Consider the following 51,949-nt stretch of genomic DNA (forward strand, 5'->3'; position numbering starts at 1 on the left):
ATGCAATTTACCAAGGTGTCATTCTGGCCAAAGAAAAAGCTACTGAGCCTGTACGTTTGGATTTAATCCGATCCCTTCTTGGCTGTATATTATATGTGGCAAAGGAATATGCCCATGGAGGAAATTACCCACTTTCTCTGCCATTAAAACACACTTCTCAGTTTCAAGAGCTGGAAAATCATTCACACATGGCGAGAGAGCAACGGCCGATTACTTGTCTAAGCATGACCACCCCTGTAAAGGAGAGAACATAATCTCCAACCACCCCCCCCCCCCCCGAAAATTGTAGCACAAGACTCTCTGGTAAATGTAAAATAAAATAAATCCTTAATTTCAATAAAAATTAAATCCCTTGAGAGAGCATCACTTAAAAAGAATATAGTTTCAAAAGTAGAAATAGTTTCACCTCTTTCGTTGCCTAGAAATATGTGTCTTTTAGTGAGGTTAATCTCATCCCTTCACAAAAAACATGAAATTAATTTAGTGGCTACAGAAATTAATGAAACGACCTCACAAAAGTAACCCATTCTATGGAGCTTAATTAATAGTTTCCTAGCTCAAGTTATTTAAACTCTAATCAAACAAACAACTGGAGTACAATCAAAGATCAAATAATTCCACAAACCATATTCCAAATGTGTTCTTAGATTAATTGCACTAAAACCATGTTTTGCAAATAAGGAACAATAATTCTGGAGTTCAATGAAAAATTAATTAGTTATAAAATTGTTAGGCAGGCATTGATTATAGTAGACCCATTGTACTCTTTTACTCTCTGTGTAAGCAAGAAAGTTTCTATTATTAGAATATGTAGAAAATAAAAGCAAAAGCTTAAAGTCCATGCAGCTCGAGGACTTAAAGCCATGTGCAAGAAGACTTTCTTCCAAGGTTTTTCTAGCTTGAAGAGTGGGGTTAATGTCTAGACCATTGAGGATTACCCTTGGATAATCAGTAGGTTTCCAAAAAATCCTCCAATGAACTTGACTTACTCTTGGCAGCACCATTTGAATTGATTTTTCGAACTTCTCAGAGGAAGGCTTGGCCATGCAGTCTCTTTGTTGGGCTTGGCCATGCAGTCGCTTTGGGGTAAAAAGTTGGATATGGCTAGCGTCTCCCTCCCAAAAACTCAAACTACAATTTTCATGAAAGCAGACTTTACTTCCATGAAAGCTTTTGAGGCTTTTGATAGAATCTTTGATTCTCAAGTCACGTGGAAAGCTTTAATTAGTTGCCTTATTAATGCAAATAATGGAGCCAATTCTGTGCTTTTGTACTTTCCTTTTCCAGGCAACCAAAAGGAGCCCTAGTGGAGTGTGGTTGAGAAGGCTGAGGGAAACTGTTTCCATATTTTAGCAACAAAACTACATCTAAAAGAATACATATGGCTGGGAGATTCTAAGCATTTATCTCCCACATATTACAGTTGTTTTCGTTGACATCTTAATGGGCCTTAGGTTCATGGCATCCAAATGCCATTGAGCGTCAGATAGGGGTCCAAATTAGGTCGGATCCAATCCCAACCTGACGGGTTTAACCTGATTTTGGCTCGGACTGGGTTTGCCTTTCCTCGAGTTGGGTTGGATCAGGATTCGGAAAAGCCAACTCAATTCAATTCCAGGTTGGGTTTAATTAGCATGACTCTTTGGACAACCTGACCCTGCCCCAACCCAAACCCAACCCTATCTGAACCCGAACCATATATACCAAACCTGGCCAAATGGGTTGGGTTTGCGTTGAGAGATTTAAAGCCGTGTTGGATTAGGGTTGGCTCTCCTCAACCTAAGGTTCGGGTTGAGTCGAGTTAGGGCTGAATTAATGATACCTCGGGTTGGGTTAGGGTTTGCCTCGACCCGACCTAACCACCCCCACCGCCCCCCCCCCCCCCCCCCAGCCCGAATTGCACCCCTCCCATCTATGGAACTAGACTGAGTTGTCTGACTGAAAATGCCCATAGTTAAGTAAGAAGATAGTTAGGGGGTTTATATCTTTTAATTAAGGAATGTATGGATCAATATAATATTTAGTATTTCATATTAAATGCATTGCATTGCATTGCACTACATTATAAAATCAACATAGTATGCTCTTAAAACATTATCAGAACATCTTGAAAAATGGTATCAACAGAAATAGAATAGAAGTATAAGCCAGAAAGTCTTATGTTAGACTTCAATATTCCGACATTCCCATTGAGGCTTACTTTTGCCCATTGAGGTGCGGTCCACAATGACCCATTTATATCACGATCAGTATCCAAAGCCGGCTCATGAAGCAACTAAGCTAGATTTAGTGGTTAGACTTTCTATTCACTTTTCATGGTTATGTTAATATCTTTATATCTTTATCCATCTTAGTGTTCTATATAAACACTCATTAGGGATAATTGTAATCAATTGAAGATTAATAGAATACATTCCTGTTACAAATCTCACTAACACTATGCTAGACATAGTCCTTCTAGTTGGTCTGTGCCCAGTTGAATATTACTCTGATTATCACTATGTTATATGCTGTTTAGCACTTGGAAAGTGTCATGCTGTAGACCACCGATATGATCGGTCATCAGAAAGTGAATCTAGGATCTAATCGCCATGGTACGGCGTAAGCTTCCGCATATTACTTTGTAATTAAAGTTTTACATAAGAATTTATGGCAATCCATACGTTGTTAGGGTCATAAGAAAATAATGCAACAACAAAACTTATATATATTTGCGGCCACTTGTATGGGGGTTTTATTCTTCATGTGGTGGGCGTCATCATGGTGGGTGATAGCCAAAAATTCGTACTCACATGACAATCCTTATTATTCGATCCATGGAATTAAATCTAGAAATTGTGAAAACCATTTTTTAAAAAGAGGAAACTGTTGGTAAGCCAGAAAGTCTAGAAATAGAATAGAAGTATAAGCCAGAAAGTCTTATGTTAGACTTCAATATTCCGACATTCCCAGCTAAACATATTGAATTAATACTAAAGCAAGATTAATTTTAGTATTGTTGAAGGGTATTTTGGTCTTTACATGTGTTGTTGAAGCGTATTATTGTCTTTGTACATGTAACCCTATGTATCCCTAGTTTGGGGTCTGTATATACATCATATTGCATTGGAGCTCCCTAGTGGAGACTCACCATCTTCTCCGTCGCTCTTCTTCTTCTTTCTTATTCTCTTTTCTTACCCATTCTAACATGGTATCAATTAACTATATAAAGCAAGAAATAACTACTAAATGAATGTGATGTAAATAAAATAAGGTCACAAGGTCAAATGATGGGTCCAAAGACAATAAAATTCGTCACAAGCACAATATTTCAATTAACCATGGCCACACAAGTGTATATTGATTTATAGGCTATAATATATCAGTAATTAGACAACCAATATGTAAAAATAAATCTACAAAAAAAAACACTTAGTGAATAAAAATTAATTAAAATTGATAATATTTCGTGATAAAACAACAAAAAAATGTGTTTGTTGGATGTGTTTTTATATGGAGGCCCATTTCATTATGTATCCAAACCATTTATTTTTTTTGGGCCCGACACAGATAGGCCGTGCCACAAAAATTTTGACCATAGGATGATCCTAACTGTCCACATATCGAAGGGTTAGAATTATCCTATTGGGAAGAGTTTTTGGGCTATCAAATAAAAGATTTGTTTAGATTATCCAATAGTGTGACCCGTAGTATTTTTTTTTCCTACATGAACATGTTCTTAAGCTCACGAGTTTTGAACTCACCTTGATGAGTCAATTGAGACGCGATAAAACTTGAGGGGATTGTCGATCTATTGAAATAAGTGAATTACATAGCATTATATAGTTCTCGAGGAAAGCTAAACTGAAGCCCGTCCTTGTGAAAACCAGCTACAAGAGCACCCCTGGCCCTTTGGTGAGATGGTCCAATGGATAAATATATAATTAAATGAATAATAAATGCACTTTGGTGAGATGGTCCAATGGGCCGGGGGCACACTTGTTGGTTGTTTTTAATTTGCAAGAGCGCATTCAGTTTAGCATTCCTCATATTTCTTATATGTTTGTAATAGTGAATTTGTCCATGGACTAATTAAATGGGCTTTGATTTTTTGTCGAGTTTGTCTCCGCCAGGTTTCAAGTCAAGTTGTGAAGATTTGTATTATGTAATGGAGAGCAGAGACTACGGTGGTAAGCCCATTTTTGTTAGGCCCAAAAGTGGCCTTGGAAAGGATGTCAATCCATTCAGTTTGCAATAAGCTTCATAGCTTCATCCCATTTAGTTTTCATTCTAAGCCTAGCTACTTAATTAGGGACAACAATGAGCCGGATCCACATGGTAATCGGATGCAAAATTTATCTTGTAATCGGATTGGATTTGGATTTGGGCTTTTCATTTTTCTAACAAAACTGTGATCGAGTCCGGCCCATCGACACCCCTAGCCATGACCCCATGACAACATAATGGTCACATTACTTCACATAATAAACTGCCTGTTTTGCCTAACAGGGCATCTTTGAATGATTAACAGTGTAAGTCACAAAAAAAGGTTGAATATTTATCAAATGGTCCCACACGGCACATGTGTGTTTGATCGGGCTTGTTGATATTGTGAGTCATCAGAAGGTGATCCACGTGATCCTAGTCACATGCCAAAAGGACATCTCAGCCGTAAGATCAATGCCTAAATGATCAACGCTTAAGCATCTCGTGGACCAAGGGTTAGGATCATTTGATGATGGTGGTGGTGGAGTAGATGGAAATGGATAGCTTTTCGTAGAACATCATACCAATTGAACCAAATAAGGAAAGTGTAAATTAAGGAGTGATACGAGTGTGCCATTCTATGCATGTAGACATCAAACACTTAGACAATGACATTTGACTTTGATCAAATGGCACCTAGCCAAGTACATCTAATAAGCCAGAAATTTAAGAGCTGGTCTAACCTCTGTTTCGGATTGACTAAGTTGCACAAAAACAATATACTTCATAAATAGCTGACATCAGCCTTGTTCACCTTAGGAGTTAGGACTAGTTTGAAAGGGAATACAATTTTTTTTTTTTTTTTTTGAAATGATGGCATTTTATTAATCGGAAAAAGGAAACTCAAAATCGAGGGGCTTGAGAGAACAAGAACATAAATATGACGGAAAAAAATGATAGAACAATCAGAATCAAGGAGGTAAGTAGCCGAATATCGCCAGTGCTGGGCACGGGCGTGAACAATACGATCCGCCATTCCATTAGCTCACCTCCTGGTATGCTGGAACCAAACCGAGTGGCCCTTCACGGTATCCAAGATCTCGGCTAACATATCTGAGAGCTTCCATGGGTGAGCGTGCTCTCCATGATCCATCTAACCAACTAATTACTTAGGGGTGCAACTTGGGCTAGGTCGGGTTGAGCTTCTGCTAAAAAATGAATAGGAATAATCAACAACCCGAACCCGATCTGACTTTAAGGTAAAAGTTCCACCCGTATTCCAAAAAATCGACCCGAGTTGCACCCCTATAATTACGTTAAGGCTCCTTTTCTTTCTTTGAACGTAAACATAAAACAAATTTTATGCCTATTTTGAAGATATGCTGTACATCCACTTCACATCCAAAGAAACAGAGCCCAAGGGAATCACCATCCACAGTAAAATGTTATTCAAGCCTCTTCTATCAATAGACTCAAATTTTCTTATTTTTAACTGCTCGTTTATATATAAAAATGATAGCTTGAACGTGCCTGGTTCAGATTTTATTCAGTGGGACCTTCATTTTTATAAAATTACACATCAAATACATGGACAATGGCGTTTGACTTTGGTCAAAGTTGGCATTTGACTTTGGTCAAATGGTCACACAAAAAATAATAATTCATTAACTGCTCATACATAGGGGTGGCAAAATTGGCCGAACCGAACCGGAACCGAGCCGACACCAAACCGAAAATTCAGTTTTGGTTTGATTAAACCAAACCGATTCAAACTTCGGCTTGGTTTGGTTTGGTTTGGGGATCAAACCGAACTGAAACCGAATATCTCCAATAATTATGAGTAAGGGGTGGTAAAATTGGCAGAACCGAACTGAAACCGAACCGAAAATTCGATTTTGGTTCGGTTTCGGTTTGGTAAAACCAAACCGATTCAAATTTTGGTTCGGTTCGGTTTGAGGGTCAAACCGAACCATTGCCACCCCTACTCATACACCCTTGTCTACCTTTGTTTTCCATCCCAGGATTCTGAGCTCTTCTCGAAATTTCAAATAGCTGATTTTAGTTTCCATAGCCGAGTCCTGTTTTAGAAGTGTTTTCCAAATTTTAAATATCTAATTTTGTTTTTATCTAAAAATGTGGTTGGCTAATTTGGTTTTTTTCCACAAATGAGGTTATTTTCACAAAATAATTAATCATGTTTTTACCTACAAATGAGGTTATTTTCATAAAATAATTACTCATTTTTTTTTCTTTTTTCTTGGTAACGAAGGGTGTCCCCGCCCCCTTTGGGGGAGGACTATTTCCCTACGGATGCGCGTAATCACCCGGAAACGATGCGCATCGGGTAAGCAAGGGGGGATTCGAACGCTCGTCACTTGGGAGCAAACCCATGACTTTACGCCAAAGAGCCACACCCTTCCGGGTTTTTGTAATCATGCTTTTATCTACAAACGAGGTTATTTTCCATAAAATAATCATAAAATGTTTTGCAAGGTACGTGGTTTAAGACGAAGTACAGTTACGAGGCTCCCTAACACTTTTGTGTCTTGCTAGCCACTGAATATATTTAATAAGTTTGACCAAAACCAATGATGTAAACACAACAATCAGATACTTTATGTACGATGTGAATGTGTGACACAAAACAGTCCTCCACATAGAAATCCCATTTAAAAGGAGGTTGATAAATGTGCCCTCGTGTTATGACTACCGCCACTCCCTTTCAGGCCATGTTTGGCAACCATAAAAAAAAAAAAAAAAGATCCATGGAATATCTGTTCCAGGCTGGGAGAGACTTTACTTGGGTCGGGTCGGGTTGGGTTTAACATTTGGTAAAAAATGAATTGGAATCAAGCCGAACCCAACCTGATTAATTTTAGGATAAAAGCCGAACCCGAATTCCGAAAAGTCAACCAGAGTCGCACCCCTAGATTTTAGATAGGGATGAAAATGAAAATAAAAGTTTTGATTGTTACCAAAAAAAAAAAAAAAAAAAATCTTCCCTACGATATTTTTTGTTTTCCTTGTTTTCCAGCCCCATCACATCCTCTCCTTCATCATTACCGTAAGTCTCTCTTTCTCTACATCCTCTTTGTCCTCTCATACTGGGAAAATTAGGATTCCATGTAATATTTTTCATGGTTGCCAAACATGTCCAGTACTTTTATGAATATTTTCTATAGTCATAAAGCCTCCCGTGCTGCACCACAAAATTTTGGACCACATCTTTGCATATGGCCACGTTGATCCAAATGTTTCAAATTTTTTTGAATAAGATTTGGGAATAGGACATAGATCCAAACTTTGACCATTGGATTCACATCTTAAGTTTCAAAATATTTTGAATCTTGACTGAGATGTTTGCCCTAAAAAGCCTCATGTATGGTGATTAGTCGATCGTGGGTAGTGGGGCAGTAGGATCGGTCACGTATGGTGTTCAGTCGATCGGTCGGGTGTGTACTCCAACGGCTAGTGCTAGAACGGGTGCGATCTGAAGCATCGGATTGCGGATAATGGATAATGAGTTATTGGGTGCAATGTGGATCATCGGATCGCGACCAATCAGGTCCGAACTATCAGAAGCCGATCAGGTGCAATCTGCAACGTGGATTGATGATCTAGCGGTTACAGGGGAGGACATGAGTTTTACACAAACCAACAGTCACCCAGGATCGATCTGGACCATACAATCGCCGATGAGCACAATAGATTATGAAATTTCAATTGTGGAGAACCCAAATTTAGTGATTCCAAAGCAAACTTCACTCTCTTTAAGCCTTTCTAAATTTGTTATTTGTCATTATCTTGAAGCTTTGTTCTAGTGTGCTGTTATTCTACAAAAGCAATCACTAGTGTCTCTCATACTTGTTTATCCAAAGGTGATTCCGAGTTTATCTCCTTTTCCATTTTCTCCCACACTACCATGCTTGAAGCATCTCAAGTCATTTCATTTATCCAAAGGTGATTCCGGGTTTGTCTCTTTTTCCACACTACCATGCTTGAAGCATCTCAATTCATTTCATTTCCCATCATATCCACAGTTCATTTTCTCCCACACTACCATGTTTGAAGAAGATTATCTTTAATAAACCCCTCTTTTGGGTAACCTGCTTGTATAGTATGTTAATGTCAAGCAAGGTTGCTTGAAGCATTACACCCTAGGTATCTAGTTTGGAATGCTTCTTTTGTTGCCTCCAGCCCCTATATATAGAGATACACTAGGATTATTGACTGGTTAATGGACTCTAGCCCATGTAGGCCCACTACAACGGTCCATTATTATTGGGCTTATATTATAACATAATTAGAGTTATACTATATACCCAACATAGTATACCCTACCCGTTGAGGTTGTTCTCGACCTAAACCGGGATAGCAAGCCTATGCAACGATAAAATAAACCCCAACTTGCTATCTCCATGGAGAACAACACCATTAAGGTTGTTACAAAGAACACCATATTTGAACCATGGGCTCACCAAGTTCGCAAAGTGGGCAAACGTTCGTGCTGTTACATGGACATAATGTGTCGGTGTGTTTGTGTGTCGGGCATATCCATATGAGGAATCTAGGAGGATGGATTGAAAGATCAATGGTCCTAACTCAAACCATAATCCTGGCTAGATTGCATGGTTGAAAGGTAGAATACAAAGCATTTGACCCAAAACAGGCACAATCCTTAAAAGGGAATCATTGTTAGGTTGGGCCCACAAACGAATATTATAATTAAAAGTAGTGGCCTCAACTTATTCCATGGCATTGACAATTCATACCTATTATCCATAGATTGCTTTGTTTATGTTTAGTACTGAACTAATAGATAAAGGGGAGTAGGTTTAACTAAAAGAATCCCTGATGATCTAAGCCCTCCCCCTTCTTTAATTGCAATGAGGTTCCCACCCAACAATGTCAGAATGAAACCCAATTCAATCATAGGGATATAAAGTGAATTATACATGTGTTGAGATGCGTCTGTTTGTATTTAAAAAATGATAAAGACAGGGATGAGTGTTAGGGTTTGAGGTTAGGAGAACACTAGGAGACATGGAAGCTAGATTACAAGATGACAGTAGGATGCTTAGATAAAGCAGGACACAAATGGGACATAACCACTCACTCATTGTCCTGTGTCAAGTAGCCTTTTGCATTGAGACAAGGGGAGAATTTGATGTGTGTGTCACTCTGTGCACGAAGGTGGGCATGGAATGTTAATGAAAATATACAAGATAATCTTAGAATTGTAGTCGTCAATTTCTATTTGGCATTTTCCGCGAGATGAGCAAAATATCAATTTAGATTGAAAAAATGTAATAAGTAGTGTGATTAGAAGAGACTGAGATCCACAGTTTTCATAAAGAAACATAAAAATTACTAGGGTTTTTGCCTTCTAAGGAGGTGGTCAAAGATCAAGTTTAGAGGTCTAGTCAGTAACATAGTAGAAACTAGAGTCTTGTGGGATGCCACAAAAATATGGTCCTTATTTGCAGGTTCTTTCCTAATGGGATTTTTAAGGTCACTTTGGAAGCTCTAAATTTTATTATTTATCTATTATAGCCATTAGTGGAAGAATAATTAAATTTGGCTTCAAAACCATTTGCATAGAAGATTATACGCAAAATAATAATAATATAAAGAGGAAGTCTAAACTGAAGGGATGGTGATGTGCAGCTAATAGGAGAGCCCTTTCACCTCTTTTTTGCAAGGGCTCCCTTCAGTCTATAATTCCTCTAATAATAATAATAAGTAAAATAAAATGAAGAGGACAAGTATGAAGAAAGTCACTTCTATGACGAATGGTAAAAGACAAATTTTTGTTGTCCTGGAGACTGTGAATCTTGTAGAACATCTTGATACGATCCATGGTCTTGGTCTCATCCCGAAAGGAATTCCAATGGGAAGGATAAACGGCTATAAAAATCAACGGGTTCCTTTTCTTGGTGGAACTCTAAGTGACTTCAAGGACCTAGGATCATCCAATCAAAGTGTTCTAAATGGCATTTGGTGGGGCTTATGGCTGTCGTTCGGATCAACGGATGAGATCATATTACGCACAAGTGGGGCCCAATAAGTGTCATTTAGGTAGGAGCATAAAATTGACTTTCTTTTTAGCATTTTCAAATTTTAAGATGTACCTAAAGATCCTTCAAGTTTGTTGACTAACACATAGAAGCATGGTACATGTTAGTTGCTCTGAGACTCTTTTATTTTCATCAGGCATTTAATTTCATAAACTGGCTATAAAACTATAGCATAAGAATAGCCTAACTTTCACTTTGATTGTGATAGGAAACTAACATTCACCGTAAAAAACTAGTCATTTTTCAACATACGATCATTAGGCTCCCCACAGTTCCAAATAAATATACATTTGTAAGAAGTACATTAAAAGTAGTAAGTTCCTTTATTATTTGCCCTCTTAAGTCAATCCCACTACTTGGTAGGCCGGGAGATTGTTTTCAACGGATTGAAAAGAAGGCCAGCATGAGTTGGTACAAAAAAGTAGTCCATAAATACCCATATTCTTTTGTCTTCAAGCTAGATAAGTGAAATCGACAAAGATTTTAATTGCTTAATATGAGAAAACGGTTTCTACACACAAGTGTAGATAAGTTATCTACACGCTAGCTTAAAATACAGTGGAGGGCATATTGTTTGGGTGATCCAAATCATTCATTTGATTAGCCCTCACATAGATAGGGTGTCCACAAAAAATCAGCTCTATAGGATCATCCCAACCCTACGATTTGTGGAGGTATAATGGACGTGTATAAACCTTCACAAGTCTGTCCATTTTTTGTCTCCACGGTTCGAAGGGTTAGGATGATCCTATGGACCTGATTTTTTGTGCACACCCTATCTATGTGAGGGCCAATCAAATGAATGGTTTGGATCACCCAAACAATGTGAGCCTCCACTGTATTTTAAGGTAGTGAACTTATCTACACTTACACTTGTGTGTAGAAACCGTTTTCATATATAACCATCATTACCATCTAAACGGTGCATTTGCCCGTCATTTTTAGACATTCAAATAGATTAACCTTAGCCCAAAACGTTAATGAAATGAAAAGAGGGTGAAAATTTTCATGGGTCAGGTCAATGCTTCTCTGTTCTTCTTGCACGTTTTCCTGTTTTTGCCTAGTTCTTCCTTGAATTGGCTGCTTTTAAGCTCCCCAACTCCCTTGGACCCACATCAAAATTCCCTATTCATTGGCTTCTTTTCTTTTCTCATGTTTTATATACAAACCTCTTTTTGGGTCTTCTCCAAACTTGGGGAAACAGTTTCTATTTCTTTTCATTTGGTCTGCTTGAGGGAGGACTCTATGGATTCCTCCACAAACAGAGCTTCTGAAGAGAGTGGCTGGACTACATATTTTGAGGATTTCTTAACAAAAGACAAGAATGAATCAAGTGTTTCTTCTTATGGTTATATGGGTTCTTCTATGGTTTCTGACGCTGCTTCATTTGTTGCATTGAAGCCATCAAATTATGCTAATTCTTTGATGGGTCAGGAAAAAAACTGTACTAAATTGAATTTCAAGAAGAGAAAAATTAGAGTTTTGGAGGAAGATCCTTTAGAAGATACTGCTAGTTCACCTGCTAGTAGTCCCAAGGTCAGAGAAAACCTTTTTTTTTTGTTTTCATAGTTTCCTTAGAATTTTGTGGGTTTTTGTTATATAGAGATTTAACTCTCCTTTGTTTTCCTTCTAAATAGGTTAGTGATTTGAGAAAGCTGGATATGAATCCAAGCCAGAAGGATGACAATATAGATATTTCTCCGGTAAAATTCAATCGAGTGTTTGAAATTTTTTTTGTGGGACTTCTTGTGTTTTCCCATCTTGGCCTTTTTGGCTTGAGGTTAAAACAGATATTTCAATATTAAGAAATTGCTTTGGTTCTGATTAATTTGTAGGGGAAGGAAATTACAACTGGTGGATGTTCAGAACTGCAGACAGAGGAGAGAAATGTATTGGGCTTTCTTGATTAGGGAAATAACTGTATAGAACTGAAGGAAAGGGGACTTTGCATTGTACCCTTCTCCATGTTAGTGAAATATCTCGGATAATTCATTTATATTGTGTAATCTCTCTCTCATATCTTGTGTTATACAAATATTTGTTTTAAAATTTTAAAGTCTATTAATACTTGTAGAAAGAAACAGGCCCCATTTATTATTTATATAAATCATAAAAGAGTAGTTTGAATGTATCCATGAACTTCTATTCCATTTTTTTCTATTTGGTTAAAATTTTCAAATAATTCATAGCTCTTTCAAAATGCCAATATATGTTATGAGAAAAAGAAAGGCTTTATATTTTCAAAACTAAGGGGACAGGCATCTAAAAAACAGTAGTATCTTTACTTGTATGTCCAACATAGATAGCTTTAATTTTCTTCAAAGCACTCCAATTTCTGAAAAAACTGACTCAAACACTGCCTCTGTTTTCATGGTTACAAGAAATTGTAGCAGCTATATGAAATTGAATCGGTTCATTCTGTTAGGCTCCGTTCCTTTCGACGTAAAAATGGACGTAAAATTTGTTTTATGCAAATATTTTTGTGGCAAAAGCATATGATACATCTATTTACTGGAAAACTTGGCATTAGTTCAATTATAGTTCTGATTTAGACGATTTCAGCCAAACAAAATCAAATAAGGAATGTTCTCTCTCTTTTTTGTTCCTCTTCCTCTTAGTGGGTGATTTGGGATTGAAGCATACTTTCAAAACTCCCCCGTGTCATTGTGGACTCCCCCAAGTCGACTCCCTTCTTCCTTGGCCGCATCCTCGTCTAAGTCCGCTTTTTGGCTTATAAAGTCAATCAATTAAAACTACTTCGACCCTATCAAGTTATGACCACGCCAATCGAGTACTAAGTTGCGTCAACCAAGTACTCGACCGTGCGTGCCGAGTTGACTAGGATTTACTTTGGCAACATTTTGACTTGTATCCACATTTTGAAACGGTTGATTGAAGTATTGAACTCGTGATCCAGCGTAAAAACCTGAAAAGAAGAAACTTTAGTATGAGTGAATTCACCGTAAGAAATGCTCAAACAAATGAAACAAAATGGGTCGATGGGAGAATAGTGTTTCGACTATTTGTGTTAGGCTTGTTGAAGTATAAATGATTAAATAACGCTAACTCTACCAGCTTAAGCTTTGGAGTAATTGGTTGTTTCACATGGTATCAAAGCTATTTCCTCACTGCAGATCCTGTGTTCTAAACAAAACAACTCCTTGATATTAAAAATATATGCGTATCGCCTGGCCAACCCAAAAGAGACGCCACATGTGCCATGTGTAAGGCCAACCCAAGAGAAAAAGGGGCCAACACTTGAGAGGGAGTGTTAAGTATAAATGACTAAATAGCACCAAATATAACAACTAGAGCCTTCGGAGTAATTGGTTGTTTTCACAAGGCTGTTGATACACTACCATGTTTCCATGAGAGAGAGAGAGAGAGAGAGAGAGAGAGAGAGAGAGAGTTCCATAAAACAAATCATTGCTGAACTATAATGAAGTAACAAGGAAACAAGAACTTAAAAAAACAGGTAGGTGGGAGAGAGACAAAGGGATGGCTTCAATTCAATCATTGGCACATTGTGAATTATTGCAATAATAAGAAGGCCATATGAAGGCCTAAGATGTTACTAAGGATTCTTCCACCTCATTAAAGAATTTCATTGCTAAGGCATCAATACTCCTTAGAAACTCGTCATTTATTTAAACAAAGTCCCGTTATCTATTTTTTCATCCATGCCAGTTTCTAAGAAAAAGAAAAGTATAAAATGATGAAGCTAAACACTAAAGCATAGTAATTTACTTTTATTACAAGCACAAAATCAATTATTATTTGCGGGAGCGTCAATCTTTGGTTTTAGAGTTTAGGCCGAAATTGACGCATCAATTTAGAGAAGCTAACCGGGTTGCCGACTCTTTAGCTAATTTTACATGTAAAAGAAACTAGAATCATACACACCAGCTGCGGAAGGAACATCCTAGAATGGCTAGGGTCCCTTTAAGATGTGACTCTTTGGGCGTTCGTGGTATTCGTTGTAAATAATTTTCCTTTTGTTTTGGATTTGAGGTAAGGTGGTATGTCCCCACTTGTACTTCTTTTATTCTATCAATAAATTTTCAGGTGAGCCCGGTTTCCTAGATAAATTCATCTATCACTTTATGCATTTCTACTTAATCTTAACCTTAGCCCTTTAGTATATGTGCCTTTTGATTCAAATTTATCTTCCCTCAAGGGCACTCATCTTGAAGATACAACACCATGCCAAAGCATAGTTGGAGCTCTTCAGTATCTCACCATTACCTGACCTCTTCCGTCTTACTCTGTAAATAAGGTAAATCAATTCGGGCAAAAATCAACCTCCACACCTATGAGAGTTGTCAAATAGATACTCCTACATCTGATATCTCAAAGGAATCATCGTTATGTGTCTTTTATTTTCTATATCTTCGGATGTCACCCTACGTGAATACTCAGATGTTGATTGGGAAGGGCCTCCAGATGATCAACACTCCACCCCAGGTGGTTGTATTTTTCTAGGTTCTAATCTTGTCTCATGGTACCTGCATAAACAACCCGTGGTGTCCCAGTCAAGTGCTAAGTCCGAATAGTGGTTTCTTGCCTTTACCATTGTTGATCTATACTGGATTTAATCTCCTCTTTGATGTTGACACATATCTTCGCACACTTCTAACTCATGTCTGTGACAAAAATCACTGCCACTTGCCTAGTCGCTAATCTAGTTCTACATGCACGCACTAAGCACATAAAAGTTTATCATCATTCAATGATTCTATTAGGCTTGAAAATCCAGTTTGGTTAGCTGTAAAATTTGTCCTTTCCTTGAATCTTTTTATATACTACTTTTGCCCATTGTTTTCTTGAATTCACATGGTTTCTTGTAGAATTTCATACATTTCCATGGTATTTCTTCTTTTAGCATTAGTGAAAGGAACTTGAATCTTCTTCAAAAAAAAAGCATTAGTGAAAGGAAAGTCACAAGGTCATTCAATGCTGCACATGAACGATTTTAGACATGTTGACGGTATACCCATTGTTTAACTAAGTTTCCAATCATCCAATGCTTTAGTTAGCTAGGCTTGAAAATCAAGTTCAGTACGTGAAACTAGATCACCCATCTGTAATTGGTCATTTCCTTGAATAATTTCTTCCCCTTGTTTGGCTTTTGCTCAATGTTTTCTTGAAGTCACATGGTTTCTTATAGAATTTCATACATCCGCATGCTATTTCCTCTATTAGCATTAATGAAAAGTAAGTCGCAAGGTCATCCAATGATAAAGCATGAAAGACTTCTGACATTTTTCACGTCCTATAAGCAGTTTTATTTATTTATTTATTTTTTGAACTGATGGCATTTTATTAAAAGAAGGGACCATGACCAAGAAAGTCACGGACACAGAGTACAAGAAAAGTAAACGAAAATCTTTGTTGCGAAAGTTGCCTTGTTTCCCACGGATATGTGGGATGCTGATGAAGGCAAAAATAGAAACTGGGTGTTATAGGCTTTTGGAAAAAGCCTAAACATAAAGTTTCCAAACTCTTGTATATTGTGGGTTGCGACAAGAGTCCCTTGTGCGTGAGAACGTTAGAAAGAGAGGAGGGAGGAAGAGAGACGAAGAGAGAGAAGGGGAGAGAAGTGGGTTCTTCTCGGGTTTATTTCTCTTGGGTTTTCTCGGGTTCATCTTGGATCTTCTTCTTGGATTTGTTTCTCGGGTTACTTTCTTGTACGATCTTGGGTGAGGGAACAAGCAGAGGGTTGCGAGTTTGTGGGTTTGGGTTTAATCCATTGTAATCCTTGTATATTGTTTCCTCATAGTACTGAAGCTTGTGTTTCTCGCACACGGATCTAGGCTTGGCCGAACCACGTAAATCTTGGTGTTCATCTTGTGACTTGCATTTACTTTTATTTTTTCCGTCATGATCAGATCGGATTTCATTGCGCATTTTCTCAACAATCTTTTAACACTGGTCTAATCACTCTAGCACGAACTAGATGGCCCGCCCCTTCATTTGCCAACTTCTGAACGTGATGGTAACAAATTGAGTGACCCTCCATTTGGTCCAAGATCTCTCATCAATGAACTCAAATCGAGTGACCCTCCATTTGGTCCAAGATCTCTCATCAATGAACTCTAAGAATTCCAAGGATGGGGGACCTCCCGTCCAGCTATATGATAAGATTGAGAGAATCTCCTTCTACAATGAGATTATTCAGATCTCTGCTAGCCGCCAATCTAATGCCCTAAAGAATCACCCTCACTTCTACCTCGTTAGAATCCTAGATTCTGAGACTCATCTCTAAGAAGGCCTCCAATGCCCGATGGGCGTCCTATTCAGCTAAAGACAAAAAATATGGATTGAACAAAATTGTCCTTGTGTGACTACAAAAAATAAGAGAGAGAGAGAGAGAGAGAGAGAGAGAGAGAGAGAGAGAGAGGAAATGTATTTTATCTATTTAGAGCAATGGGGTTCTGTTGTTTGGGCAGTGACCACTGATGAAAATTATTTCCTTAAATAAGCTTTGGAATTCTCTTCGTATTAAACATCCTCAATTTAAAGGGAAGTGATAAATGCGCCCCTTTTTATTACTTCGGAACACCCAGCTGCAGTGTACGTGGCAATCGGGTCGGTTGAATCCTTCCCATGTGAAGTACATCAGCCCCTCTGCAGTCATATATACACTGAAGTTGGGTGTCCGAAGTACTGAAAAAGGGCGCGTTTATCACTTCCCAATTTAGATGGTACTTGCTTATATGATTCCAGCCTTCCAGGGTAACATCGTTACTATTCCTTTGATCGGGAAAGTTGCCTTGTTTCCCATGCAACTTACCCATTTGTGGGTGTTCGTGGGAAGGAAAATTAGAAAGAGAGGTTTCGGTTTTGAGAAGAAAAAACCTAGATATAAAATCCCACCTACACATGATTTGTGTGGGGCAGCAAAACAAGAGGGTGTCTTCTCTTGGGTGTGGGCGTGAGGAGAGAGAAAAAGAGAAGAGAGAGAAAGAGGGAGTTTCTTCTTGGGAGTTTTCTTGTGGGTTTTCTTCTCTCGGGGTTTAAATTTTTTTCTCGAGTTTCTCTCGGTGTATGGTCTTGGGTGAGAGAAGCAAGGACAAGGTTGTGGGTTTAGGGTAAAATCCATTGTAATCTCTGTATATTGTTCATTTTATATCGGAATTGTTCTCACCCCTAGATGTAGGAATCTTGCCGAACATGTATAAAATGGTGGGCTTTTCCCTGTGAATGGGCTTGATTAGAGTTGATCGAACCCACCCCATCATCAAAACATGAGGTATAAAATAATAAGCCCCCACCCTATGCATGGTTTGGGCCATGGAGATGGTGAGCCGCCCTATCCCATCCCATCCTATCAAAACATAAGGTGTAAAATATGTATGAGATATAAAGAAATTCCCTGGAAGATGCTATTCAACAGTTGGGAAAAATCCCATGTGAACTAGGTTGGGAAAACTTTTGGGAAATTTATTTTATAATTTATTTTCCAAGAAAATTTTCCATGGAAACAACTAAATCAATGGGTCCGAATGAGCTTAGCATTTGTCGCTCCTCGTTACGTTATGCCTGTAAAGGCAAGATAATAAGGTAGATGATTTTTTCGCCCCACTGTACGATTATGCGCCCCGCTCTAAAGTGAATTACGGGCAGACTGTAACGCTTTTTGACGTCAAATCATGTTACGGGAGGCGTATAATCCTACCGGGGGGTGAAACGGAAAAAGGTCGGAAATAGTGAGTCGGCGGCAAGAGAATTGAAAAGACCATTCGATTTTCGTGCATAAAAAAAAACAGAGAACAAACAAAGCAGAGAAATGATATCTTCCCGCTGCCGCTGTTTCTCTGTCTCTTCTGGAGCTTTTAGATCAAATCTGTTGATTTTTACAGGTTAGATTTCTCATTTCCTCCAATTTCACATCCTATTTTGGAAAGTATACTAGTTTTTTCTGAATTTGGGTTTGTTGTTCCAAAATCTTTTGATTGCTAGAGGAGGAATTTTTATCACTGAGTCGGATTGGTTCATATGTTAGAGACAATGAAAAATTGAAAAGGAAAAAGAAGAAAGGCCGAATTTGTTGCAAAAGTTTGTGATGGTTGTAATAAACTATATATGAACTTAAACATGTAACTTCTCATGTTTATTTCAATCTTATTGAAACCTTAACTGGTATATCAATGACATTAGATATTAAGAAATTACTTTAACAGCCACAAAAATATACAATCGTATAGTTACAAGATGGCCTTCAATAGCCCTACTACTTCCCCTCAAACTGATGGGAGAACAAACCAACAATTTGGTTTGAATTTTGAAACTTGAGGAACACGGGTGCAGGAAGACCATTCATGAAAATGTTAGCTATTTGGCTGTCAAATTGAACAAATCAAACATGGATTGTTTTGTGAACAAAGTGGTAGTCCACTTCTCTGTGTTTGGTAGTTGGTACACACATGGAGCTTGGTGAAGGCCATAGATAGCCTTATGAAGTTGGCACATGTGTGGGTCAAGGGTAGTCATCGATGTTTGGTGGCTGCTCCATGTAGACTTCATCTTGTATAATGTCATAGAGAAAGGCATTCTTGACGTCCATTTGATGGATGGACCTACCTCAGTGAGCTGCAATGAAAAGAACAATGCAGATTGTAGCAGGCTTTCATGTACGATTATGTGTTTAAAAGAAATCAACTTCTTGGTGGCAGAACCCCTTGCAACAAGATGAGTTTTGTAACAATCAACAATGGCGTCACTGTGATGAACACCAGTCATTGTCAGATGATGAGGAACAATTGACCAGGTGTTGTTGTCGAGTGGTGCTTGATATTCATCTTTCATGGCAGCCAGCCTTGTACGTCGAAGGCTTAGAGGATGAATCAAGTAGAGAAGCAAACGACAATAGGAATGTGATGTCAGTATGTGTGCCATCTTGAATGAGAGTGATATGTGGTGATGAGTTGGGGGTGTAGCAACTGATGAGGGTGCCCAAGATTTTGTCCTGATGTGATGATAGAGTCAGTACGTGGGGTCATTGGCCATTTGAGTGTGATGGCACGATTTAAGACCAACTGGGAGGACTTAAAGCACTGGTAATTTGGGTATGATTTGGACTAACCGTAGTCGCTGATTTGACTCCAAATTAGGTGCAATTTTGTAAGGGAAATGATAAATGCGCCACTTTTCATCACTTAGGACACCCAGTAGCAGTGTATCAATGACTGCAGAGGGTCTGATGTTCTTCTCGTCAGAAGAATTAAACGGATTTGATTTCCACGTACACTGCAGTTGGGTGTCCCATGTAATGAAAAGGGGCGCATTTTTCATTTCCCTTTTGTAAAGGTTTCAATGTTGACGGAATGTGGACTGATATGGAATAAAGATCGCAATAGATAACATAAACAGTTTTTAATAGGATTTGAAATAGGCCAATCTGGACTTGTTAGGTTCTTCAGGAAACAAGTTCCGGATGTTTAGTTCCAACCTGCCAATTCCGACAATGTATTCCCAAAGCTGCCTTCTTTTGTAAAGAGAACAGCTAGCATAAACAAATGTAAACGAAGCAGTCATCGTACCTTAATTGTGGATAGCAGCAAATTGTTCCTGCAATTGTTTCAGTTTTATTTATATGGTTATGTCTGGTATTATTCTATGTATTATGGTGTTACTTTCCAGTTTTATTTATATGTTTATGACTAATGTTCTTCTATGTAATAAGATGTTACTTGATGCACTTCTGTACTCTGTTTTAAATAAATTTTGCTTTAATAAATTGCTATCACAGTAGTTTCTGACACAGGGATAATCATGGGCATCATGACCACGAATCTTACTATGGAGAGCGAGACACAGATAGTCTAGTTGCGGTATTCATTAAAGCTTATGTTTGAATTTGGTAGTAAACTATTTCATTTTTAATAGTTCCACTTGCAAACTGGTTGTGTATATTTTTGTTGCGGCACTGCCCTAAAGCTCAGACATAAATATTTCAGGTATATTTGACTATTCCTGAGGTCGAGACTAAGTGCTTGATTTAGATTTATTATTGCAGACAATGGAGACTTTGGTTGCACCTGTTCCATTGGAGTCTCATAAGCGCAAGCTTGCCCTAGAGAATAAAACTGATGATAGCACGTAGACACTGCCAAACGCCCCGCACAATTGACAGGTGGATGCAGAATGGAGGGGTTTGTGCGTGTTAAGAAGGAAAAAAAAAACAAAGAGAATTCTTTTCACTTTGGCTTGCTATCTGTATAAGTAGCCCTTTCTTTATGGCGGAGAATCAACATTGATGTAGCCTTGTAACATTGCCCTTATGCCATGATCCCGAGTAAGGCAATGTGTCAGGTTTTCCCATTGTCCTTTGGCCAGTAACTATATGAGACACTAATGTATTAGTTCAATATGTAAAGTGCCTGGTGTTTTTAACAGTCTACTTTCTGTTCAGGTCCCTGGCAACCTTGTCATTTCAGCTCATTCGGGAGTGCACTCCTTTGATCCTTCTCAAATTAACGTATCACATGTCATGTCACTTCTTTCATTTGGCAAAAAGCTCTCCACACGAATGCTTACTGAAGTGAAGCGATTAACACCTTATCTTGGTGGAAGTATTGATCGTTTGACGGGTCGGGCCTACATTACTAACCATGCTGATCAAAATACAAATGTTACTGTAAGTTTGAAAATGATCTATATCATTATTTCATTTACAATTTATGATATTGAACCACAATGGCCCATCTTTAGGAAGAAGAATGATTGATTGCTCATTGGAAGTTCATAATAGCCAGATTTTTCTTATGGCAAATAAAAATGATTGATTTGCAGGTTTCTGTTTGTTTTTTTTTTTTTTTTTGAGACAGGTCTTTTCGAGAAGATCTTCTCCTGAACTTCTTTTTCGCGAGTATGAGTACACGGGATATTGAACCACAATGGCCCATCTTTAGGAAGAAGAAGAATGATTTATTTCTCGTTGGAAGTTCATAATAGCCAGATTTTTCTTATGGCAAATAAAAATGATTGATTTGCAGGTTTCTGTTTTTTTTCTTTTTTTTTTGCATTTACAGACTGAGGTCTTTTCGAGAAGATCTTCTACGGAATTTATTTTTCACGAGTATGAGTACACGGCCCATAGTAGTTTGATGCAGAGCATAAACATTCCAGTTGCGAAATTCCATTTTGTGCTTTCTCCTATGCAGGTTTTGTATCCTAACCCATCTACAGCATCTGAATAATTACATGAATTCTCATTTTTCTATCCCTCTTACCTTTTTTTCTTTTAAATCAGTTCCTATTAACAGAAAATCGAAAGTCCTTATTGCACTTCATCACGAACGTTTCTGCTATCATCGGTGGTGTTTTCTCAGTTGTCATTTGAATCTATCTGATTATCCTTTCTATGTTTTATTAAAAGAAATGTATATCCTTTCTATGTTCATTGTTGTATTGTTTAAAAAAAAAAAAAACTCATCCATTTACATGAATTTCAGGTTGCTGGGATATTGTAATCCATACTGCACAACACAATCCGACTGGGGAAAAAGGTAGAGTTAGGCAAACATTTCTGACTGGAAACTCGAGATTTTGGAAATAAAAATTGCTCTAATTTTCCCTATAGGTAGTCTTGTTCCATTTTTTTTTTTGGTAGCCAAGCAAATGAAGCATGAAGTAATTGTAAAAAAGAAAAAAAGAATTTTATATAGAGAGAGGTCTTGTCTGCCTGATTCCAGTGGATTTATGATATTTAAGACAAAAGATATCTTTAAAAAGGAAAAGATAAATATTATCAAAAGGTGATTAAAGCTACTAACTCCATAGCATGAAACTTAAGGGAACCTTCTTTTTTTTTCTATCCTAGAGATGAGAGCAATGTGTGTGTGTGTGTGTGTGTGTGTATGTGTGTGTGTGTGTGTGTGTGTGTGTGAATTGGAAATAGGAAAGTTGAAAGTCAAAATTAAGATATCGAACAGCTCTTATTCACACACTGAATTTCTCATTTATTTCATTCTTTACATTGTATTTCTTAGACTTTATTTCAAGTGTTTCAAACAAATACCACAGACCAAGGCACCTCTGAAAACCTAGTTTATCCACTCAAGGTGTAAATAAAAAAGAAGAAGAAGAAGAAGAAGAAAAATGCCACCCTTTCTCATCCAAATCCCATCATGAACATATCTCCCATATCTAGTTATCACACTAATAAATACAACTCCTCACCCCCCAACACACAATCAAGTTACAAAACAAAGAGAAAAGATGATCCAAGAAGAGCTCCAATAAAACCCATGAAACTCACCACCATTGAAGAAGCTCCACTTGGAGGGGGAGGAGGGGGAGGAGGAGATTCTTCTCCAACAGGAGCTATTGATGGGGTGGTTTCAGGAGGAGAACCTGAAACTGCAGAGGGGGAAGGAGGAGAAGCATAGCTTGGTTGGGCTGAGTTTGATGAGCTGTTGCTTCTATCTGCCAAGACTACAACCACTAGCTTCTCATTTTTCTGGCAGTTTCCTTCCACCCCACTTATAAAGTAGGATGGACCTGACTGGTTAAACTTGAACGAAGTGTGGCCATCGTTAAAAGAAGCAATGGGTGCTTTTGTGTTGCAATTTTTGTAGTCTTCCTTGTTTACCTGAAGCACTGAGTCTTTGTCGGGTTTGTATACAAACACTGCAACCACAAAATAGTTAAAGAGCTGTGTCAAGTGTTGGTTTTTTAAGAGAATTTGCTATTTTGAACATCAAGAGAGATAAACTCTTTTCAATATTTGGTGTATAGTCAAGCATGCTACATTTATTCAAGAGAAAAATGGCTTTGCATTCAATGGCTATTAAAAGTGATCAACTTACATAGAGAGTCTCCGATTTGAAACCTTTTCATCTCTGCCCATTTGTTGTATGACATTGCATTGGTATCTGTGGGCACAGTCCACCCATTAGTGTTACCAACCTGGAATTCAGTTGCGCCAGCCCTATATAGTATCATTAGAAGAACAAGGAGTGTCAAGGCATGAAATGCATTGCCATGATGATTTGTTCTTAAAGTTGTGTTGGCCATGGAAGAAAATAAATGGTTTTTCAGCTAAAAACAATGGGGACTTCACCCAAAAATAGGAAGTTAGAAGCTAAATGGCTGTTAGGATTGTGCACAGCTCAAGGGTTTTTGTAGGCACCGGTCATGAATTTTGGAAGCTACAGAATTAAATATTCTGCTTTTCTTTTATTATTCCTCTTCTTTGGATGTCTTGGATTCTAGTGCAAAGTATATAGGCACTTTATGTTGAGCTTTGGGTGTTCTTGGATGTTTTTGCATCTACTTTTATTACACAGCTTCAAAGGTTATACTTAGCTTGAGCTATAAAGAATATTCAAACCTTGTGTGGCGGGTTAGGCTAAAGGCAATTTGTTTTCACTAAAAGGTCGGGAAGTTCTACAGGTTTTCATATGTTTGTTATTTTTTTGAATGGAAACAGGTTTTCATATGTTTGACTTCCATTTCAAGGACATCAATGTTTAAGTCCCATGTGTAATATCTTTTAACAGAATTTTGAGCTTGCTTTGATGCAAAGATACGGATTTGTTCTCTTTGTTCATGGTAAATTTAGCAACGATAAGAAATACTTTTCATCCATATTGCCAGCGCGGCTGTCAGCATTAAGAAAAATGTTAAAGGTGCTTAAGTATAATTTGTGTAAAATACTTTAGCTTCTAATTGTGCTTAGGTATGGGAGTCCATTGCAGGTCAAAATTGTAGCCATTACTTCTCCATTTCATCTTTGTAAACACAATGTGTATAGTTTGAGGTCGACTATGAAGGCAATCTAATCTTGATTAATGTAAATAACCATCACTTATCGCAGACTTAACCTAAGTGATTTTTGTTGAGGACTGCGGATTTGAATCATTGGGTCAAGGTCACAGTTTGAATGGAGATCCTATTTGCAAGTTTGAGGCATGTAACAAGTTACAGATCTCTTTTATCACCGTTAATAGGATGGACTTATGATGTCTGATAAGATTAGCAGCCCTGTTCATCTATGAGGGAGGGTTGATGCCATACAACCTAGACTAATTAGGTTTAATTAGGAATTTCTAAACATGGGTTTAGGGCAAGTAAGGTTAATATCTCTTAAGACTCCTTAGTTTAGAAAGAGTATGGTCCATGGAGGGAAACTAAACCCAAATCCCAAATCATATATATATTAAGTAGTTTCTCAATCAATAGGAATAACATATGTTAAGAGACTAAGAGTGATTTAGGGTTCTTCTCTGGGCGGTTCCTGATCATGATCTATGAAAGAAAAGCCTTAGATTCCATTGATATGAGCATCTAGACTTATTGCACGCACGTGTGGTACATTGGAAGATCCCTCCAGTGGTCAATGGAAACCACTGGTGTTCATCAGGAACATCTTCAATGGTCAGATTGCACGCACGCACCCACTGCTTAGATCTCCATCAGATCATCATGGCTGACTGTAGTATTCGATTTCTGCATTAAGTTTCATATAAAGCTCTCCTGAGGATTAATTATTGCAAAAGCAATATACAAAATTTTGATTAAGACTAAATAATCAATGGTTAACATCGGAATTGCAGCTCGAATCAATCGTTCGTGATCGAGGGAAGACGGAGATGTTGCACGATGAATGCAATGTTACACGTTTCTTCAAAATCTTAAGGATGGTCACTGTACCTTGTAAGGTGGTAGATGAAGTGAAATTCAATGATCCTGTGGCATAATCAACTCCCAAATAAGGGCTTGATAGCAATTCCTCTGGAGAAATTTGAACAGAAATGCTAATGTTGAACTTTGCGTGGGAGGCGATCACGCCATAAATGAACGGAGCTTCTACAACAACAACCCCATGATAGCAAATGGAACTGAACGTGACTTCGTAATTGAACCTTCCATAATTACGGTTTTCTAAGGTGATCAACATTCCTAACGTGATGTTAGGGGCATCGACAGAAAACAATCCTAGTGTTATGTTTCCGAGGTTAACTGGGTATGTTTGAATTTTAGGTGGTTTAGGGTTTAAGATGGTAAGAAATAAGATTACCAAAAGTACTAGGAGAATAGTGGTAAAAAGGATTGCTACTCCACAACAGATATTGAGACCTCTATGAGATGGTTTACTAGTTTTCATGGCTTACATGCATGGGTGGGTGACTCTCTCTCTCTCTCTCTCTCTCTCTCTCAGCAATGTCTACGGCATCGAACGGTGCAATGCAAATGCAGGCGATGACATTGAGCCCTCTAAGAATTCTTTGCCAGAATGCCTCGAGCACGCCAGAGCTTATACTATGCACAGCAATGGAGTGGTAAGAAATTTTCTAGGTTAATCATGGTTTAAATACAGTTAATGAGGTAAAGTATTGTTTAGAGAGAGTTTAATTATTATTATTCGTTGGTTGCTATGTAGTGTAGATGATAGCAATGTTATTTACTTAGTGTAGGTGATAGCAATGTTGAAATTTATTATGATTATTACGAGTTGTCACTTTGAGGGTTAGAAACATAAACAATGACAGAAGATTGTTTATTTGGTTTTCTTGTTTTTGTTTCCTAGAGCTGATATGTGGTTAGATTTGCAAGTTAATATATTAGCGGGCAAAGACAAACAGCAAGATTTTTGGGAAACCACAATCTCTCTTTAAGCAAATGGAGAGATGGTGATGACGTGATGGATATTCAAAGGGATTGTCTAGGCATGCAATTACGCAAAAAATCATTTCCCGGCTCACTTTTGTAAGTTTGCACGAATAAGACAAAATCTGCTACTAGGTGGCTGTTCCCTTGCAAAAATAAGCCTTGAAATGACTTCTGTGAAATTGCCTGAAACAATCCCTATAAATTAATGGGAGTGCCTTTAGGCAATTTGGCACAAGCAATTTTGCAGCCCCTCTACTAATGAATGAAATGAATAAGATATATCAGCTATAAGGTGGCTCTTCTCTCTAAAAAAAAGAGGGGCAACTTAATAGCTTTGTGGGAATTTGCCTAGACACACCCTTATAAAATAATCAAAAGAATTAGCCAAAATCTACATGTAAAAAAACAAGTTAGAGAGGAAGAAAACTAAGGGGCCGTTTGGATATGCGGATTTTAGAATCCAGGTTTTTAGTTTGAAAATAGTGTAAACGAGGGTTCATGATCAAGTAGTTGTATGCTCATGTCAGCGTTTCTTGGATTTTAATTGAGAAATTCAGGTATTAAAAATCTCTCCTGCATCTTGAGATTTCTAAAACCTGGAAATATGGCAGGAACTGTTGCTCTCTTGCTGACGGAAAGAAAGCCGAGAAGTAAAAAACAAGTCAAAAATGACGGCTGGTTCGCTTCTTCTCTTCTCTTAGCTACAATTTTAAAGAAATCCCGGATTCTCAAATCTGCGTATCCAAACGGCCCCTAGAAGAATTTGGAATACGGTCGTTTTGCTTTGAGACTGATTATCTTGATTGGTCCTCCCAAGATTATGAACAATAGACTTTATCTTGATCATTATTCTTTAAATAGATGATGATATATTCGTTCGTGGATGGATATGCCCTTTGCGAGGATGGGAGAGAAGTTTCATCTTGGCCACACACTTCAATGACTCCCACTTGAGCCCTCTCCATCAACCATGATTGTTGTTTACAAATCTGGCTTTCATACTTACAGGACCACTTCCATATAACGTGATTCCCCTCCTAAGTTTTTAGGAAATGATGAATACGTCATAAATTCATCATGACTAGATAATCCCCAACTCTAGATACTTCATCGCTCATTAGAAACGCTATTGTCACGAGCTTTTCTTTTTCTCACAAAGCAAACTCGTGTGGCGCCTCAACATACACACGCTAAGGCCAACCTTCACTAGTGCAAGGTTCTGAAGGCCTTACACACCTTAGACATCTGACACCAATTGTTGCTGGGAAATGACCCCCCACACCCCCCCCCCCCCCCAAAAAAAATGGATAAAATCCCCCCCCCCCCCCCCACCTAACGGTTTTTGTGAGAATGGTTCACTGCTTGAGGATAAATTCACCCCCTTTAACGTTTTTCTTTGCCTTTAAAACTTAATGGATAACGTTAAAGGGGGAGATTTTATCCTGTTGAACATAATGATCGAGCTAAGTACAAGTCCATTCAGTGCGCACATATCCACCAATCCTCACAACTCGACAGGTCAAGAATAGACAAATGCCATGAACCAATCTGCAGGACCGAAGTCATGCAATGTAGCTAGAGTCATCTGGAGGCGAAGCCAGGTCCAGCAACGCTCTGCTCCACCAGGTCCAAAGACTTAAGTGCCCACACCACCGTATTGAGGGATTGTTTGCAAGGTTGTGGTATAAGTCCACTCTCCTCTTCGAAAAGCTGAAGTCCACCATGAATTGACGCATTGAGTCCCCTGCATCCCGATCTACCAAATCCAAAGGCTTGGTCATCCAAGGAGCAATCATGTACTATGGATTGATTCGTAAGACTTGTGTCTCGCAAGGGCCACTATTGACTGATTCGTAAGACTTGCGTCTTGCAAGGGCGGCTAAAGCCACCCCGGCATAAACTCGTGAAAAGCCTAGAGATTGGCCCACTCACATGATGTACCACGATGGTGAGGCATCATTGTAGTTAACCTCAGCATCGGTCCGTACGCGCAATGCAAATAAGAACCCAACCTAATATGCATTGTCTTTATCCCCATCACCGGCCAAAGAAACTGGAACATCTCTAGAAACTCATAATTCACACCTAAAGCTCCCGTAGATTCTGCCTACCAGTAGTAAAATGATTTCCCGCTATGCCTCACACACATCTAGGTCCTCACACAACTCTTCAGCACACCACCAAAGTTCCGGTTCACAGCCTACTGGGCCTGGGATCAGCATGTCACGGGAAGTCAACCCCCTAAACGAGTAGAGGCAACCATGCCACTTAGACAAGATTTCCCACAAAATGTCTCCAACGTACTCTCCTCACTTAAATTCCAACTACGTCCCGTGATATTTGATTATTTCGTTAAACGAGGCTTGTCTGATCTTGGTCCATGGCATATTTCGTTAAAGCGGCTTCAATATGAAGGGATCGATTTCTAACCACTTTGGTCCATGGCATCATACTTGTCTTGATCTGGACAATACATGTGGTTGTCATGTTAAAAACTATTTATTTAGCCTCCAAGTATGTCTACAATGCACCTATACTTTTCTAATTGGACCATGAGATAGAGTCTCTTTCTAGGAGCAATGCATGAGCCATATGTTAATTTTCAACTGTTCAAATTTTTTGCTAAGTCATGATCCAAATGCACATCAAGAAAACTATTGAAAGCTAATTTCAATAAATTTGCTCCTTGAATGTTCTAAGTATTCACCATTGCTTATAAATATATATACAGTGGTTTGATATAACTGTTGCAGTGAATATATCAACTAAATGTTATTGTGACGAAACAAATAGAGTGATTGATGTAAAACATTTTGCAACGACTACATGGAATGATTCAATCAAAAGAAATCGAGTCGAAAGCTCATGTTATGTGTTGAGGCGCATCCTAGCTTCCAAAAGATGTAACTTGGGCTATAGTTGCCTGAAGTCTGAAGTCAAAACATACTATTTAACAAGCTCTGGGCGTTTTGCGGGGTGGGGGGGGCGGGGTGGTCTCTTTAGTGTACTAATTTTTCGTCTCTAACGTTTTAAGAAGGGAGATTTCAATATTGTCGCAAAACAACATAGCCCATCTAGGTAGGGAGATTTCAATATCTCATCTCAACCACAGTGGAAGCCAAGGCTGTATAATTAGTTTCGATATACATTACTTTTTGTCACTCTAGGACACCAGCAGTTAGCCGGAAGAAGCATGCATATACCTCTTCTAAGTCATCATCTTGGGTGCTGTTATGGACCAAATTATTTGCCCTAGATCTATTCTTGTAGGTGGTCAGATACCTCTTCTAAGTCATCATCTTGGGTGTGTCTGTTGGAGACATCCCATTTTTTTGGTAGGTAATTGAGCTGGGATTGAATCTACAACCTCAGATTGAGATATAAAGCCTTAAGCAATTGAGATATAGGCCCAACCCCTGTTAGAGGACATGAATGTGTATTCCTAGCAGTTAAAAAAAATTAACATAAACAGCCCCTGTAATGGGGCCACATTTAGCAAGGTTCGGATATATGTTGATCATTTCAGGAAAGGACAAGGATTTATGGACACCGCTAACACGAGCCTGTCTACGTAGCAGTCTCAAATTCAATACAGATAGAGTAATACGAGTGGGCTTATTTGTCGCCATGAGACATAGGAATGAACATGAATGAATTCCTAAATCATAAATACTTACAGTAAGATGAACATCATTCAAGGTCAAGGTCCCTGATGGAGTTCATCTTACTAATTTATACATAAATTATTGAAAAATCAAAGCTGGACTTCAGAATTGCAGCTCGAATTGATGGTCCCAGGTCGAGGAAAGACAGATATGTTGCACGTGGTAAGGGTCGTTGCATGCTTCTTCAAAAACTTAAGTAGTCTCACCCTACCTTGCATAGTTGACGAGGTAGTAAAATTCAATGTTCCTTCTGTTAAATCTACCAAAAAGTAGGGACTTGATACCAGCTTATCGGCGATAAGATCCACCGAGAGGCTAATGTTGAACTTCGAGCGCGGGTTAATCTCGCCAGGTTCGATCAGACCTTCACCAACAACAACCCCGTGATAGTAAACGAAAGTCGTCGTGTTTTCGTAACTAAATGTTCCATAATTTGGGTTTTTTACAGTAACTACTATTCCTAATGTCACATTAACCTTCAAGACGGGTTTGGATTCTAATTCTATGTCTTCGAGGCTAACTGGGTATGTTTGAATTTTAGGTTGTTTAGGCTTTAAGATGGTAAGAAATAAGACTACTAAAACAACTAAGAGAATAATTATCAAAATGATCAACACTCCACAACAGATTTCTAGGCTTCTGTGAGATGGTCTCCTTGCTTTCATGGCGTATGTGGGTGACAAGGGATCTCTCTCTCCCCAATGGCTACGGCAAAGGCGACAACGTTGAGCACTCTGAGAAAACTTTCGCCCATTTGCAGAGCTTAATACTTGAGTTAACCACGATTTAAATAAGAAAGAATGGAGTAACGTATTGTTAGGACAGAGTTTTTTTATTATTATTATTTGTTGGTGTTGTGTAGGTGGATAATGGCAATGTTGAGGGTTACATTTGATTAATGTAGACGTTTTGAGAATATCTCCTTCCTTAATGCTTTTATGAAGGTAGCCGTTTGTTTGACATGTAGTAGATGGGAGTTTCTTAAGCATGGTGGTATGTTCCTGATTTAGTGGTCATTTAAAAGATGCATATAATTGTTTGTTTATGTTGGATACGTTAGAGGGCGTTAGAAAGCATGTGGATACAACAGGAAACTGTGTTTAGAACTATAGACACGTTATAAATATAATCACAAAAAGAAATACACTAGCTGGCAACTGTACATGTCGGGGCCCACTTGTTTCATGATTCTAACCATTCACATCTTGGGCCCAGCTATCTGTGGGCCCGACCTAAAATCTAGGGAATCCACAAATGTAGCCTTCTTATTTGTGCCCAAATCCTAAGCATGTTCCAGAAGGCATCCTGAAGTCTTTCTGCTGTCCTATTTCTCATCCGTTTGGATGAACTCGTTAAGTAGAATTTAAGATACAGTTTACTTTTCCATTTCCTCTTGATTTGGATGGAAACTCAAAAAGCTATTATTTGGAAAATTCCTCAGAGGAAAGTAGAAAGAACTGTGCATGGCAACCAAACGTCATTGGGATCGGGGAAATAATGTCATCTTGCTTCCCTTTCCTAGGCACACTAGTAGCCACCAAACGGATGGATTGGCTATTATGTTTCAAGCGTAAGTAAAGGAAGTAATTATCACATTGTAATATTAACTTCTGGATTCCTTCTATTTTAGTTATTTTATGTGACAGAATTACATTTAGTTAAGCAACAGCAATCCCATCCGAATTGCTAATTTCTTCAACAAGTAACTGAGTTTTGGGCTCCAAATCAATGAATTGATTAGACCTACTAGCTAGATGAGAAATGCTAACCCGTCCCTGTCTCTTGATGTAGTCTGCCACTGCTTTCATTTCCTCAATGGAAATATATATGTATTTTCCTCTATCATCCATCACACCAGATAGTCGCCCTGTAGAAACCGAAATTCACAATACAAAACAAAAAATTCAGCTATTCATTCTTTATCTCTTTCGATCAGCGGCCACAGATATAAGCACTCGAAAAACCATGAGTGGAAAGAAAACCTACCCATATCTTCCAGTGATTTTATTCGATTGATGCAATCCTGCATAACCAGAAATAGTTCCACAATCGATTATAAAACAGTTAGAAAGTAATGTAATTGAAAGCAAACAAGATGGAAACAATCTAGAACAAGACCCATTAGTTGTTAACATTGTGGACATTTCAAGTCCTAAAGATGTTCAGTAGCTTTGTGTCTTCACTTAAGATGCCTTTAACGTATAGCTTCATTCTACTTGAGGTGTATAAATCAGTAGTTAATCAAGGCACAACTTAGGATGACTGTTCAAACAGTCGATTAATAAGTGCTAAGAATGTACAGTTAACATGCTACGATCGGAGCGTTTTACTTTATTTAATTAATTGATAGGTTCAATGCAAGCTAAAAGACAGATGAAGAAGGAACATGGACTTTTTGCATCAGATCAAGTATGAAAGCTAACATGCCTTTTTTTTTTGGAAAGCTAACGTGCTACGATCATATTTTCCAACATAAAGCAATGGCTAACTTATGAAGCTAAAAGTACTATCACCTGAAATAATGGGAATTGTGCACTATGCTTGTGCATGTGTATTTGTATGCTGTCTATATGTTTTGTGACATCTAATAGGTACATTGCACATGGGATTACTGGTCGAATTCGGCAGCGGATTTTTGAAAATCGAATTCAACAGCTGGAATGTGGTGGAGAAGTCTGTGTGACGTGGCAGATCACGATCTTGACTTGGTGGGCCCCACAAATATGGCACTTTTTGTTAGATTTGATACAATTGAGGCTATTGGGTAATGTAAGGGGTAATGGGTTTTTCTTTTGGGCCAAGGAGAATGCTCTTGGGCAATTCATACTATGTAAATCTAGTGGGACTACTGGTCCCCATTGTAAATTTTGCTGGTATAAATATATTTGTCAATTTTCAAAAAAAAAAAAAAAGGTACATTGCAGAGGAACATATTTATGTTAAGACAATAATTACAGAGTGGAGCCTAAATGTTGAGCAACTATCTGTATTTTTGAATGGTAGCAACTATCTGTATTCTGACTGACAAATCATTTAATCATCGCAAGTTAATGTTTTCTTTAAAATTGGTGTCTATGACAGAAAGGCGATGGGCATCAGTAATTTTGGGATTGAAAGTGGTTTCTTGGGGTCAGAGAGAGAGAGAGAGAGAGAGATTTTAGGAGGAAAAATAGAGGGAGATAGATTTTAGTAACCGATTGGACTCCGAATAGCTAGAGGATGCTTATAACTATTCTATAAGGGCAGTGATATCCCCCTCTATTGGATCAAATCTCCCGCTCCTCTACAGCCGGTACAACAACTCTAAACCGGTCTCTCTCTGTCTTTCTCTCTCCCATGAACAGTTGGTGGGCCCAATAATTAATTTGTTTAAATCTTTGAGCATGGTAGGCCCCACCCATGTTTTTCATAGTGAACCGTACGGCCCACGCCATAGGATGATCCAAACCATCCATTTGATGGACCACAACGTAAATAGGTTGTATCCCAAAAAAATCATTTCCACATGATCATCGCAACCCTCCAAACCAAAGAGAAACTGCATATTATGGAAACCTTATAGATCGGAGGGTTGCCATCATCCTGTGGAAATGATTTTAGGGGCACAACCTATTAACGTTGCGGCCCATCAAACGGATGGCTTGGATCATCCTATGGTGTGGACCGTACACGTCATTTTGAAAAATATGGGTTGGGCCCACAATTGGGGCCTACAATTTGGTGGGGCCTACAATTGGAGAGAGAGACCGGTTTGGAGTGGTTGTACCAGCTATAGAGTGGTAGATGGGGGGAATATCACTACCCTTCTATAATTGAAAGACAAAATTTAGGGAAATCCGTAAATCTTATGGGAGGTTTCTTACTGATTTTAATGCGAGATGCCCAAATCCCGATATTGCAGGAAATAATCCTGGGAATCTGATTTTATTGTTCCACAATAGGAAATGGGTGTTTATTTTTATGTGATTTGTCAAGGAAGGTGCCACGTGGGATTGAAGCCGGATGGGGGACTGTCCACGTCAGCGTGAACAGTGAAACCCCCATCCTGCTATATTATAATAGATAGGAAAAAAAGAAGACGAGCCTGGAAAGTACCTGAGTACGTAGCTTGAACTCTGCAGCAAGAACTTCTAATTGAACACACTTGTGCTTCTGCAACAGCATAAGAAACATAGTAGCATCATCACTCTCTGCATTCGCGTATACGTTCATAATACTCGAAACCCATGCATCACATCATCATCACCCATGCACTCACCCACACAAGCAGATGTACCCAAGACACCTGTATAAATGCATGCACAAAGCCACAAACTACACATACGAGTGCAAAAACAAATAAACATACACGAATAGAAGCGCACTATACACCACAGATGCTCATATCCATGCATACTGAATGTAATGCATATGCACATGCATAGATATACAATGCCACGCATGCACAACGAAAGCATGTGTATGCATAGATACACATAGGTATGATTTGAGTGAATTATTGCACTTTTACCTTCCTTACCACAAAAGAAGAACAAAGTTCCATATGCAAGAGAATCTTCAGATTAGAACTTATTTATAAAGCATTTCCTTTTTTCTAAAGCATTTCCTTCTTACTAAATGGGATCTAACATGCTAGATCTTTCTTTTTCTTTTTTAGAAAATGATAGCCAATTTAATAAAAGCAGAGACCAAGATGGTCAAGATTACTTTTGCATAATTTTTCTTTGACATGCTATATCTTCAGAGTACTATTTCTATTCCAAATCAACAAATATAATGTCATAGCAACTGAAACATCAAAAGTGCAAAAGATCAACTTATTTGACTCTTTGTGTCTCAATCAGAAATTTCTAGCCGATGATAAGAATTAGACTACGAGAGATGGGAATATATGACCTATTCTTCCTAGACTTTGAATACTCAACTTATAACTTTCTCCATTGTGATGACTTTGAATACTCAACTTATAACTTTCTCCATTGTGATATGCCCCCCACCCCCCCCCCCCCCCCCAACAACTAATGAAGCATGCCATCATTCTTTCAACACTCAAGCTAGTGGCACAAATCAAACTACTGAACCACATTGTGAAGGGAAAGATCGATTGAAATCATGGTTTGAAATTTCGGCCGAAATCCGAAATTTTGGATTTCGGTGGAGACCAAAACCAAAATTTGTCGAAATCCGGAATTTCGCGAAATCCCAAATTTCGGCCAAAATTTTGGAATTTCGAGAATTTCGGCCGAAATTTCGAGAAAATGTTTTTTTTTTTTTTTAAAGAAGAAATGTTACAAAATTTCGGCCATTAATTAAATAATCTTTTTTAATTATTACGAGATTTCGGCCCAAAATTTCGGATTTCAGTGGGGTCCGAAATCGGTACCGAAGCCGAAATTTAAAACCTTGATTGAAATACAGCTTTTCAGGGTACAATCTTTCCTGTCAATAAATTTGTTGCCACCAGCACAAAAAATGCAAGAGTATGGCAATTATTACAAGATGAATCACAATGTCCAATATGAATGCAAAGATGATCAAAGGCAACAATCAAGTATATTACAATTTTTTTTTCTTTCACATCCTAAGAATGTTAAGATTGAGATCGGGGCATCTAAAGGACAAAATTCTAAAATAAAATAAAACTAGGTTGATGGAATACATAATAAAAAAAATTACCTTGATGTATTCCACAAAATCAAAGAGCAAGCCCTGGCTTCCATCTTGCATTTCATTCTCGGTTGTCCCTTCAGCATCAACAGAAAACTCCCCTTTCCATTTCTCAAACTCTAGTCCGGCAGCTTCCTCCTCCCTGACCTGCCGAGCCTTAGCTTCTTCTTCCTAATATAACATGTCAATTGCTTCAATAAATAAAAAAAAATAGGCTGTTTAAAAATATCTGGAATAAGCCATGCATGCTAAATGATCACGCACCAACAATCGTTCCTGGGCTTCACGCTCCTCATCCTTCCTCCTCCGCATTTCCGCATAGCGGTCTTGCTTTGTTTGCCTTGATTCACGAACAGCTCCCTCAGCCTTATAGAGAGAAGTGTTAGAATCATGCAGTTATCCAGCATAATAAAAATCCTAGAAACTAAATAACATGGAAATAAATCCCCAAAAGTCCTAATGGGCAAATACGCCACTTATTGGGCCTACAATCTGTATCAGTTTGTGATCCTATAAATATGCAATCTAGCTCTTGAACATCCAGCTCTTTTCATTTGCTTTGCTTCGTGCACACCATATTGATGCTCAACATAGCAAGATGTATGGAATGAAATTGAGACTATGTGAAAGCTTAAGGCATATCATAGTAGTAAAAAAAGGTCATGCACCTGTCTCTGTGCATCTCGCTCTTGCCGTTTCTTTTCCTTTTTCTTGGATGCCTTAGCAACATAGTAGTCACCAGCAGGAACATCCTCATCACTTTCAGCAACATCCTCTGCACTCAAATTTAGAATTAATTAATTCATGACAAGAATCACAATATTTGAAATACACCAGGATATCTAGATAAAATTGGATGCTTTGAATACTATAAGGATAGCAACCCATTGGAGTACATATAAATGTATAACTGTATAAGCAACCACAGAAGTCAACATCAAAGGATATGGAAAGTATATCCTTAGAAAACATTGCTTCTATCTTAGCCATCCGGATTGTGTGTCTAATACAAAGTGTAGTTCAAACGCAATCCATCATGAAGTCTAGCAATATGGATACTTTATGATGGTCCCGACCTACTGTGGAAATTGAAGCTATGAAAGTCAATATAGGATATATTAAGCGTGACAAAAGACAGTAGTCACACTGCTGGTATAGAAAAGGATGTTTAAACTATGTTGAACTTCTTACGCAATAGTGAACTGCCATGAAACATGTTATCCAGTTGGTGTTTTGCAAAAGAAACAATATTATTAACACTTCGTTAAATCCCTGGCTAGTCAAACCCTATGTAGAATGGAGAGTAACAAATGCTGATAGTTTGAAGCACAGAGTTGTGGTCCCCTATTTTGAAGGCAAAGCTTACAATGAATTTATACTGTGATAAAATTAGTCCTCTTTTTCAAAATCCGAATCTAAGACACAGGGTGTTGTTAGGTACAAAATAAGTTCAGAACTTGGTTTCTCTAAAATATTTCTTATATTCCCCTGCCACCCAGACTGTTTTACTTCAAAAATTATCATGATTGATGGCTGCATTTTCTTCTCACACATCCATCTTCGACAATCATCTCAGCTTTAGTGGCACCTCATCACCTCAATAAATCATACAAATTCTTCAACATGCACAAGAAAAACAAGGGAACAACTACATAAATGGTTAATCAAGCTAGAAGCATTAAAGAAGAAGAATAAATTCTGCTTGGTTTGTAGTGCTCATCTCAGTCGTGGGTCCGACCCCCCTCCTCCCTTTCTCCTCTTCTTTTATTAACAAAATATTTCATCATTCAAAAAAAGGGAACAATAAGATGTAAAGAGAAAAGATCTGGGCCAGGTATGAAAGAATAACAAGAACCTACTGAATAGGGGTAACACCGATATCTAAGATTTTGGGTGTTGTTGGATACAAAAGAAGTTTCAGAACTTGGCATCTCTAATATATTTTGTTCTATTACCCCTGCACCCAGACTGTTTTACTTCAAATATTATCATAATTGCAGGCTGTATTTTCTTCTCACACATCCCTCTTCAACAATCATGACAGCTTTAGTGGCACCTTATCACCTCAATAAATTATCTAAACTAAGTATCCAAAGAGTACAACTTTTTCAGCATGCACATGAAGAGTAAGGGAGAAACTACATCTATGGTTAATCAAGATAGGAGCATTAAAGAAGAATAACATGTAAAGGAAAAAGATCAGGGCCATATATGAAAGAACAACAATAACTTACTTAAAGAAGAATAAGATGTAAAGAAAAAAGATCAGGGCTACAATAGCATATAATTTAAAAAGAAATTTTTTTAGCATTCTCATTCACAAGGTATGAAGAATTGAGGATATCACGAGAAAACCTTCTGCAGTTGTTGCTGCCGAAGATGTACTGGCAGCTGCTGGCCTCCGTCGCATACGACGGGCTCCAGTGTGACGGACCACTGTCTCTGTCTCTGGGACCTGCAGTTTGCCGTAATAAATAGGGGCATGTAAAATCATAAAAACCGCATTTCAGAGACAAGAGGCTATGCTTATAAATATGGAGACAAAAAGAGGTTTCTTATATAGCTGCTTATTTATCCAAAAAAGAATCTAAAAATGAAGAATACATTTTTTTTTAATGATAAAAATGAAGAATATGTAAACAGAAATAACCAAACTGTTAAAAACTATAAGCATGAAAAATAACAGTGTGAAAAATGCAATTTCAAAATATCTAATGAAATTATCATGCAAAGAACATAGTAATGCCATACAATAAAGTAGAAAATTTCGGAAATAGTCAAACTCAACTCTCATATCAAATTCTTGCAAGAATGTTTTACTGTCATGCTTAGTATTGTGTTGAAATGGTTGTCCTGGTCCATATCAACAACTTAAAGGCGAATAACATCTCTGTTAATAGGACATCTCAGCTTAGCTTAGGGTTTGGCTGCATTAAATGCTTAAGATCTCCTCCCCCATACTTAAAATCTTTATAAATATGTTTATGCCATCTCCACTGTTTTATCAGCGAAATGATTCCGCAGCGCTTTGGTTTAGTAATGGTGCTCGACTCTTTATTTTACGCTTTCCTAAATAGTTGTTAAAAGCTTTTACAATTCCCAAAAATCTATTAAAGACCAATCAGAGACTCCCTTTTTGTAATAATGGCACTCCACTCCTTAGTTTACATTTTCCTAATTAGCTGTTAAAGGCTCTTACAATTCCCAAAAAGCTATCAACAACCAATAAGAGAAGTGTTTGATAAAGTGAGGAGTACCATTATTAAACAACTAGGTGCAGATATCATTCCATTTAATCATGTTAATTAAGAAATTCTGAAGTTCCTTAATTTGGAGTTTTCCTATTCAGGTTTTAACGTCGTTTAAATATCTGCAATTTTTCTAGTGATTGGGCAATTCGCAATCCCCTTTTTTATTTTTTTGAAGAGCAGTCATTTTCTTAATTCTCTACAACGATGGAATTATACCTGACATAACCATTCATATAAAATTTTCAATTTTTAAAAACATATATGTAAGACATTGAACCGTGCTATTACAAAAACACCATGACGCATGAAGTTTCTCTACCATAGGAGCATTACCAAGCGTACATTGCTCTGATATCTTCTCTCTTCATAAGTTTTGGAATAACTTCAACCCAAGTGATTTTCATTATATATAATTTTGAATAGGTCTTAGAAAAGAAAGAAATGCGAGAATTTTTAATGAGATACCACTCTGGTGGCTAGTAAGGGATGTCAAGCTCCCATCATTCAAAAGGCTCTTGGGAAGAAACAGTTCCTTCAGTGCGAGGCTCTATAAGAAATGAGAAGGGTGAGGTTGTCAAAGCCTTTTTCTAACCTATTGGCATTATGGATTCCAATGAGGCAGAAGCTTGTACACGTTTAGAGGTTCTTCACATTTTAAAGACTGAGCTTTCTAGGGAGCTAAGGAATAAAAGCCATTCTTCTAATGTCATTTAGTGGATGTCGAAGTTTAAACGGGATCCTTGGAGATTGATGAATATCAACCTTCCGATCTATGATTCGAGGAAAACTTTTCATTCGGAACACCTCATCTTGGCTACTGCTCTGTAATATTTATATGGGCTTCTTATTTTTTTTCTTTTTTTTTTTTGAATGATAGCCAAGAATATATTAAGCAAAAAAAGACCGAGATGATCAAATTACAAAGAGGAAAAGAGAGATAAACAACAGGGGAAAATATAAAACAAAATCAAGGTGGGAGAGAATCAAATAAAGCTAATGCTTCTTTGGAGACACTTCCTCGCCAATCTATCCGCCACCGAATTAGCGGATCTTCTAACATGTTGGAAAACTATGGGCGATGACCCAATCTGATCAAACACTACATCAAAGAGCGAATCGAATCTCCAAGGGTGATTATGTGATCTTTTTAACCAACGAATTACATTTAGGGAGTCTCCTTCCACCACCAAGGACGCCAATTGGGATTGCTCCATTAGTTTTATCCCTGGGTGAACTGCTCTCACTTCAGCTTCCGACGCATCCGCTTCCCTAATGGGGCCGGCGAAAGCCCATAAGACCTCTCCCAAATCATTCCTCAACACTCCTCCAATGCCGATATATGGGCTTCTAGTTGCCTTTGTCTTTTGTATCCTGGGCATCTTAGCTCCTCTTCTTGCTTTTTTGTATCTTCCTATTTTTATAAATTCATTTGTTAAAAAATAAATAGTTCTTTCCCTTATAAAATGTGTACACCGACCCTCTGCATACAAGTGTTTAGTAACGAAGATTCTAAGCAGTTAATATCTTTGTTCACAATTCTGTTTTTGATTTTGTCTTACTTCGCAATCCTTGCTAGCTGCAGTGTGTACTGTGACCACCTCGATCTTTTGATCTAATAAAATTATTCTACCATTCGAAAAAAAAGAAAGATATTAAACAGTTAACTTTGAACTTTTTCAGCAAAATTTGTCACCTAATAGCCACCAGATAGGGTGTGACCCCGTAGGACATTTTGCTCTCTTTTTTCTCGAATGGTTAAGCTTTATTAAAAAGAAGGAAATAGAGGACCCGTAGGACATTTCGTTTCCACGTGTCAATCTTCGTGATTGTAGATTTTTTATTTTTATTTTTGCAATCTCGTGATTGTAATGGAAAAAAAAATTATAATGGTAAACTGGTAATGGTCATTGGCCTCATTACCAAAGGCAATGACAACTGACTTCTGCACTATGAACTTTGACCACTTTACAAGCAGATTGTCTCCCTACAAAGCGTATCTCATAGCTTTATATGGTTATTAGATGGTGAACTACAGAAACAATGAACCACGGGCTCAATAATGAAGAAGATATGTAACAAGGAGACTAGGTCCTTTGTTACACTTCCACATGACTGACTAAGCTATAGGTTACCAAGTGTCTTATAAAACCACATTATGTATGAGCTATGAGCTGCATATGATTAACAAACGATTGCATAATGACACAGCGAGCCAGAGTGTGCTCCATGGTCGCTCAATTGATAATCGGACCTCAAATTATTGTTTGGAGACCAGTGTTCCATTCTTCAGGTATTAAAAAACAAGCATCAGCTACAAAAGTAGGTCAAATATGCAAGAAGAAAAGGATGATGTATTGATGTTGACATAACTTCATGCCAATCAACTTGGATTGGGTCAGGACATGAATTCTAGTATTTATCGGTGGAAAGTATGTAAAACACTAAAGCCCACACACATCCAATCAATTCAGAGTTATTGGATCAATCACCAATAACCCTCAAGAAATTTTCCCCATTGTTCTTTTCAAGCTACTGGCTACGAACAAACCCTTGACATGAAGGACCCTTACAGGATTATGAGATGATGCCAAAGATGAACTGCTACACTTCAATTTTTTTGCAAAAATACACCAATAAATTCAAACCGACAGACTGACCCACGGGTGCCCTTGTGGAAGTTGCTTTTTGTGCATAAATTCTCCTCATCTAAGCAATGAATAGATCTGTTAACCTAATATGATAAACAGGTAATGACAAAAAAAATAAAAAATCCTAGGGTTCCAATTATTCCTAATTCTTACAGTGTTCTTCCCAGTTTTATTTCCTTTTCATCATACAGATAATCCTTATTTTCCATACTAGAAAAAATTTCAGAGTTTGTTTAAAAACAGATACAGGGACATCAAAAGTTTAAAGAATATAAACAAAACGAGCAAGAAATCACACCTGTTGATCTTCTTCGGGAGATTGAGAAATCTGACGGCGTTTCCATATGTATAAGGGGAAAATTGCAAGGACGAACAACATGAACAGAGCCCCCACCAAAATCTCCATCCTCCCAAATTAAAATCCCTCTCTCTCTCTCTCTCTAGCCCGGAGTACTTATAGATATCGATCAACGTTTTGATTAATGATAACGGCACATATTGTGGTGAATGTCTGATCCGAACCGTTCATCTTTGGTAATCTGGGTCGTTCGTTTGATCCGATCCGATCCGATGGAGGTCCTAGAAGATCCCAAGATCGACGCGTGCTAAAGGCATCTTAAAGGACGCTGCTTATCATCCACGATCAACGACTAGGATTATCAGATGAGGATAGGGAGACAATAAAACGGACTGCTTAGTATTTTTTTTACTTACAAGAACCACTAGTTTAAGATTTTATTTGCTGTGTCCGCGTGGAGTCCGAAATTTTTGAAGAAGCACATTTGGGCCTGAGATTATCCTAACCCTCCGATCTAAAGATGTTTCTATAATGTGCAGTGCGTCTACAGATCGGAGGGTTAGGATCAAACTATGGAGATGATATAAGAGGTACAGCCTATTTAAGTTATGACCAAACAAATGATTGGTTTGGATCATCCTATGAAGTGGGCCCACAGTACTTTTTGAAGATAGGAGGGTTAGATCATCCTATGGCGATCATCCTATGAAGCAGGCCCCAATGTACCTTTTGGAAAAAACTGGACTTCAAGGGCACATAGCATATAAATATCCAAATTAATAGTTTTTATATGGTGCACCTCGTGGAGCCCAAAAACTACAGTGGCCCACATGCATTGATAAGCGATGCCCTAAAATGGGGACCATAGACCCTTCGATTTGTGAAGTTTTTCTCTGCCGCTGCCTTCCAAAAATGAAGCTACAGATCGAAGGGCCAGAATCATATGGCCCTAATTTTTTTTCGAGAAAGCCCAAATGATATGTGCTCTTTATAGAGCATCTATGATTTTGGGTCTCTTTGAATACATCAGGTAAGATTAGAATGATAGAAAGAAGATATTACATGCCTAGAAGGGTCCCACTTGGGGTGGAGCAAATTAGTTTAGCTTTTAGAAATCCATAGGAATTGTTCTGTGGTTGTTTGGTATTGATAAGTGTAGAAGTCTTAGAGATAAGGGTTAGGGTTTCTAGATTGGCTTGGGTAGGAGTTTTAGATGAAGTGGTGAAGTGGGTTTTCTATAAATAAAATGTGACTTGTCTTTCTAGAGGGAATGGAGAATTTTATCCCAGAGATTGTGTTTTTGCACAAGAAAGAGGAATGACTTTTCCCTCAAAGTGGGTGAAGAGGCTGATCTTCCCTCCAAGAAGATCAATTCCATTGCGTACTGAATCGGATTCTTAACATTTGGTATCAGAGCAAGGCATAGATGATCTAAGGATCGGACGGTTAGAAGCTAAGGTGAGTTCTCTTGATATAAGACGAGAGAATGATCAAGGAGATGCAAGAGATGTTTTCTGCTATGAATGCTCGGTTTAACGAGATGATGGCTACAAGTACGCGGAGCTAGGAGGCTCGGTTTGACTAGATGGCGGTTACATGTACACTAGGCCAGGAGGAAAGCTCCAACAACCAAAACCATAATGGTGGAGGTAGAGCTTATGGACCCTTTGAGACGGGTGTTTCGGGTTCAATGAATTCATATCTTCCCAAGCTCGAAGAAAAAGGGAAAAAACCACAAAAGAAAGGCGTTTGTTAGCGGTTTCAATTCTAACAAGGCTGTCGCAGGAAAATCTGTCATTCCTTTCAACCCGTCTAACATCATCACTGCACATCAACATCTCATTCAACTCCTCCCCCCCCCCCCAGTCTAACATGCAGCTAGGTGTCCCAAGTGATGAAAAGGGGCGCATTTATCATTTCCCTTAAGTATTTTAACCTAGAAATTATGTTTTTGCACAAGGAGAACTGACCCTTCCTCGAAGTGGGACAAGAGGTCGATCTTCCCTCCAAGAAGATCATTTCCGTAGCCAGCTAAATTGGGTTCGTAACAGAAGATTAGCATGGTGCGCAAGGATGAAGTGTGAGAGGATAAGAAAGCCAATGTTGCTTGGACCATTGTTTCATATCAATGTTAGCAAAGCGAACAATCTAGAGGATTATCACTAAGTGTAAACCAAACGGTAAGGCAAATTTTGGCTGCGGTGATTCATTTTTACTGAAAAACTTTTTCCGTATTTTTTGGCTAGGATGAAACAGTTTTATTGAAAAACATTTTCCTTACTGAATTTTCCGACCCCTGTAATGTGCAAGGAGTGTTGATGACACGATGCATCTACTATTCTACTTCAATTAGACAAGTGTTTAATAGGTGGGCCCTCTGATAGGATAATCCTAACCCTACAATAAATTAGGTGTAAATTGGACAGCTCGGGAAGTTAAAAAAAAAAAAAAACGACGGTATAGAAGCCTCAAAAATCGAAGGGTTAGAATTATCCTATGGAAAATATTTTTCGGGCAAATGAATGGTTTAGATCAGCCAAATAGGTGAGGCCCAATTTAATTTTGTGTGCATGTATTTTCTCAAAATTATAAGCCCGCAGATTTTACAAAAGAGAAATGGTATATTCGCCCCCATTTTCTTCGTTCTATTCTCCTATAAGATTAAATTAAGATAAGCTTATTTAATAAAGACTAAGGAGGTTGTTTCACCTCACCCAAGAATTAACCTCTCTCCATGTTGTGAAGGGCTGAGATTAAAAAGCATGCTTTTTGGATGCCTTTTTAATCGTCCTTGATCAAGATGATAGATCACCCAGTGGTGGTGGTCCGGCCAAGGGAAGTTAATGGGCCAAACTTTTAATGGCCGACAATGGTGTGTCCATGACATACAACGTTGTTTTCCACAAAGACTTTTTCTACGATTTTGTCTCCACATTAGCTTATTATTTTATCAAAAACTAAGTGATCGATTATTTCCACCTCCAGCCATTATGATCAGAAAGACTATCCTCTGCAATCCACCACCGTCGATGATGCTTCCGTTCACGCCTGATAGTGGATTACTAGAAAGATTCTCCAATCTAATCCAATCTAAGTAAGCTTTGATGTTCAAATCAATGGAAACTTGGGGTTGCTTTGGTATATGAGGAACCAACCAGAAGATAAACCCTGATCTCTCTCTCTCTCTCTCTCTCTCTCTCTCTCTCTCTCTCTATTTATATGTCTTCCTTCAATTAAGCAAACACACATATTTATAGCATTTGAATTAGGTTTAGGTCTTCTAAGTCAACACACTCCGGACTCTTTATCTAATTCATCCTAATTACCTAAAACCCTAGTTTATAAAACCCTAATATGGATTAATTCAATGAGTGTCAATATGGGCTATCATAAGGGAGTCATCTCTAACATTCCAAACACCACACACTAGGGGTGGACTTGGTTCCGGTTCGAATCGAGGAACGGAACCGAACCGGCACATATGGTTCGGTTTGGTTCGGTTCGGTTTCATATCAAATGGTTCGGTTCTGGTTCTGATATTTTAGAACCAGTGGAAATTTGGTTCGGTTCTGGGTTTGGGATCCCAGAACCGAAAACCGAACCAAGAACCGGCCCTCACCCAATGTCTCCTCATTTGATAAAATCACCCCACCCCCTTTTAATTCGCCCCTTTTTTAACGTGTTGCTTTGCCTTTAAAATTTTAATTCACCCCCAATTTTTGCTTGATTATCCCAAATTTGTACCTGTTTGTAGTTCATATATAACTTTTGCATTACCCAAATTTGTGCTTCATTATCTCAAATTTGTGCCTGTAAGTGTTTGTAGTTCATATATAAATAGGACCGAACCGAACCGATTATAAACACGATTAGGCAAAATATCTACATTTGGTGAAGGTTGGGTAAACCCAGAACCGAACCAATTATATATGGTTCTAGTTCGGTTCGGTTCCAAACATATATGGTTTGGTTTTGGGTATACCCCAAAACGAACCGAACCAAACCATGTCCACCCCCTCCACACACATAAATTGACATGAAAAATAGAAGCGAAACTCATTCCTCTCAATATAAAGCACAATAGAAAGCCTGCCACTTATTTCTCCACTAAGGATGTTATGAGTAGCCACATGACACGATAAAGATCTACACACACACATTCCCTCTGCAGTTTGAGAGATTCAGAGTCCTTCCGTAAAAGTCACTCCCGTACCCGTCAGCCATGACCCACCTTGTATCAAAGACCCCACTGTGAATTTCTTCGCCTCATTCGGATCCTTAATCACCCGATAACCAGCCCATTTAACTCGCCCACTCGTCCCTGCACCCGGCCCACTGTTCAAATACTCCCCGTAATACAAAGTCTTCAATGCAAAATCCCCACTCCATGCCATCCAACCCGCGGAATTAATATGATCACCAATATACGATTGCATCACAACCGTTCGTGAGTACTCCTTCCACGGACGGCCTAGATACGTCGGGAAACTCGCCTTCACTGGAGCCAAATCGGAGCTCGGAGTTATTTGGCAGTCCTGAATTGAAGTCCCAGTGTTCTGGTTCGGATCGGTTCGGCCTTGAGCGGTCACAAGGTTTTGTTGATTACTCATCGGTTTTCGAGCAATGAGATTGCATTTTTGGAACACTACGGCCGCATTTCCAAATATGAAATCTACGGTGCCGGTAATAGTAGAGTCTCTGTAGAATTGACGCAGAGAGTGGGTGTAGAGAGTGTCTTGGTAAGCGTCGATTTTGCACCGGTTTATGACCGACATGTCGGCTCCGACTCGGAGTGCCACCGCTTGGTGCTTCTCCGGCCCTGCGGTGTTCTGAAACCAGATATCTTGTGCAATGAAACCATCTCCGACCGCAGCTGAGTGGCAAACAATGAAAACAACATCAATTACTATAGATAGGGCTAAAACTCGTCGAGTCAAATAAAACTCGTCTGAGTTGATTCGGCTAGCTAACGAATCTAGTTAGCTTGCATAGAAATATGTAACTACATCACAAACAAATAAAACCCTTGAATTATTTTAGAAAGATATTATGAGAACATGACCGAGTTTACTGCTTGCAAATGAAATGACTGACTGACTGTGGGTTTCAAAATGCAGATGCGGGTCAAAATGCGGCCAAAGCAAAACCTAATTAACTCAGTACAATGCTGTTGAGTACTCCGTAAACACGGCTGAGTACTCACGTTATGCATTCATAACTTGAGAGTGTCAAAGGAATTTTGATTGACTTTGTAAGGTAAAATGAGGAGTCGAATAAGAACGTGGCCAAGGTAAAAGGGAGTTGATAGCTGTAGAAAAAATGAAAAACAAAACTTTAATGCTGAACATAGGACTTAGTATCTAAGATTTGAGATTTCAACCACAACAGATACTGGGCAATGAATATAGTCATGCGTACGAAAAATATGTATTTATATTTGAGTTTTTATCGAGTCGCCTCTTACGTTTCGAGTTGATTCAACTCCGAGTCGAGTTTTTTTTTACTTTTTTTTTAGCAAGTGAAAGCCATGAATTCACCCCAACATTATATACTATTTCAAATATCAATGTCCAAATAAATTTCATATTCCATACCTACTGTTGCAGAATTGAAGGTTGTGGCTCCATCTACCACATTGAGGCTGCCTGTTATGATGGTAGAATCCATCCCATCACCAGTTAGCATTAGATTCTTCTTGCGTTTCCCTACCTCAACCTTCTCCTTATAAGTCCCCTTCTTAATATAAATCACATATCGTGACTTACTGTTATCCGGCGCCGCTGTAACTGCTGCTTGTACAGACTTGTAATTCCCACTCTCATCTTTTGCCACAACAACATTAGCATTGATGGCATTCGCCGGAGATTGAAGAAGTTTCCGGTCCTTGGCCGTTACCCACGAGGGGAATTTCCCGTTCAAAGGCCGGAATACTTCTTTCGAATCGGACGGCGAGATATGATTTAGAAGAACAAGGGAGGTGCTTGTCAATTCTATCAAATTCTCAAGCTGGGCCTTCATCAGTAATTTGGGTGCACCTTGAAGCCCATCCAAACAAGTGACATGATTGGTGAGCACGGCACTAAGCCATGTATGTGTGTTGGAATGCGATCTAGCCGTTAAAGAGTGATCTAGAGCCGTCATTGAGTCTCCTAATCGATCTCGTGATAGATCCATCAGATCCATACAATCAGATAAGCCCGCTTGCTGTTTCGGGTCGTTGATCCGGCGCCGGATGCTGCCGGAGACTTGGGTAGCAGTGTTAATGTGGGTCAAAGACCTTTTCAATAAGACTTGGAGGAGTTCAACTTCACTAATTGGTAGGAGTCTAATTGTGGCCTCTTTGGAGATGATGGAAAGGCATGAGACAGGATTGCGAGCATGAGCACAAACATGTAAGTGGTTCTTGGTGGTAACATGGATGGCTACAAGAGCACTCAGGCATAAGACTGTTGCTAAGGAAAGTGTAACAAAGAGGGTTTTGCAAGAAGAGATCTTCCCCTTGGGAGAGCCAAGGAGGGGTTGATCTATTGTTGCCATGATGCAAGTGGGTGCTGTCTTACAACAAAACTATTGTTCCACCGGCCTTAAATAGAGGTGGGAGCACTCCATTTGTGTGTGTGTGTGTGTGAGAGAGAGAGAGAGAGAGAGAGAGAGAGAGAGAGAGTACGTGTGTTTTGTCCTACGATCGTTTCTGTAATTCAATTATTTTATTTTGCTAGGTTCCAAGGGGATTAGCTTCAGCATTTATGTATTATATTCCAATTATTTTACTTTGCTAGGTTCCATGTGTTAGCTTCAACATTTATGTATTATATTCTGAAGTGGAATAATTTCTATGTACTAGTCTGAACGGAGTCACGGACATGTGAAGTCTATGATTTTCTCCATCTCGAAAAGGAATTGTTTATGGGTGGTTTTGTTTTTCTAATATGGAGGCTTGACTCTAGCCTTCTATGGACATCTTGCTACTTGTTGTTTTTCACGTGATTGTGTTCTCTGACGAATAGGAGGGAAAGTGATGTGATTTAAAGCTATGGATAGGTCGTAAGTCATCATGAAATCCACCAGCAAGCATTTTCCGCACTCTTATGTTTTAATAATGATATTCGTACTTTTCAATTTGGTGTGAAGGGTTTCTTTAAATTTTTAAGAGGGATGACAAACTGAAGGGCGCCCTTGCAAAAAAGCAGCTACAAAGGATGATAAACTTTGTTGACATTGAACAATAATGTGGGCGCCCTTGTAGCTAGTTTTTTCATGGTCGCCCTTCAGTTTATCATTCCTCAAATTTTAAAAGGAAAATTATATTTTTCATCCTCTTTTCAGCTTTTCCACCCCTCCTTTAGCTTTTGCGCCCCACGTTTTGTTTCTTTTCTAGAAGTAAGTGCCTTATCATCATCTTCTGGTTTCAAAGAAAAGGAAACGACAATGCAGGTACATGCCCCCTCTTTTCATCCCTTAATTTAGGGAAATGATTTCAGCACAACTATGTTTTGATACTCATTTTCTTGTCTTTTAGTATTTAATTGTCATTTAAGTGTTATTTTGGGAACGCAAAACCCTTTTCCAGCTCTTTAAATACTAAAAGACAAGAAACATGAGGTCGTGTATAAAAACATGTTTGTGTTGAAATCATTTCCATTGATTTATTAGGCATCTTTTAAAATGGTCGTTGATGGTATTGTGGAAAGAATAATGACATGGTAAGTTGGTAACCGAGTTGTAAAACAAATTGTTGTGCCATGAAGAGTAGAGAGAGCTTTTTATGTGCTGGAGAAGAGAGGCAGCTAGGGTTTTCTCTTAGAAGTGAGAATGCTTGAATTTTATCTTTTTTGGTAATTATGCTGGGATTGAACCTTCGACGAGCTAGAGGCTCAACCCCCTGATGCAGACAATCTTGTTGAGACATGTAAACTCGTGTCTTCGTTATATGGTTTATGATTCGTTAATTATTTTCATTGTGTATGCACCATATAGATCGTGTAAAGCCAAATGGATAATTACAACAAAGTGACATCAGAACCGTGGTTGGAACAATTGTAAGCGAAACCAATCAAGAACGACGAGGTTTTGAATGTTTGATGGAGATTCTAATGGGAGATGGTATTTCGTCATGAGGCAACCTTTGTTTCACATCTTTGTGTGATTTAGTTTTTATTTTGTAGGTGTATAGATCGAATAAAGGATGATCTAGTCGAATCAATTGGGATAGAAAGCAAACAAAATCTGCTTAATTAGATTTCTAAAATCTTCAACATGACATCCTATGTATATCCAATTGAAGTAGCAACCAATGGGTCTAAACTCTTTGGTATTAAAAATGTACATGTAATGGCCAGCCCAAAGAGGGGCCAACCCTAAAATGAGGGGCTACATGTGAGGAGAGGTGTTAAAGTATAAAGATCAAATAATGCCATCTCTAACTGCTTAAGCTTTTGTAGTAATTGGTTGTTTCACAAATTGGTCAGACATTGCTTTCATCATATGAAAAGAGGTCAATTACTCCGATCGAATGATCAAAGCTGAAGTTTAAGAGTTTATTTTAAAAGATTATGGAGTGATTCGAAGTTGATCCGAAAATGGCACCAAAGGGTCTAATCTAGAATTTGAGATTAGAAAAAACAATGGAAAAGGTAGTTTCACAAAGAGAGTGAATGACAGCCTAGTTCAAAAGGACATTGCTAAGACATTGACAGGAAAGAATGGTGAGATAGAAAAGATACAGCGAAACAAGTGAAAAGACTTTTTGGCTATTCTACCATACCTATTTGTTTAATATATATATATATATATAGGAAAGTGATTGTGAGAGGCCCCTCATATAAGCTTATATGAGGTGACCACTAAAAACATGATGGGCCCACATTTTTGGGGTGATCCGAACCGGTCATTTGATAGGCCCTGGCATAGATAAGAGGTGCCCAAAAAATCAGCTCCATAGGATCATCCCAACCCTTCGTACTGTGGAGGTGAAAGAGGGGAAAATGGACGGATAAGTGGGCAAATTTATACCCGCCCATTTTCCCCTCTTTCACCTCCACAGTTTGAAGGGTTGGGATGATCCTATGGAGCTGATTTTTTGGGCACCCCCTATCTATGTCAGGGCCTATCAAATGACCGGTTCGGATCACCCAAAAAATGTGGGCCCACCATGTTTTTAGCGGTCACCTCATATAAGCTTATATGAGGGGCCGCTCACAATCACTTTCCCCATATATATATATATTCATTAGGCACCAGGAGATGCATCTGCTACCATCCTTCTTTTTTTATTGCTGCGTGGGTCTCAATGTGGCCAAAGGTCCCGGTTTAGATTGTATCATAGTTAGATTTTTCTTTTTGTTTTATTTAGCGAAAATATTTACATAAATTTAAATTAAATGATATTATTTCTACGCCAAGAACGCAGGCCAAACCGAGTCAAACGCCATTTGGAGAGGTACGCAGTGTACCCAGAGGCCAGAGCTTAGGGTTCCATGGTTTTAAATTTCAACCGAAATCTAAAATTTCGGACGAAATCAGAGACGACACCGAAATCACCCAAAACCAAAACGGTCATTTATTTCGGCTGAAATTTCGGTTGAAATTTCGATTTTGCCCAAAATTTAAACCAAAAAACTTCTTTTTTTATTATTTTAATATTTTACCGAAATTTCGACCGAAATTTAATATTGAATAAAATACCATTTCCTTTGTGGTATCGGATTTCGGTCGAAATTTCGAAATTTCAAGTTCCGAAACCCGTACCGAAACCGAAATTTTAAACCATGCCGACAATAGTACTAAAATTCATCGAGGCAACTCAGAAACTTGCATGAGTTGACTCAACATGCTAAAATGAGTTGAGTCGTTATTAACTCGTTGGGCATCATAAGTACATAAGACCCCCTCTCACTTATGCTTGCTTCTTTTAGCTGTTACGATGTATGAAACACAAGGATAAAAGAAAATTACATGCCCATGTAATAAAAAAACCAACCCCTATTCAAAATAGAATCGAAACCTTAGAAAAAGAACAATGGAAACGAAAAAAAGAAAAAGCGAAGCTTAAGAATTAATAGACATTGAAAAAACGAAAAGAATAATGATACGGAACGGAACATATAGCCTTTTCCCATGTTAGCAATCTTTTCATATTTTTTTGGCCTTTTGTTATCTTAAAATAGAGGAATGATAGATACAAGGGAGCCCTTGCATAAAGAGCCAAAAAAGGCCTATTGATGGGATCCACATCATCAAATGTAACTGATTTTACTTTTTCAAATGATTTTAAAATGTAACTGAAAATGACGTGGATCCAATGAAGAGCCCTTTTGTGGCTCTTTATGCAAGGGCTCCCTTGTGCCTATCATTGCTCGTTAAAATGGCACTCAAAGGAAAATCTAGGGGTGGTCAGAACCGAGCCAGAACCGAACCACAACCGAACCGGAACCGAAGAACCGAACCGGAACCGAACTCTAAAAAAATATTTTTGGTCCGGTTTGGTTCCACTGATGAAGAACCGAACTTATACGGTTCGGTTCCGGAACTGAAGAACCGA

The 51,949-nt window shown here is 38.4% G+C and overlaps 6 protein-coding genes across 6 annotated transcripts; 2 read left to right on the plus strand and 4 right to left on the minus strand.

Moving 5' to 3' along the window:
- Nucleotides 1–11,269: 11,269 nt before the first annotated feature.
- LOC143892139 (uncharacterized) lies at nt 11,270–21,950 on the plus strand. The gene is made up of 9 exons (XM_077396597.1): nt 11,270–11,798; nt 11,900–11,965; nt 12,098–12,166; nt 18,938–19,143; nt 20,029–20,095; nt 20,281–20,363; nt 21,202–21,427; nt 21,517–21,580; nt 21,719–21,950. The coding sequence occupies exons 1-9, from the start codon at nt 11,271–11,273 to the stop codon at nt 21,820–21,822; spliced, it is 1,413 nt and encodes a 470-aa protein (XP_077252712.1). The 5' UTR covers nt 11,270; the 3' UTR covers nt 21,823–21,950.
- Nucleotides 17,922–21,950, plus strand: LOC143892936 (protein disulfide isomerase-like 5-4). Its single transcript, XM_077397856.1, has 5 exons — nt 17,922–18,124; nt 20,029–20,124; nt 20,222–20,576; nt 20,677–20,901; nt 21,092–21,950. The coding sequence occupies exons 3-5, from the start codon at nt 20,550–20,552 to the stop codon at nt 21,152–21,154; spliced, it is 315 nt and encodes a 104-aa protein (XP_077253971.1). The 5' UTR covers nt 17,922–18,124; nt 20,029–20,124; nt 20,222–20,549; the 3' UTR covers nt 21,155–21,950.
- A 219-nt stretch (nt 21,951–22,169) lies between these two features.
- LOC143892935 (early nodulin-like protein 9) lies at nt 22,170–23,402 on the minus strand. The gene is made up of 2 exons (XM_077397855.1): nt 23,075–23,402; nt 22,170–22,895 (listed from the first exon to the last, which is right to left on the minus strand). Exons 1-2 carry the CDS (start codon nt 23,280–23,282, stop codon nt 22,465–22,467), a joined length of 639 nt encoding a protein of 212 aa, XP_077253970.1. The 5' UTR covers nt 23,283–23,402; the 3' UTR covers nt 22,170–22,464.
- A 1,396-nt stretch (nt 23,403–24,798) lies between these two features.
- On the minus strand, nt 24,799–25,167 carry LOC143892140 (uncharacterized). Its single transcript, XM_077396598.1, has one exon. The coding sequence runs from the start codon at nt 25,165–25,167 to the stop codon at nt 24,799–24,801; it is 369 nt and encodes a 122-aa protein (XP_077252713.1).
- A 5,953-nt stretch (nt 25,168–31,120) lies between these two features.
- Nucleotides 31,121–41,567, minus strand: LOC143892934 (DDRGK domain protein). The gene is made up of 8 exons (XM_077397854.1): nt 41,410–41,567; nt 37,568–37,667; nt 35,881–35,987; nt 35,477–35,578; nt 35,222–35,383; nt 33,641–33,697; nt 31,532–31,568; nt 31,121–31,412 (listed from the first exon to the last, which is right to left on the minus strand). Exons 1-8 carry the CDS (start codon nt 41,515–41,517, stop codon nt 31,204–31,206), a joined length of 882 nt encoding a protein of 293 aa, XP_077253969.1. The 5' UTR covers nt 41,518–41,567; the 3' UTR covers nt 31,121–31,203.
- A 3,913-nt stretch (nt 41,568–45,480) lies between these two features.
- Nucleotides 45,481–48,120, minus strand: LOC143892938 (pectinesterase-like). The gene is made up of 2 exons (XM_077397857.1): nt 47,004–48,120; nt 45,481–46,282 (listed from the first exon to the last, which is right to left on the minus strand). The coding sequence occupies exons 1-2, from the start codon at nt 47,944–47,946 to the stop codon at nt 45,591–45,593; spliced, it is 1,635 nt and encodes a 544-aa protein (XP_077253972.1). The 5' UTR covers nt 47,947–48,120; the 3' UTR covers nt 45,481–45,590.
- Nucleotides 48,121–51,949: the final 3,829 nt, after the last annotated feature.

Source organism: Tasmannia lanceolata, unplaced genomic scaffold (genome assembly GCF_043159265.1).
Source record: "Tasmannia lanceolata isolate RefF3 unplaced genomic scaffold, GAP_Taslan_0.1 ptg000015l, whole genome shotgun sequence".
Classification (NCBI taxonomy): domain Eukaryota; kingdom Viridiplantae; phylum Streptophyta; class Magnoliopsida; order Canellales; family Winteraceae; genus Tasmannia; species Tasmannia lanceolata.

Excerpts from the sequence above, each read along its gene's own strand:
- LOC143892139 (XM_077396597.1), top strand. The coding sequence starts at position 11,271 with ATGGGTCAGGTCAATGCTTCTCTGTTCTTCTTGCACGTTTTCCTGTTT. Across the intron at positions 19,144-20,028 it reads AACGACAATAGGAATGTGAT|GGATAATCATGGGCATCATG; the intron begins GTCAGTATGTGT and ends TTTCTGACACAG. Across the intron at positions 20,364-21,201 it reads AATAAAACTGATGATAGCAC|TTGGAAGTTCATAATAGCCA; the intron begins GTAGACACTGCC and ends ATTTATTTCTCG.
- LOC143892936 (XM_077397856.1), top strand. The coding sequence starts at position 20,550 with ATGATCCCGAGTAAGGCAATGTGTCAG. Across the intron at positions 20,577-20,676 it reads CGAGTAAGGCAATGTGTCAG|GTCCCTGGCAACCTTGTCAT; the intron begins GTTTTCCCATTG and ends CTTTCTGTTCAG. Across the intron at positions 20,902-21,091 it reads ATCAAAATACAAATGTTACT|GTCTTTTCGAGAAGATCTTC; the intron begins GTAAGTTTGAAA and ends TTTTTGAGACAG.
- LOC143892935 (XM_077397855.1), bottom strand. The coding sequence starts at position 23,282 with ATGGCCAACACAACTTTAAGAACAAATCATCATGGCAATGCATTTCAT. Across the intron at positions 22,896-23,074 it reads TCAAATCGGAGACTCTCTAT|TGTTTGTATACAAACCCGAC; the intron begins GTAAGTTGATCA and ends TTGTGGTTGCAG.
- LOC143892140 (XM_077396598.1), bottom strand. The coding sequence starts at position 25,167 with ATGTTGATCACCTTAGAAAACCGTAATTATGGAAGGTTCAATTACGAA.
- LOC143892934 (XM_077397854.1), bottom strand. The coding sequence starts at position 41,517 with ATGGAGATTTTGGTGGGGGCTCTGTTCATGTTGTTCGTCCTTGCAATT. Across the intron at positions 35,384-35,476 it reads AAGCCCAGGAACGATTGTTG|GAAGAAGAAGCTAAGGCTCG; the intron begins GTGCGTGATCAT and ends ATGTTATATTAG. Across the intron at positions 33,698-35,221 it reads ATTTTGTGGAATACATCAAG|AAGCACAAGTGTGTTCAATT; the intron begins GTAATTTTTTTT and ends ATGCTGTTGCAG.
- LOC143892938 (XM_077397857.1), bottom strand. The coding sequence starts at position 47,946 with ATGGCAACAATAGATCAACCCCTCCTTGGCTCTCCCAAGGGGAAGATC. Across the intron at positions 46,283-47,003 it reads CTTCAATTCTGCAACAGTAG|CTGCGGTCGGAGATGGTTTC; the intron begins GTATGGAATATG and ends TTTGCCACTCAG.